We start from the raw sequence: 65,045 nt of genomic DNA on the forward strand, positions 1-65,045 counted from the left end.
CTTGTCAATCATCTCAGATGTCACACAGGGGAGAAGCCCTTTTCATGTTCAGAATGTGGGAAATGTTTTATCAAAAAATCACGTCTTGTTACACATCAGAGAATCCACACAGGGGAGAAGCCGTTTTCATGTACAGAATGTGGAAAATGTTTTGCCGACCCATCAGGTTTTCTTAAACATCAAAAAGTTCATGCAAGAAAGAGGCCGTTGTCGTGTTAGAGGATTTAACCGAAGATTGTTTCATGTTCAATATCAGAGAATTCACACAGTGGAGAAGCCATTTTCATGTTTGGAATGTAAAAAAATAATTTGCCTAGAAATCGGCTTCTCTTTCTCACCAGAGAGTCCATCAGCAGATGAAGGTTGTTCCCGATGTCTCACCTATTCGGAGTCGTCTCTCCAGATCTTAAATCCTTTGGGTTTTGTGCACTTAACCTTGATCTTCCGCCCCCTACACTACGAAGAAGGGTAAAGCATGGTGGAGAAACGACTGAAGTCATTTATAGATGTGGTGCTTATGATTGGTCCCTTAAATAATAACATTTATATATATTATAAAATATTTAATAAAGTTATTATATTTAAATTAGCACCGTCAGTATATACAGTCTATGGTGGAGGACCAAAAGTTGTGCGTATTTCTCTTATGCTTTCTTAACCCCTTAAGGACTGGGACCATTTTTTCTTTTTGTATGGGGAAAAAATTGTATATAAGGATATCTTCACCCCCAGATATGGTCACCCTCCAGTGTCGGATAAACACGCATAATGAGTGGTAATGGCGCCATTAGTGACCAATGACCTAAGGTCAACAACAATTATAAAAATGATAAAAATCACGACCTGGTGAATTGCCTAAAAATATAAACAATGCAATTCACATCTGAGCCGACTATTCCTAAGATACTAAAGGGGTACTCCGCCCCTAGACATCTTACACCGGGTTCCTGCAGCAGTGATAGTGATGTCACGGCCACACACAATCGCAACGTCATGTCACGCCCCCCCTCCATTCACGTCTATGGGAGGGGGCGTGTCTGTCGACACGCCCCCTCCCATAGACGTGAATGGAGGGGGTTTGGTCGTGACATCACAATCACTGTATCCAGGTCTGAGTGTTCTACACAAAATGTTCAAAACGACGGTGCACCGGGGTAACCCTTTAAGTTCTTTTGATGTCTATTACACTAGGAAGGTATTTTTGCAATATAAAATAATACACAGGTATTATAAAACATGCTGATTTATTGGATATAAGTAATAAACATTAATGAGTAATAAACACAATGATATATAAGTGGAAATATCAATTAGATATATAAAGATAAATAATAACGCATTATTGTTGACTACACACCAGTAGAACTACAAATCAGTAGTTATTAATTATAATCATAGAACGAAAGGAAATGTCTGCTCGCCCCCCCCCCCACACACACACCGTGACGCCAGTATCAGATGGACCAGGTGCACAGGGCGTAGCTGCCTTAACACGAAGAGATAGAGAAAGATCCTTCTCTCAAAGGGAAAACCGGCCCTCCGATCCAGTTCTGTAGAATATAAAACTGTAATGCTTTATTAATCCATATAAAAACATCTACAAAAGATTGGGGAGGAATTAAAATAGTGCAACAACCGACGCGTTTCGGGAAAGAAACCCCTTTGTCAAGGCATAGTGTGAAGAATATTAAACCCGATTTTATACTAAATCTCAGTGGGATCCACCCCCAATCACATTACCCGGAAACTCACACCGGTAATAGTTAAAGGGGTACTCTCGTGAAAAACAAATATTTTTTTAATCAACTGGTGCCAGAAAGTTAAACAGATTTGTAAATTACTTCTATTAAAAAATCTTAAACCTTCCAGTACTTTTTAGGGGCTGTATACTACATAGGAAATGCTTTTCTTTTTGGATTTCTCTTCTGCCATGACCACAGTGCTCTCTGCTGACATCTCTGTCCATTTTAGGAACTGTCCAGAGCAGCATATGTTTTCTATGGGGATTTTCTCCTGCTCGGGACAGTTCCTAAAATGGATAGCAGAGGTCAGCAGAGAGTACTGTGCTCGTGACAGAAGAGAAATCCAAAAAGAAAAGCATTTCCTTTGTGGTATACAGCCCCTAAAAAGTACTGGAAGGATTAAGATTTTTTAATAGAAGTAGTTTACAAATCTAACCACACCTCAAGAATATCACCCTACTGGGTACACAATGAATATGAGATGAGACAGATGGTTTTTGAGAAAATGCAACATTTTTTAATAAAAGACAGAAATAACATTAAAACATAGTTAAAACGATCAGAGCATTAATAGTTTCAGACTCTCATTGGGCCCTAATGACAGATTATATAATAAAGCAACTACCTAATAAATTCTAAGATGGTCCATAAATGTTGGTCCGGAATGGACCGTTAGTCCGGCAAAAGATAGCTGTCACGATGCCGGCTGGCAGGAGGTGGATCCTCTGTGCCAGAGAGGGATGGCGAGGACCGTGCTAGTGGACCGGTTCTAAGACACTACTGGTTTTCACCAGAGCCCGCCGCAAAGCGGGATGGTCTTGCTGCGGCGGTAGTGACCAGGTCGTATCCACTAGCAACGGCTCAACCTCTCTGACTGCTGAAGATAGGCGCTGTACAAGGGAGTAGACAGAAGCAAGGTCGGACGTAGCAGAAGGTCGGGGGCAGGCGGCAAGGTTCGTAGTCAGGGGAGATAGCAATAGTTCTGGTACACAGGGTATAAACACACAAAGAACGCTTTCACTGGCACTAAGGCAACAAGATCCGGCAAGGGAGTGCAAGGGAGGAGACTAGATATAAGCAGGGAACAGGTGGGAACCAATTAAGCTAATTGGGCCAGGCACCAATCATTGGTGCACTGGCCCTTTAAGTCTCAGGGAGCTGGCGCGCGCGCGCCCTAGAGAGCGGAGCCGCGCGCGCCAGCACATGACCGCAGGAGACGGGAACGGGTAAGTGACCTGGGATGCGACTCGCAAGCGGGCGCGTCCCGCTGTGCGAATCGCATCCCCAACGGCCATGGCAGAGCAGCGCTCCCGGTCAGCGCTGACCGGGGAGCTGCAGGGAGAAGGACGCCGTGAGCGCTCCGGGGAGGAGCGGGGACCCGGAGCGCTAGGCGTAACAGTACCCCCCCCCCTTAGGTCTCCCCTTCTCTTTATCGGGTAACTGCCTCCCCTGGGATGAGGACACCGGGAAAGGATGGAGGGATTCCTCAACGGCAGGCAGAACCGCAGGAGTAGGAATGGGGAGAGAGGGCAGAGGGCGGGACCTGGCACGGGGCAGTGTGACACCAGGACGAGGGCCATGAGGGGACACAGAAGCTTGCCTGATGGAACTGGGAGGGGGGGAGGGGCATTTCCTGTGGCAGGCAGAGTCCTTAATGACCTTAGGGGGACCAGATACAGGAGGAACCACAGAGTTACGGCAAGGGTTACTGGGAACCGGTTTTAGACAGTTCTTGGAACAAGAGGACCCCCAACTCTTGATCTCCCCAGTGGACCAATCCAGGGTTGGGGAATGAAGTTGAAGCCAGGGAAGTCCAAGGAGAATTTCCGAGGTGCAATTGGGGAGGACCAAAAGTTCAATCCTCTCGTGGTGAGATCCGATGCTCATAAGAAGGGGCTCCGTGCGGAAACGTATGGTACAGTCCACCCTGGCTCCGTTGACCGCGGAAATGTGGAGTGGCTTGACAAGACGGGTCACCGGAATCCGGAATTTATTCACAAAGGAGTCCCGAATAAAATTCCCAGAAGCTCCAGAGTCCAGGCAGGCCACGGCTGAGAGGGGAGAGCTGGCTGAAGTGGAAATCCGAACAGGTACCGTGAGACGTGGAGAAGCCGACTTGGCATCAAGAGACGCCACACCCACGAGAGCTGAGTGCGAGCGTGCGTTTCCCAGACGTGGAGGACGGATTGGGCAATCCACCAGAAAATGTTCAGTACTGGCACAGTACAAACAAAGATTCTCTTCCTTACGGCGATTCCTCTCTTCCAGGGTCAGGCGAGACCGATCCACTTGCATGGCCTCCTCGGCGGGAGGCCTAGGCGCAGATTGCAGTGGAGACTGTGGGAGAGGTGTCCAGAGATCTAAGTCCTTTTCCTGGCGGAGCTCTTGATGCCTCTCAGAAAAACGCATGTCAATGCGAGTGGCTAGATGAATGAGTTCATGCAGGTTAGCAGGAGTCTCTCGTGCGGCCAGAACATCTTTAATGTTGCTGGATAGGCCTTTTTTAAAGGTCGCGCAGAGAGCCTCATTATTCCAGGATAGTTCAGAAGCAAGAGTACGGAATTGTATGGCGTACTCGCCAACGGAGGAATTACCCTGGACCAGGTTCAGCAGGGCAGTCTCAGCAGAAGAGGCTCGGGCAGGTTCCTCAAAGACACTTCGAATTTCCGAGAAGAAGGAGTGTACAGAGGCAGTGACAGGGTCATCGCGGTCCCAGAGCGGTGTGGCCCATGACAGGGCTTTTCCAGACAGAAGGCTGACTACGAAAGCCACCTTAGACCTTTCAGTAGGAAACTGATCCGACATCATCTCCAGATGCAGGGAACATTGGGAAAGGAAGCCACGGCAAAACTTAGAGTCCCCATTAAATTTGTCCGGCAAAGACAGGCGGAGGCTAGGAGTGGCCACTCGCTGCGGAAGAGGTGCAGGAGCTGGCGGAGGAGATGGTTGCTGCTGCTGTAGCTGAGACTGAATCTGCTGTAGCTGCGACTGGAGTTGCTGAGTCATGGTGGTCAAGTACGACAGCTGGTGATCTTGTTGGGCAATCTGTCGGGCTTGCTGGGCGACCAGTGTGGGGAGGTCGGCGACAACAGGCAGAGGAACTTCAGCGGGATCCATGGCCGGATCTACTGTCACGATGCCGGCTGGCAGGAGGTGGATCCTCTGTGCCAGAGAGGGATGGCGAGGACCGTGCTAGTGGACCGGTTCTAAGACACTACTGGTTTTCACCAGAGCCCGCCGCAAAGCGGGATGGTCTTGCTGCGGCGGTAGTGACCAGGTCGTATCCACTAGCAACGGCACCTCTCTGGCTGCTGAAGATAGGCGAGGTACAAGGGAGTAGGCAGAAGCAAAGTCGGACGTAGCAGAAGGTCGGGGGCAGGCGGCAAGGTTCGTAGTCAGGGGAGATAGCAATAGTTCTGGTACACAGGGTATAAACACACAAAGAACGCTTTCACTGGCACTAAGGCAACAAGATCCGGCAAGGGAGTGCAAGGGAGGAGACTAGATATAAGCAGGGAACAGGTGGGAACCAATTAAGCTAATTGGGCCAGGCACCAATCATTGGTGCACTGGCCCTTTAAGTCTCAGGGAGCTGGCGCGCGCGCGCCCTAGAGAGCGGAGCCGCGCGCGCCAGCACATGACCGCAGGAGACGGGAACGGGTAAGTGACCTGGGATGCGACTCGCAAGCGGGCGCGTCCCGCTGTGCGAATCGCATCCCCAACGGCCATGGCAGAGCAGCGCTCCCGGTCAGCGCTGACCGGGGAGCTGCAGGGAGAAGGACGCCGTGAGCGCTCCGGGGAGGAGCGGGGACCCGGAGCGCTAGGCGTAACAATAGCACAGTAGATGTTTCAATGGTAATAGTAGAGGACACCATTTTTTAGAGGTGGCATTGAATGGGTTTGCTCACAATTTGTATGAAATAGATGGAACAGTCTCACCCCAGCTGCTGGTTCCGCACTGCGGCGGGCCGATAAAGACAAGTGCTGTAATCTCTACGGTGATCTCGGCGTAAATGCCTTGGCAGGTGGAGGGTTCCAGCAAGGAGCTCCCTCGTAAGCGCTCCGTGAGTAGCGGACTCACACTGGAAGCAGCAGACTTGTAGTAAGCTCGGTGTACAGGATCAGTTGTTAGTGCAGCAGGGGGTTTGGGTTGCGGACTTCCGTGCCGGCTGGGATTCAGGTGATGTTGGTAATTAAGGTAATGCTTGTATAGCGCTCTGTTCAGATGAAACAGCCTAGACGCGTTTCAGGGTGCTAAAATTGACCCCTTCTTCAGTAGGCAAGTATAAGGAATGGTGACTGTGCATCCTTTATATGCTAGATACACATATGTCCATTAGTGAGGCAGAGAAAATCTACAGTATATCACTCTGCGAGAGGGAACCTCATGATATCAACTTGGGTAATATCTAATTCAGTGTTTTCCAACTGGGGAGCCTCTAGCTGTTGCAAAACTACACAAAGGCTGTCCGAGCATGCTGGGAGTTGTTGTTTTGCAACAGCTGGAGGCACCCTGGTTGGCAACCACTGATCTGATTTCTAGATATATGAAGAGGATAAATAACACTCCGCCCACTTCTAACTAACCATCACATGATCCTGGTAATGAACAAGCTCCATCTAAGGATGATATTGCTGAGCGTTGCTAACGACAATGTACTAATTCAGTAGATGACTCTAGAATCCATTACAGTCATGGCCGTAAATGTTGGCGCCCCTGAAATGTTTCTATAAAATGAAGTATTCCTCACAGGAAAGGATTGCAGTAACACAGGTTTTGCTATACACATGTTTATTCCCTTTGTGTGTATTGGAACTAAACCAAAAAAGGAGGAAAAAAAGCAAATTGGACATAATGTCACCAAACTCCAAAAATGGTCCGGACACAATTATTGGCCCCTTTCATAATTGTGGATAAATAAGATTGTTTCCAGCATGTGATGTTCCTTTATACTCACCTGGGGCAAGTAACAGGTGTGGGTAATATAAAAATCACACCTGACAGCAGATAAAAAGGAGAGAAGTTCACTTAGTCTTTGCATTGTGTGTCTGTGTGTGTCACACTAAGCATGGACAACAGAAAGAAGAGAAGAGAGAACAGAAAGAGGAGAAGAGAACAGAAAGAGGGGAAGAGAACAGAAAGAGGAGAAGAGAACAGAAAGAGGAGGAGAAGAGAGAACAGAAAGAGGAGAAGAGAACTGTCTGAGGACTTGGGAACCAAAATTGTGGAAAAATATCAACAATCTCAAGGTTACAAGTCCATCTCCAGAGATCGAGATTTGTCTTTGTCCACAGTGCGCAACATTATCAAGAAGTTTACACCCCATGGCCCTGTAGATAATCTCCCTGGACGTGGACGGAAGAGAAAAACTATGAAAGGTGTCAATGCAGGATAGTCCGGATGGTGGATAAGCAGCCCCAAACAAGTTCCAAAGATATTCAAGCTGTCCTGCAGGCTCAGGGAGCATCAGTGTAAGAGTGAACTATCCGTCGACATTTAAATGAAATTAAACGCTATGGAGGAGACCCAGGAGGACCCCACTATGGAGGAGACCCAGGAGGACCCCCACTATGGAGGTGACCCAGGAGGACCCCACTGTGGAGGAGACCCAGGAGGACCCCACTATGGAGGAGACCCAGGAGGACCCCACTGTGGAGGAGACCCAGGAGGACCCTTCTATGGAGGAGACCCAGGAGGACCCCACTGTGGAGGAGACCCAGGAGGACCCCCTATGGAGGAGACCCAGGAGGACCCCACTATGGAGGAGACCCAGGAGGACCCCACTATGGAGGAGACCCAGGAGGACCCCACTGCTGACACAGAGACATAAAAAAGCAAGACTACATTTTACCAAAATGAACTTGAGTAACCAAAATCCTTCTGGGGAAACGTCTTGTGGACAGATGAGACAAGATAGAGATTTTTGGTAAAGTGCATCATTCTACTGTTTACCGAAAACGGAATGAGGCCTACAAAGAAAAGAGCACAGTACCTACAGTGACATATGGGGGAGGTCAGTGATGTTTTGGGTTGTTTTGCTGCCTCTGGCACTGGGGGCCTTGAATGTGTACAAGACATCATGAAATCTGAGGATTACCAATGGATTTTGGGTCGCACTGTACAGCCCAGTGTCAGAAAGCTGGGTTTGTGTCCGAGATCTTGGGTCTTCCAGCAGGACAATGACCCCAAACATACGTCAAAAAGCACCAGAAATGGATGACAACAAAGCGCTGGAGAGTTCTGAAGTGGCAGCAATGAGTCCAGATCTAAATCCCATTGATCACCTGTGGAGAGATCTTATAATTACTGTTGGGAAAAGGCGCCTTCCAATAAGAGACCGGGAGGAGTTTGTAAAGGAAGAGTGGTCCAACATTCCGGCTGAGAGGTGTAAGAAGCTTATTGATTCTTATAGGAAGAGTGGTCCAACATTCCGGCTGAGAGATGTAAGGAGCTTATTGATGGTTATAGGAAGAGTGGTCCAACATTCCGGCTGAGAGGTGTAAGAAGCTTATTGATGGTTATAGGAAGAGTGGTCCGACATTCCGGCTGAGAGGTGTAAGAAGCTTATTGATGGTTATAGGAAGAGTGCTCCAACATTCCGGCTGAGAGGTGTAAGAAGCTTATTGATGCTTATAGGAAGAGCGGTCCAACATTCCGGCTGAGAGGTGTGAGAAGCTTATTGATGCTTATAGGAAGAGTGGTCCAACATTCCGGCTGAGAGGTGGAAGAAGCTTATTGATGGTTATAGGAAGAGTGGTCCAACATTCCCGCTGAGAGGTGTAAGAAGCTTATTGATGGTTATAGGAAGACACTGATTTCACTTATTTTTTCCAAAGCGTGTGCAACCAAATATTAAGTTAAGGGTGCCAATAATTTTGTCCAGCCCATTTTGGCAGTTTGGTGACATTATGTCCAATTTAGATTTTTTCCCCTCCTTTTTTTTTATTATCACCATCATACTGTTACTGACCAAATCCTGTATACTGAGACCAATATTATAAATGATACCAGTATACAAGGAGAAATATTATCCCCATACATATTACCATCACACTGTTACTGACCAAATCCTGTATACTGACCAATATTACCAATAATACCAGTACACAAGAAGGAATATTATCATCACCATACATATTACCATCATACTCTTACTGACTAGTGTTGCTCACGAATATTCGCAATTCGAATATTATTCGCGAATATCGCATATTCGCGAATTTCGCGAATATAGCGCTATATATTCGTAATTACGAATATTCGTTTTTTGTTTTTTTTCACAGTGCACATCACAGTGATCACACCTCTCTGCTTCCAGCTTGTGTGGTGTAAAGAAGGCTGTAATACTACTGTGTGAGACTGGCGTGCGAAAATTCGCATATGCGAAAATTAGCTTATGCTAATTTCTGCATATGCGAATTTCCGCGTATGCTAATTTTGTATATGCTAATATTCACATATGTTAATTTTCGCATACGCAAAGTTTCGCATATGCGAAAATAAAACGAGAATATAACGAATATGCGAATATTCGTGAATATATGACGAATATTCGTCCATATATTCGCGAATATTCGCGAATTCGAATATGGCCTATGCCGCTCAACACTATTACTGACCAAATCCTGTATACTGACCAATATTACCAATATACAAGGAGGAATATTATCACCATACATATTACCATCATACTGTTACTGACCAAATCCTGTATACTGAGACCAATATTACCAATAATACCAGTATACAAGGAGGAATATTATCACCATACATATTACCATCATACTGTTACTGACCAAATCCTTTATACTGAGACCAATATTACCAATAATACCAGTATACAAGGAGGAATATTATCACCATACATATTACCATCATACTGTTACTGACCAAATCCTTTATACTGAGACCAATATTACCAATAATACCAGTATACAAGGAGGAATATTATCACCATACATATTACCATCATACTGTTACTGACCAAATCCTGTATACTGACCAATATTACCAATAATACCAGTATACAAGGAGGAATATTATCACCATACATATTACCATCATACTGTTACTGACCAAATCCTGTATACTGACCAATATTACCAATAATACCAGTATACAAGGAGGAATATTATCACCATACATATTACCATCATACTGTTACTGACCAAATCCTGTATACTGACCAATATTACCAATAATACCAGTATACAAGGAGGAATATTATCACCATACATATTACCATCATACTGTTACTGACCAAATCCTGTATACTGAGACCAATATTACCAATAATACCAGTATACAAGGAGGAATATTATCACCATACATATTACCATCACACTGTTACTGACCAAATCCTGTATACTGAGACCAATAATACCAGTATACAAGGAGGAATATTATCACCATACATATTACCATTATACTGTTACTGACCAAATCCTGTATACTGACCAATAATACCAGTATACAGGGAGGAATATTATCACCACACATATTACCATCGTACTGTTACTGACCAAATCCTGTATACTGACCAATATTACCAATAATACCAGTATACAAGAAGGAATATATCACCATACATATTACCATCATACTGTTACTGATCAAATCCTGTATACTGAGACAAATATTACCAATAATACCAGTAAACAAGGAGGAATATTATCATCATACATATTACCATCATACTGTTACCTACTACATCCTGTATACTGAGACAAATATTACCAATAATACCAGTATACAAGGGGGAATATTATCAAATATTACCGCCATACCATGACCACCACCATAATTACCACTGATTATTAACACTATACCTGGAAAGCCTGTAGTTTTGCAACATCTGGAGGTGCATTGGTTGTGGAACACCGCCTTGGAAGCTACAGACGGAGAAAAGATGGCAGTAAGGAGGTACAGGTAAGTTCTGGTGCATTAGGTTCCAAATGGCTTTACTATAATGGGGGAGCAGCTCCCTGTCTAAGGCAGTGTACCCCAACCAATGTACTTCAAGCTGTTGCAGAACCACAACTCTCAGCATGCCCGGATAGCCTTTGGTTGTCTGGGCATGCTGGGAGGTGTACTTTAAATTTTAGATTAAATAGCATGTCAGCTATCAGCGGCACCGCCCAGCTACTGAAATCAGTTGGGGGGCGCTGGGTATGGTGCCCACGCTCCGTACACCCTTTGCAAAACCCTGACAGACCAGGTCCGTCATGTGTCGCCAAGGGGTTAATTAATAAAAAATAAAAAAGACTGCCAGCGAACCCTGGCAGGGGCGAACTGACACTCAGGGCCACCGGACCAAAAAAAAGGCAAGGGCCCCCTGCGAGGCTCCGCCACTATTCCACCAAAATTCCACACACAAAATAAACTTAAATTTAAATATATAAGAAACACTTTAACGTGGGTAAAATATTTAAAATAATTTCCATGACCAATAATACTGGTATACAAGGAGGAAATATATATCACCACACAATGAGTGGATAATACCGCCATACGGTACTGAATAAAACCACTATACACAGACCCGTATACTATAGAGGGTCTGTATACAATATAAGTGATTATATAGAGGACCATATGGTGGTAGATATCAGCTGTACACAGGATCTGTATACCATATAAGTGATTATATACAGTGCCTCTATAGAGGTAGATATCAGCTGTACACAGGATGTGTATACAATATAAGTGATTATATACAGTGCCCATATGGAGATGAATATCAGCTCTACACAGGATCTGTATACAATATAAGTGATTATATACAGTGCCCCTATAGAGATAGATATCAGCTGTACACAGGATCTGTATACCATATAAGTGATTATATACAGTGCCTCTATAGAGGTAGATATTAGCTGTACACAGGATCTGTATACAATATAAGTGATTATATACAGTGCCCCTATAGAGGTAGATATCAGCTGTATACAGGATCTGTATACAATATAAGTGATTATATACAGTGCCCCTATAGAGGTAGATATCAGTTGTATACAGGATCTGTATACAATATAAGTGATTATATACAGTGCCTCTATAGAGGTAGATATCAGCTGTATACAGGATCTGTAAACAATATAAGAGATTATATACAGTGCCCCTATAGAGGTAGATATCAGCTGTACACAGGATCTGTATACCATATAAGTGATTATATACAGTGCCTCTATAGAGGTAGATATTAGCTGTACACAGGATCTGTATACAATATAAGTGATTATATACAGTGCCCCTATAGAGGTAGATATCAGCTGTATACAGGATCTGTATACAATATAAGTGATTATATACAGTGCCCCTATAGAGGTAGATATCAGCTGTATACAGGATCTGTATACAATATAAGTGATTATATACAGTGCCTCTATAGAGGTAGATATCAGCTGTATACAGGATCTGTAAACAATATAAGAGATTATATACAGTGCCCCTATAGAGGTAGATATCAGCTGTACACAGGATCTGTATACAATACAAGTGATTATATACAGTGCCCCTATAGAGGTAAATATCAGCTGTACACAGGATCTGTATACAATATAAGTGATTATATACAGTGCCCATATAGAGTTAGATTTCAGCTGTACACAGGATCTGTATAAAATCTAAGTGATTATATACAGTGCCCCTATAGAGGTAGATATCAGCTGTACACAGGATCTGTATACAATATAAGTGATTATATACAGTGCCCCTATAGAGGTAGATATCAGCTGTACACAGGATCTGTATACAATATAAGTGATTATATACAGTGCCCATATAGAGTTAGATTTCAGCTGTACACAGGATCTGTATAAAATATAAGTGATTATATACAGTGCCCCTATAGAGGTAGATATCAGCTGTACACAGGATCTGTATACAATATAAGTGATTATATACAGTGCCCATATAGAGTTAGATTTCAGCTGTACACAGGATCTGTATACAATATAAGTGATTATATACAGTGCCCATATAGAATTAGATTTCAGCTGTACACCGGATCTATATAGCATATAAGTGACTATATACAGGACTATATAGAAATAGATAGCAAATGTACACAGGATCTATATACCATATAAGTGATTACAGTTACATCTAGGGACTCACAATTACGTCTTTTCTGATCAGCGGCGTCCTCTTTCCTTTTCTTCTCCGTCCGGATCAGACCGCCATGTGGATCTCTTAACATCTGCAGGACAAACATGTCAGACTCTGCATTTTTCCAGAGCCCTCCCCTCCTCTACACAATCTTCCCATCTATAGGCCCACAAACTGTAATAATGCTCTCCTTGGTGTCCTGCACAGCAAAAGGGAAGGTAGGTAACTAGGTAGGTAGATCAGGTAGCCAGGTAGGTAGCCAGGCATTTAGGTAGGTGGCTAACTAGGTAGTTATGAAGCCATGTATGAAGGCCAGGTATGTACATAGTTAGGTAGACAGATATGTGGGTAGGCAGCAAGATATTTAGGTTGGTAGTTAGGCAGCCAGGTATATAGGTAAGTAGTTAGGCATTCAAGTATAAAATTAGGTAGCCAGCACCCCCCTCCACCCAGTGGCGGATCCAGAGTCTAGTCTCAGAGAATTTTGTGTTAGTGCACAGAAAATAAGGTGTTGCTTATGGAACAGGATACAGGTAGGTAATGCCCCAGTTAGCTAGTGGCCCCAGGAGATAGTGGCCCCTAGTAGATCATACCCCCATGTCCCCCAGGAAGGTAGTCATGCCCCCTGTAGTTAAATTCCCCAGATAGCTGCCCCCTGTATGAAAACCCCCTATGTATGTAGTAGGTACCCCCCTATTAGTTTGGTAGTTTGCCCCCATATTAGCTAGGCAGGAACATAGTAAATAGTCCCCCACATTTGGTAGGCAGCAGTTCCCCCACAGTAGGTATAAGTGGCAGCAGAGTTCCCCCACAGTAGGTACAGGCTGCAGCAGAGTTCCCCCAGAGTAGGTACAGGCAGCAAAGTCCCCCTACAGTAGGTATAGGCGGCAGCAGCCTGTAGCCCCCTTAGCACCCCCCCCCCCCCCCGGACGACACCCCTGATTATTTATAATATTCTGAAATAAGTCTTATTACTCCAGAATATCAACCTCTTACTATGGCCTCCCTTGTGTCCTCATGTTTCTCGTGTCCCCCTCATGTCCCCCTCATGTCTCCCTCATGTCCCCCTCATGTCTCCCTCATGTCCTCTTCATGTCCCCCTCATGTCTCCCTCATGTCCCCCTCATGTCCCCCTCATGTCTCCCTCATGTCCCCCTCATGTCCCCCTCATGTCCCCCTCATGTATCCTTCATGTCCCCCTCATGTCCCACTCATGTATCCTTCATGTCCCCCTCATGTCCCCCTCATGTCTCCCTCATGTCTCCCTCATGTCCCCCTCATGTCCCCCTCATGTATCCTTCATGTCCCCCTCATGTCCCCCTCATGTCTCCCTCATGTCCCCCTCATGTCCCCCTCATGTATCCTTCATGTCCCCCTCATGTCCCCCTCATGTATCCTTCATGTCCCCCTCATGTCTCCCTCATGTCCTCTTCATGTCCTCTTCATGTCCCCCTCATGTCCCCCTCATGTCTCCCTCATGTCCCCCTCATGTCTCCCTCATGTCCTACTCATGTCCCCCTCATGTCTCCCTCATGTCCTACTCATGTCCCCCTCATGTCTCCCTCATGTCCCCCTCATGTCCTACTCATGTCCCCCTCATGTCCTACTCATGTCCCCCTCATGTCCTCTTCATGTCCCCCTCATGTCATACTCATGTCCTCTTCATGTCCCCCTCATGTCTTACTCATGTCCCCCTCATGTCATACTCATGTCCCCCTCATGTCTCCCTCATGTCATACTCATGTCCCCCTCATGTCTCCCTCATGTCCCCCTCATGTCTTACTCATGTCCCCCTCATGTCCTCTTCATGTCCCCCTCATGTCTTACTCATGTCCCCCTCATGTCTTCCTCATGTCCCCCTCATGTCCCACTCATGTCTTCCTCATTTCTCCCTCATGTCCCCCTAATTTCTCCCTCATGTCTTCCTCATGTCCCCCTGTTATCCTCTTCATGTCTTCGTCTTGTCTCCCTAATTTCTCCCTTATGTCCCCCTCATGTCTCCCTCATGTCCCCCTCATTTCTCAATCATGTCCCCCTCATGTCTCCCTGATGTCCTCCTCATGTCTTCCTCTTGTCCCCCTCATGTCTCCCTCATTTCTCCCTTATGTCCCCCTCATGTCTCCCTCATTTCTCCCTCATGTCCCCCTCATGTCTCCCTGATGTCCTCTTCATGTCCCCCTTATGTCCCCTCAAGTCCCCCTCATGTCCCCCTCATGTCTCCCTCATGTCCCCCTCACGTATCCCTCATGTCCCTCTCATGTTTTCTTTGTGTCCTCTTCATGTCCCCCTCATGTCCCCCTCATGTCCCCCTCATGTATCCCTCATGTCCCTCTCATGTTTTCTTTGTGTCCTCTTCATGTCCCCCTCATGTTCCCTTTGTGTCCTCTTCATGTCCCCCTCATGTTTCCTTTGTGTCCTCTTCATCTCCCTCATGTCCCCCTCATGTATCCCTCATGTCCCTCTCATGTTTTCTTTGTGTCCTCTTCATGTCCCCCTCATTTATCCATCATGTCCCCATCATGTCTCCCTGATGTCCTCTTTATGTCCCCCTTATGTCCCCTCAAGTCCCCCTTATGTCCCCCTCATGTATCCCTCTTGTCCCCCTCATGTTTTCTTTGTGTCCTCTTCATGTCCCCCTTATGTCCCCCTCAAGTCCCCCTGTCTTCCTCATTTCTCCATCATGTCTTCCTCATGTCCCCCTCATGTCTTCCTCGTGTCCCCCTCATGTCTTCCTCATGTCTCCCTGATGTCCTCCTCATGTCTTCCTCTTGTCTCCCTCATTTCTCCCTTATGTCCCCCTCATGTCTCCCTCATTTATCCATCATGTCCCCATCATGTCTCCCTGATGTCCTCTTCATGTCCCCCTTATGTCCCCCTCAAGTCCCCCTCATGTCTTCCTCATTTCTCCATCATGTCTTCCTCATGTCCCCCTCATGTCTTCCTCATGTCCCCTCATGCCTTCCTCATGTCCCCCTCATGTCTTCCTCATGTCTCCCTGATGTCCTCCTCATGTCTTCCTCATGTCTCCCTCATTTCTCCCTTATGTCCCCCTCATGTCTCCCTGATGTCCTCTTCATGTCCCACTTATGTCCCCCCAAGTCCCCCTTATGTCCCCCTCATGTCTCCCTCATGTCCCCCTCATGTCCCCCTCATGTATCCCTCATGTATCCCTCTCATGTTTTCTTTGTGTCCTCTTCATGTCCCCCTCATGTCTCCCTCATGTCCCCCTCATGTCTCCCTCATGTTTCCTTTGTGTCCTCTTCATGTCCCCCTCATGTCTCCCTCATGTCTCCTTTGTGTCCTCATCGTGTCCCCCTCATGTTTCCTTTGTGTCCTCTTCATGTCCCACTCATGTCTCCCTCATGTCCCCCTCATGTTTCCTTTGTGTCCTCTTCATGTCCCCCTCATGTCCTCTTCATGTCCCTTTCATGTCCCCCTCATGTCCCTTTCATGTCTCTCTCATATCTCCCTCATGTCCCCCTCAAATCTCCCTATTTCCTCCCCATGTCTCCCTTATAAGAAGAACATGAGAAGGACATGAAAAAGACAGGGGACACACGGCTCCTAACTGTACACTGTATACACACACGGTTCCGTACCGTACACTGTATACACACACGACTTCTAACTGTACACTGTATACACACACGGCTCCGTACCGTACTCTGTATACACACACGACTCCTAACTGTACACTGTATACACACACGGCTCCGTACCGTACTCTGTATACACACACGACTCCTAACTGTACACTGTATACACACACGGCTCCGCACTGTACACTGTATACACACACGACTCCTAACTGTACACTGTATACACACACGGCTTCGTACCGTACACTGTATACACACACGGCTCCGCACCGTACACTGTATATACACACGACTCCTAACTGTACACTGTATACACACACGGCTCCGCACCGTACACTGTATATACACACGGCTCCGCACCGTACACTGTATATACACACGGCTCCGCACCGTACACTGTATACACACACGACTCCTAACTGTACACTGTATACACACACGGCTTCGTACCGTACACTGTATACACACAGGACTCCTAACTGTACACTGTATACACACACGGCTCCGTACCGTACACTGTATACACACACGACTCCTAACTGTACACTGTATACACACACGACTCCTAACTGTACACTGTATATACACACGGCTCCGCACCGTACACTGTATATACACACGGCTCCGCACCGTACACTGTATATACACACGGCTCCGCACCGTACACTGTATACACACACGGCTCCGCACCGTACACTGTATACACACACGGCTCCGTACCGTACACTGTATACACACACGACTCCGTACCGTACACTGTATACACACACGACTCCTAACTGTACACTGTATATACACACGGCTCCGCACCGTATACTGTATACACACACGGCTCCACACCGTACACTGTATATACACACGGCTCCGCACCGTACACTGTATACACACACGGCTCCGTACCGTACACTGTATACACACATGGCTCCGTACCGTACACTGTATACACACACGACTCCTAACTGTACACTGTATACACACACGGCTCCGCACCGTACACTGGATACACACACGGCTCCGTACCGTACACTGTATACACACGGCTCCGCACCGTACACTGTATACACACACGGCTCCGCACCGTACACCGTATACACACACGGCTCCGCACCGTACACCGTATACACACACGGCTCCGCACCGTACACCGTATACACACACGGCTCCGCACCGTACACCGTATACACACACGGCTCCGCACCGTACACTGTACATACACACGGCTCCGCACCGTACACTGTATATACACACACGGCTCCGCACCGTACACTGTATATACACACACGGCTCCGCACCGTACACTGTATACACACGGCTCCGCACCGTACACTGTATACACACACGGCTCCGCACCGTACACTGTATACACACAGCTCCGCACCGTACACTGTATACACACGGCTCCGCACCGTACACTGTATACACACACGGCTCCGCACCGTACACTGTATACACACACGGCTCCGCACCGTACACTGTATACACACACGGCTTCGCACCGTACACTGTATACACACGGCTCCGCACCGTACACTGTATACACACGGCTCCGCACCGTACACTGTATACACACGGCTCCGCACCGTACACTGTATACACACACGGCTCCGCACCGTACACTGTATACACACACGGCTCCGCAACGTACACTGTATACACACACGGCTCCGCACCGTACACTGTACATACACACGGCTCCGCACCGTACACTGTACATACACACGGCTCCGCACCGTACACTGTACATACACACGGCTCCGCACCGTACACTGTACTCACACACGGCTCCGCACCGTACACTGTATTCACACACGGCTCCGCACCGTACACTGTATACACACACGGCTCCGCACCGTACACTGTATACACACACGGCTCCGCACCGTACACTGTATATACACACTGCTCCGCACCGTACACTGTATACACACGGCTCCGCACCGTACACTGTATACACACACGGCTCCGCACCGTACACTGTATACACACACGGCTCCGCACCGTACACTGTATACACACACGGCTCCGCACCGTACACTGTATACACACACGGCTCCGCACCGTACACTGTATACACACACGGCTCCGCACCGTACACTGTATACACACACTGCTCCGCACCGTACACTGTATACACACACGGCTCCGCACCGTACACTGTATACACACACGGCTCCGCACCGTACACTGTATACACACACGGCTCCGCACCGTACACTGTATATACACACGGCTCCGCACCGTACACTGTATATACACACACGGCTCCGCACCGTACACTGTATACACACACGGCTCCGCACCGTACACTGTATACACACACGGCTCCGCACCGTACACTGTATACACACACGGCACCGTACACTGTATACACACACGGCTCCGCACCGTACACTGTATACACACGGCTCCGCACCGTACACTGTATACACACACGGCTCCGCACCGTACACTGTATACACACACGGCTCCGCACCGTACACTGTATACACACACGGCTCCGCACCGTACACTGTATACACACACGGCTCCGCACCGTACACTGTATACACACACGGCTCCGCACCGTACACTGTATACACACACGGCTCCGCACCGTACACTGTATATACACACGGCACCGCACCGTACACTGTATACACACGGCTCCGCACCGTACACTGTATACACACGGCTCCGCACCGTACACTGTATACACACACGGCTCCGCACCGTACACTGTATACACACACGGCTCCGCACCGTACACTGTATACACACACGGCTCCGCACCGTACACTGTATACACACACGGCTCCGCACCGTACACTGTATACACACACGGCTCCGCACCGTACACTGTATACACACACGGCTCCGCACCGTACACTGTATACACACACGGCTCCGCACCGTACACTGTATACACACACGGCTCCGCACCGTACACTGTATACACACACGGCTCCGCACCGTACACTGTATACACACACGGCTCCGCACCGTACACTGTATACACACGGCTCCGCACCGTACACTGTATACACACGGCTCCGCACCGTACACTGTATATACACACGGCTCCGCACCGTACACTGTACATACACACGGCTCCGCACCGTACACTGTACTCACACACGGCTCCGCACCGTACACTGTATTCACACACGGCTCCGCACCGTACACTGTATATACACACTGCTCCGCACCGTACACTGTATACACACGGCTCCGCACCCTACACTGTATACACACACGGCTCCGCACCGTACACTGTATACACACACGGCTCCGCACCGTACACTGTATATACACACTGCTCCGCACCGTACACTGTATACACACGGCTCCGCACCGTACACTGTATACACACGCGGCTCCGCACCGTACACTGTATACACACGCGGCTCCGCACCGTACACTGTATACACACACGGCTCCGCACCGTACACTGTATACACACACGGCTCCGCACCGTACACTGTATACACACACGGCTCCGCACCGTACACTGTATACACACACGGCTCCGCACCGTACACTGTATACACACACGGCTCCGCACCGTACACTGTATACACACACTGCTCCGCACCGTACACTGTATACACACACGGCTCCGCACCGTACACTGTATACACACACGGCTCCGCACCGTACACTGTATATACACACGGCTCCGCACCGTACACTGTATATACACACGCGACTCCGCACCGTACACTGTATACACACACGGCTCCGCACCGTACACTGTATACACACACGGCTCCGCACCGTACACTGTATACACACACGGCTCCGCACCGTACACTGTATACACACACGGCTCCCGCATCGTACACTGTATACACACGGCTCCGCACCGTACACTGTATACACACACGGCTCCGCACCGTACACTGTATACACACACGGCTCCGCACCGTACACTGTATACACACACACGGCTCCGCACCGTACACTGTATACACACACGGCTCCGCACCGTACACTGTATACACACACGCTCCGCACCGTACACTGTATACACACACGGCTCCGCACCGTACACTGTATACACACGGCTCCGCACCGTACACTGTATACACACGGCTCCGCACCGTACACTGTATACACACACGGCTCCGCACCGTACACTGTAAGTACACACACGGCTCCGCACCGTACACTGTATACACACACGGCTCCGCACCGTACACTGTATACACACACGGCTCCGCACCGTACACTGTATACACACACGGCTCCGCACCGTACACTGTATACACACACGGCTCCGCACCGTACACTGTATACACACACGGCTCCGCACCGTACACTGTATACACACACGGCTCCGCACCGTACACTGTATACACACACGGCTCCGCACCGTACACTGTATACACACACGGCTCCGCACCGTACACTGTATACACACAGCGGCTCCGCACCGTACACTGTATACACACACGTCTCCGCACCGTACACTGTATACACACGGCTCCGCACCGTACACTGTATACACACGGCTCCGCACCGTACACTGTATATACACACGGCTCCGCACCGTACACTGTATATACACACGCGGCTCCGCACCGTACACTGTATACACCACGTCACGCGGCTCCGCACCGTACACTGTATACACACGCGGCTCCGCACCGTACACTGTATACACACGCGGCTCCGCACCGTACACTGTATACACACGCGGCTCCGCACCGTACACTGTATACACACACGGCTCCGCACCGTACACTGATATACACACACGGCTCCGCACCGTACACTGTATACACACACGGCTCCGCACCGTACACTGTATACACACACGGCTCCGCACCGTACACTGTATACACACACGGCTCCGCACCGTACACTGTATACACACACGGCCTCCGCACCGTACACTGTATACACACACGGCTCCGCACCGTACACTGTATACACACACGGCTCCGCACCGTACACTGTATACACACGGCTCCGCACCGTACACTGTATATACACACGGCTCCGCACCGTACACTGTATCACACACACGGCTCCGCACCGTACACTGTATACACACGCGGCTCCGCACCGTACACTGTATACACACGCGGCTCCGCACCCGTACACTGTATATACACAACGGCTCCGCACCGTACACTGTATATACACATGCGGCTCCGCACCGTACACTGTATACACACGCGGCTCCGCACCGTACACTGTATATACACGCGGCTCCGCACCGTACACTGTATACACACACGGCTCCGCACCGTACACTGTATACACACACGGCTCCGCACCGTACACTGTATACACACACGGCTCCGCACCGTACACTGTATACACACACGGCTCCGCACCGTACACTGTATATACACACGGCTCCGCACCGTACACTGTATACACACACGGCTCCGCACCGTACACTGTATACACACACGGCTCCGCACCGTACACTGTATACACACACGGCTCCGCACCGTACACTGTATAATACACACGGCTCCGCACCGTACACTGTATACACACGCGGCTCCGCACCGTACACTGTATACACACGCGGCTCCGCACAGTACACTGTATACACACGCGGCTCCGCACCGTACACTGTATACACACGCGCTCCGCACCGTACACTGTATATACACGCGGCTCCGCACCGTACACTATATACACACGGCTCCGCACCGTACACTGTATACACACGGCTCCGCACCGTACACTGTATACACACGGCTCCGCACCGTACACTGTATATACACACGGCTCCGCACCGTACACTGTATACACACACGGCCTCCGCACCGTACACTGTAATACACACACGGCTCCGCACCGTACACTGTATACACACGGCTCCGCACCGTACACTGTATACACACACGGCTCCGCACCGTACACTGTATACACACACGGCTCCGCACCGTACACTGTATATACACGGCTCCGCACCGTACACTGTATATACACGGCTCCGCACCGTACACTGTATACACACACGGCTCCGCACCGTACACTGTATATACACACGGCTCCGCACCGTACACTGTATATACACACGGCTCCGCACCGTACACTGTATATACACGCGGCTCCGCACCGTACACTGTATATACACGCGGCTCCGCACCGTACACTGTATACACACACGGCTCAGCACCGTACACTGTATACACACACGGCTCCGCACCGTACCCTGTATATACACACGGCTCCGCACCGTACACTGTATATACACACGGTTCCGCACCGTACACTGTATATACACACGGCTCCGCACCGTACACTGTATACACACACGGCTCCGCCCCGTACACTGTATATACACACGGCTGAGCACCGTACACTGTATATACACACGGCTCCGCCCCGGTACACTGTATAAACACACGGCTCCGCACCGTACACTGTATACACACACGGCTCCGCACCGTACACTGTATACACACACGGCTCCGCACCGTACACTGTATATACACACGGCTCCGCACCGTACACTGTATACACACACGGCTCCGCACCGTACACTGTATATACACACTGCTCCGCACCGTACACTGTATATACACACACGGCTCCGCACCGTACACTGTATATACACACGGCTCCGCACCGTACACTGTATACACACACGGCTCCGCACCGTACACTGTATACACACACGGCTCCGCACCCGTACACTGTATACACACACGGCTCCGCACCGTACACTGTATATACACACGGCTCCGCACCGTACACTGTATATACACACGGCTCCGCACCGTACACTGTATACACACACACACGGCTCCGCACCGTACACTGTATACACACGGCTCCGCACCGTACACTGTATACACACACGGCTCCGCACCGTACACTGTATACACACACGGCTCCGCACCGTACACTGTATACACACACGCTCCGCACCGTACACTGTATACACACACGGCTCCGCACCGTACACTGTATACACACACGGCTCCGCACCGTACACTGTATACACACACGGCTCCGCACCGTACACTGTATACACACACGGCTCCGCACCGTACACTGTATACACACACGGCTCCGCACCGTACACTGTATATACACACACGGCTCCGCACCGTACACTGTATATACACACACGGCTCCGCACCATACACTGTATATACACACGGCTCCGCACCGTACACTGTATACACACACGGCTCCGCACCGTACACTGTATACACACACGGCTCCGCACCGTACACTGTATATACACACTGCTCCGCACCGTACACTGTATATACACACGGCTCCGCACCGTACACTGTATACACACACGGCTCCGCACCGTACACTGTATACACACACGGCTCCGCACCGTACACTGTATACACACACGGCTCCGCACCGTACACTGTATACACACACGGCTCCGCACCGTACACTGTATACACACACGGCTCCGCACCGTACACTGTATATACACACTGCTCCGCACCGTACACTGTATATACACACACGGCTCCGCACCGTACACTGTATACACACACGCTCCGCACCGTACACTGTATACACACACGGCTCCGCACCGTACACTGTATACACACACGGCTCCGCACCGTACACTGTATTACACACACGGCTCCGCACCGTACACTGTATACACACACGGCTCCGCACCGTACACTGTATATACACACTGCTCCGCACCGTACACTGTATATACACACATCGGCTCCGCACCGTACACTGTATACACACACGGCTCCGCACCGTACACTGTATATACACACGGCTCCGCACCGTACACTGTATATACACACGGCTCCGCACCGTACACTGTATACACACACGGCTCCGCACCGTACACTGTATACACACACGGCTCCGCACCGTACACTGGTATACACACACGGCTCCGCACCGTACACTGTATACACACACGGCTCCGCACCGTACACTGTATACACACACGGCTCCGCACCGTACACTGTATACACACACGGCTCCGCACCGTACACTGTATACACACACGGCTCCGCACCGTACACTGTATATACACACTGCTCCGCACCGTACACTGTATATACACACGGCTCCGCACCGTACACTGTATACACACACGGCTCCGCACCGTACACTGTATACACAACGGCTCCGCACCGTACACTGTATACACACACGGCTCCGCACCGTACACTGTATACACACACAGCTCCGCACCGTACACTGTATACACACACGGCTCCGCACCGTACACTGTATATACACACGGCTCCGCACCGTACACTGTATATACACACGGCTCCGCACCGTACACTGTATATACACACGGCTCCGCACCGTACACTGTATATACACACGGCTCCGCACCGTACACTGTATACACACACACCCGGCTCCGCACCGTACACTGTATACACACACGGCTCCGCACCGTACACTGTATACACACACGGCTCCGCACCGTACACTGTATACACACACGGCTCCGCACCGTACACTGTATACACACACGGCTCCGCACCGTACACTGTATACACACACGGCTCCGCACCGTACACTGTATACACACACGGCTCCGCACCGTACACTGTATACACACACGGCTCCGCACCGTACACTGTATACACACACGGCTCCGCACCGTACACTGTATACACACACGGCTCCGCACCGTACACTGTATACACACACGGCTCCGCACCGTACACTGTATATACACACACGGCTCCGCACCGTACACTGTATACACACACGGCTCCGCACCGTACACTGTATACACACACGGCTCCGCACCGTACACTGTATACACACACGGCTCCGCACCGTACACTGTATATACACACTGCTCCGCACCGTACACTGTATATACACACACGGCTCCGCACCGTACACTGTATACACACACGGCTCCGCACCGTACACTGTATACACACACGGCTCCGCACCGTACACTGTATACACACACGGCTCCGCACCGTACACTGTATACACACACGGCTCCGCACCGTACACTGTATACACACACGGCTCCGCACCGTACACTGTATATACACACTGCTCCGCACCGTACACTGTATATCACACACGGCTCCGCACCGTACACTGTATACACACACGGCTCCGCACCGTACACTGTATACACACACGGCTCCGCACCGTACACTGTATACACACACGGCTCCGCACCGTACACTGTATACACACACGGCTCCGCACCGTACACTGTATACACACACGGCTCCGCACCGTACACTGTATATACACACGGCTCCGCACCGTACACTGTATATACACACGGCTCCGCACCGTACACTGTATACACACACGGCTCCGCACCGTACACTGTATACACACACGGCTCCGCACCGTACACTGTATATACACACGGCTCCGCACCGTACACTGTATACACACACGGCTCCGCACCGTACACTGTATACACACACGGCTCCGCACCGTACACTGTATACACACACGGCTCCGCACCGTACACTGTATACACACACGGCTCCGCACCGTACACTGTATATACACACGCTCCGCACCGTACACTGTATATACACACGGCTCCGCACCGTACACTGTATACACACACGGCTCCGCACCGTACACTGTATACACACGGCTCCGCACCGTACACTGTATACACACACGGCTCCGCACCGTACACTGTATACACACACGGCTCCGCACCGTACACTGTATACACACACGGCTCCGCACCGTACACTGTATATACACACGGCTCCGCACCGTACACTGTATACACACACGGCTCCGCACCGTACACTGTATACACACACGGCTCCGCACCGTACACTGTATACACACACGGCTCCGCACCGTACACTGTATACACACACGGCTCCGCACCGTACACTGTATATACACACTGCTCCGCACCGTACACTGTATATACACACGGCTCCGCACCGTACACTGTATACACACACGGCTCCGCACCGTACACTGTATACACACGGCTCCGCACCGTACACTGTATACACACACGGCTCCGCACCGTACACTGTATATACACACAGCTCCGCACCGTACACTGTATACACACACGGCTCCGCACCGTACACTGTATATACACACGGCTCCGCACCGTACACTGTATATACACACGGCTCCGCACCGTACACTGTATATACACACGGCTCCGCACCGTACACTGTATATACACACGGCTCCGCACCGTACACTGTATACACACACACACGGCTCCGCACCGTACACTGTATACACACGGCTCCGCACCGTACACTGTATACACACGGCTCCGCACCGTACACTGTATACACACACGGCTCCGCACCGTACACTGTATACACACACGGCTCCGCACCGTACACTGTATACACACACGGCTCCGCACCGTACACTGTATACACACACGGCTCCGCACCGTACACTGTATACACACACGGCTCCGCACCGTACACTGTATACACACACGGCTCCGCACCGTACACTGTATACACACACGGCTCCGCACCGTACACTGTATATACACACACGGCTCCGCACCGTACACTGTATATACACACACGGCTCCGCACCATACACTGTATATACACACGGCTCCGCACCGTACACTGTATACACACACGGCTCCGCACCGTACACTGTATACACACACGGCTCCGCACCGTACACTGTATATACACACTGCTCCGCACCGTACACTGTATACACACACGGCTCCGCACCGTACACTGTATACACACACGGCTCCGCACCGTACACTGTATATACACACGGCTCCGCACCGTACACTGTATACACACACGGCTCCGCACCGTACACTGTATACACACACGGCTCCGCACCGTACACTGTATACACACACGGCTCCGCACCGTACACTGTATATACACACTGCTCCGCACCGTACACTGTATATACACACACGGCTCCGCACCGTACACTGTATATACACACGGCTCCGCACCGTACACTGTATACACACACGGCTCCGCACCGTACACTGTATACACACACGGCTCCGCACCGTACACTGTATACACACACGGCTCCGCACCGTACACTGTATACACACACGGCTCCGCACCGTACACTGTATATACACACTGCTCCGCACCGTACACTGTATATACACACACGGCTCCGCACCGTACACTGTATACACACACGGCTCCGCACCGTACACTGTATATACACACGGCTCCGCACCGTACACTGTATACACACACGGCTCCGCACCGTACACTGTATACACACACGGCTCCGCACCGTACACTGTATACACACACGGCTCCGCACCGTACACTGTATACACACACGGCTCCGCACCGTACACTGTATACACACACGGCTCCGCACCGTACACTGTATATACACACTGCTCCGCACCGTACACTGTATATACACACGGCTCCGCACCGTACACTGTATACACACACGGCTCCGCACCGTACACTGTATACACACGGCTCCGCACCGTACACTGTATACACACACGGCTCTGCACCGTATTGGATTGTCTCCCCTCTTGTTTATGGATTCCTGGAAGGAGCGATCACATGGCCCAGCCTGACTCCTCCCACACACATGAGCGGTCACATGGCCCAGCCTGACTCCTCCCACACACATGAGCGGTCACATGGCCATGACATCATCACAGGTCCTTCAGCCTCCAGGATGTAACATCTTGCTCCTGGTTATTGTGGGACTTGTAGTTCTTTATACACCTGTACACAATGCACACAGGGGCTTTATAGAGGGGACAGGACGCCCCCCGAATATATCCTGAAGAGAAGGAAAACTCCAGCGCCGTATATATAGGATCTATAGAGGAATGTCACCGACCACCGAGAGGATCCTAGAGCTCAGCCTGGAGATCATCTACCTGCTGACCGGAGAGGTGAGGGATTGTGGGAAATGGTCACATGACCTCTTATCTCTAGGGATAATACAGGACATGACCGGAGAGGTGAGGGATTGTGGGAAATGGTCACATGACCTCTTATCTCTAGGGATAATACAGGACATGACCGGAGAGGTGAGGGATTGTGGGAAATGGTCACATGACCTCTTATCTCTAGGGATAATACAGGACATGACTGGAGAGGTGAGGGATTGTGGGAAATGGTCACATGACCTCTTATCTCTAGGGATAATACAGGACATGACCGGAGAGGTGAGGGATTGTGGGAAATGGTCACATGACCTCTTATCTCTAGGGATAATACAGGACATGACCGGAGAGGTGAGGGATTGTGGGAAATGGTCACATGACCTCTTATCTCTAGGGATAATACAGGACATGACCGGAGAGGTGAGGGATTGTGGGAAATGGTCACATGACCGGAGAGGTGAGGGATTGTGGGAAATGGTCACATGACCTCTTATCTCTAGGGATAATACAGGACATGACCGGAGAGGTGAGGAATTGTGGGAAATGGTCACATGACCTCTTATCTCTAGGGATAATACAGGACATGACCGGAGAGGTGAGGGATTGTGGGAAATGGTCACATGACCTCTTATCTCTAGGGATAATACAGGACATGACCGGAGAGGTGAGGGATTGTGGGAAATGGTCACATGACCTCTTATCTCTAGGGATAATACAGGACATGACCGGAGAGGTGAGGGATTGTGGGAAATGGTCACATGACCTCTTATCTCTAGGGATAATACAGGACATGTCCGGAGAGGTGAGGGATTGTGGGAAATGGTCACATGACCTCTTATCTCTAGGGATAATACAGGACATGACCGGAGAGGTGAGGGATTGTGGGAAATGGTCACATGACCACTTATCTCTAGGGATAATACAGGACATGTCCGGAGAGGTGAGGGATTGTGGGAAATGGTCACATGACCTCACTCTTACCTCTAGGAAGATATGATTTGATTGATAATTTGTTTTCCCTTAGTCTCCTCAGCAGCCCAATATGGGGTGTTTTACGCCCCTTTGCACTCACGGGATGTTAGGAATTTATAAATAAAAGCAATTAGGAGTCCCCTCCCCTTTAGCCCATATAACGGACTTACCTTCACAATGATACAGAGTAGTTATAAAATAGGAAAAAAATATATATAAAGAACTAAAAAAAAGTCTTGTGCTGCTGAGGAGACTAAAGGAAAACAGATTATCAATCAAATTATATCTTCCCCAGCGTCCCTCAGCAGCACAATATGGGGATTTAGTAAGAAGAGAGAACCCCATAGGGAGGGTCTCAATGCTTAACAAAACTCGGCTGTTGAGAAAGTCTGGACTGTAATCTATAAAAACGAAAGAAAAGGTGATGGACTAGACCAAGTAGCGGCTAAACATATCTGTTCAATTGGAACAGAGCATCTCTCTGCCCAGGACGGACCTACCGACCGAGTAGAATGAGCTTTACAAAAAGCAGGAGGGTCTAGACCCTCTAAAGTATAGCAAGAATGAATACAGCCGGATACCCACCTGGATATAGTGGGTTTAGAGGCATTTTTGCCTTTACTAAGACCCTGAAAAGAGATAAACAAATTCTCTTCTTTCCTTAAAGGAAGAGTTCGTTCAAGATAGACCTTCAGACAACGGACATCTAAATTCTTCAGAAGTTGGTCCTCACTTTCTGGAAGAGTAGGTAGGGTGATAACCTGATTGGTGTTCTGGAAGGATGCACATTTAGGTAGGAAAGTAGTGAGACATCTCAATAGGACCTTGTCCTCGAGAAATGTTCTGTAAGGCTCCTTAGAAGAAAGAGCCTGTAACTCACCTACTCTTTTAGCGGAAAAAATAGCTAATAAAAAGGCCGTCTTAAAAGAAAGAAGCTTCAGATCAATCTCTTTGATGGGTTCAAAAGGATGAAGAGACAACTTCTTTAAGACTAAAGGTAAATCCCATGGAGCAACCAGTCTAAGGATTCTGGGTCTGAGGCGAGACAAAGCCTTAATAAAAGATTTAAATTTGGGTATTAGAAGAAGTCTTCTGTGAAGAACCACTGAGAGAGCTGAAACGTGAACCTTTAGGGTACTGGGTGATAGACCTTTATCAAATCCATTGTTACGCCGAGCGCTCCGGGTCCCCGCTCCTCCCCGGAGCGCTCGCAACATTCTCGCTACGGCAGCGCCCCGGTCAGATCCACTGACCGGGTGCGCTGCGATACCGCCTCCAGCCGGGATGCGATTCGCGATGCGGGTGGCGCCCGCTCGCGATGCGCACCCCGGCTTCCGTACCTGACTCGCTCTCCGTCGGTCCTGTCCCGGCGCGCGCGGCCCCGCTCCCTAGGGCGCGCGCGCGCCGGGTCTCTGCGATTTAAAGGGCCACTGCGCCACTGATTGGCGCAGTGGTTCCAATTAGTGTGTTCACCTGTGCACTCCCTATGTATACCTCACTTCCCCTGCACTCCCTCGCCGGATCTTGTTGCCCTTGTGCCTAGTGAAAGCGTTCCCTTGTGTGTTCCTAGCCTGTGTTCCAGACCTCCTGCCGTTGCCCCTGACTACGACCCTTGCTGCCTGCCCCGACCTTCTGCTACGTCCGACCTTGCTTTTGTCTACTCCCTTGTACCGCGCCTATCTTCAGCAGTCAGAGAGGTTGAGCCGTTGCTAGTGGATACGACCTGGTCACTACCGCCGCAGCAAGACCATCCCGCTTTGCGGCGGGCTCTGGTGAACACCAGTAGTAACTTAGAACCGGTCCACTAGCACGGTCCACGCCAATCCCTCTCTGGCACAGAGGATCCACCTCCTGCCAGCCGGCATCGTGACATCCATCCTGAAGGAAATCTAAGATCTCAGGATTGGAAGGATTAGAAGGATTAATACCTTTGGATAAGGACTGGGTCTGAAAAATTCTTCTAATTCTGGCATAGGACCTGTTGGTTGCTTCACTCCTTGAGTGTGCTAATGTGTCCAATACTCTTCCAGAATAACCTCTGTCCCTTAGTAGGGAGCAGTCAACCTCCAGCCTCCTATTGTGTGATCTGAGGATGTGACAGAACCGTGTTCCTTGTGTCACCAGATCCCGCCTGAGAGGAAGCATCCAATATATCCCTCTACTCATAGACATGAGTAGGGCAAAACAGGATCTCTTGGGCCAGAACGGCATTATTGCAATTACTGAAACCTGATCCATCTTGATCTTCCTCAGGACCTTGGGAATCATGGGCACAGGGGGAAAGATGTAAGCTAGGTGGAAAGTCCAAGGAATGGTCATGGCTCCACCACCAGCGGATTGTCCGTAGGATACAGGGAGCAAAAATTGTTGAGCTTCCCATTGTTCTTTGTGGCCATTAAATCCACTTCTGGCATCCCTCACATCTCGGTTAGTTGAAGAAAAATTAAAGGGTTCACAGATTATTCCCCTGGTAGCGTCCTGTCCCTGGATAGACAGTCTGCGAGCACATTGTGTGTGTCCTCCTGATGTGAACTGCAGATATCCATGATACCCAGTTCTCTGCCCAAGACATGATCTTGCCTACTTCCCTGAGTAGGATCTTTTATCTGGTGCCCCCCTGCTTGTTGATGTAATATACCGACGCTATGTTGTCGGTTCTGATCTTTACTGGTTTGTCTCTGAGGAAGGGGGCAAAGTGTAGCAGGGTCAAGTAAATGGCTCTCAGTTCTCTGGCATTGGATGACATTATCTTTTCTATCTGCTTCCAAGTTCCTTGAACTGTTTCGTGAAGCATATGGGCTCCCCACCAGGTACCACCCCCAGGATGAAGATTCGCCGAAACGATCGTAGGGGTGGCGTCGCTCCTGCTCTGCTGCTGATATATTTTTTCATCTCGCTCCCCGTGAGGTGTATGCATGTCTGCACTTTCAAGCATATGTACACTTTATAGAGGTCCCTCTTAGACCCGTAGATGTATGCACTTTAATGTATGCACCATGCACTTTTATTGATTTGTATCTTCTATGCACATGAGCAGGTAGTGTCGCCCCTTTTTGTCTAGTCTCCCCCAGTTGGTTTGCCTTTCCCCATCTCCTATGTTTTAATGTAACTAATAAAAGTGATCATGTTTTAACCTTATTTAAATGACTCCGTTCTCTTTGGTTGGTGGCTATTAACTTGTGGAGGTCATATATGAAGCCCCTTTTACCAGGGGGTAAAAATATACTTTTTTAGACATAATTTGTGTCTTATTAATATACTGACACCCCGGTACTATGTTGCTATTCTAGTCTCTTTATAATAGCAGCCAATGGTCAAGATAAGGAATTATTGTTATTCATTTTATACGAAGAACTGCCATCATGTCGGAAACAACCTTCGTAAAAATGAAGGGGGCTGTCGAGATCCCGAAGGGGAGTACTCAAAACTGAAGGTGCAACAGGGTTCTCTGGACCCATACTGCAATCTTCAAGAACTTCCGGAATGACCTGTGAATGGGGATATGGAAGTATGCATCCTTCAGTTCCAGGGAGGCTAGAACATCCCCCTGTGGAAGCATTGTCTTCACTGTGCGGATGGTCTCCATTCTGAATTTCTTCCTGACAATAAACTGGTTTAGATACCTGAGATCTATTATTAACCAAAATTTGCCTGATGGTTTGGGAACTAAAAAGACGGGAGAGTACACTCCTCTTCCTACTTCGGAAGGGGAAACTGGTTCAACTGCCCTTAGGGCAAGAAGCTCCAGAATGGACTCCTCCAGTATCTCTCTCCTTGGAGAACAGAACTGGGGAGAAATTACCATCCTCTCTCCAGGGCACTGATGGAGAAAGGTAAGTACCAGCCTGACACTATTGACAGGACAAACCAGTCCTGTATTAGACATTCCCAGGCAGGAAGAAAAAAATGAAGACGGCCCCACAGGAAGACGCAAAACATCAAATATCTGACTTCTTATTTATATCCTTAGAAGACCCAGCGCCTCTCTTCTGACTTCTGGATCCTCTTCCTCTATAAGACTGTTGCCCACGTCTGGATCTAGGAGGTGAATATCCTCTAGCGGTGACTCTGCGTACAGGTTTAGGAAGGGGCAAGGACTTCCCCTTGCGATCAGGCATACCCTCCATAATGTCGTCTAGCTGAGGCCGAACAATTTTCCAGGGGAAAAATCTAAGCTGCATAACTGAAATTTGGAGGAATTGTGAGCTCCCCAAGGGCATATCCACAGAGCCCTACGAGCGGCTGTAGAGAGGGCCATGGTCTTAGAAGCTAGGATGATCTGTTGTAGGGCAGAGTCTACCAAGAAGGCCATGGCAAAGCTGACATTCTTAAAGCTGTCTAAGATTTAATCTATTTTAACCCCTGAGTCAATGTCATCCTGAGCCTGAAAAAGCCACCTTCTAAGAGCTCTACTTACTTCGTCTGTGGCAGCAGCCACCATATTAGAGCCAGAAGCAGTAGAATAGGCTCTCTTTAATGTGAGCTCAATCCGCCTATCCATAGGATCCTTCAGATTAGACCCGTCCTCAGCAGGCAGTATGGTCCTTTTTGACAGTTTAGAGACAGCGAAGTCTACCTTCGGAGGCTCTACCCAGGAAGAGGTCTCTTCCTCAGCAAAGGGGAACAAGGTACGAAACCTCTTCACCAAGACTGGAGCCTTCTCTGGATTCTTAAACTCCCTCTTCATCAGGGATTTCTAAGTGTCATCAAAAGAAAAGACTCTAGGGCCCTTAGAAGTAGAAGGGGCCTCCTCCCCCTCAGGTAAACCCTCGGACTTACCTAACTAAATAAGCTTCTAGATCCTATCAATGGAGGCTCTGAGCTGAAAATATTTCCTCCTCCGAATCAATGGAAGGGTAGGCAATGTCAACCATATTGAAGTCTTCACCTAGGGATGGAGCTACACCTCTCCTAGACCTTTTAGGCTTGGGTTTGGACTGGGTTAGCTTGTCATCCAATATCTTAAAGGACTCCTGAACCCTGATGACCACATGCCTGATTATGGGTTTGTGTCCATTGGATTTGGTCTAAACAAACTACACTCCGCATACGGATAGTCATCAGGGATTGGGGTGTCACATTTTCTACAAGAGAAATGCTTCCTCTTGGAGGAGGCTTTACCGCCACCAGTATTGCCAGCTGGATCCATAGGCAACTAAAATAAAAGGGAAAGAATTCCATTTAGCAAGCATCAGAAATAAAAACCGTATCTATGCCTCTAAAGATGAAATCACTAAGAGGCCTACATGCTACAAAGCAGCAAGGAAAGTGAATAAGCAATGAAGATCACTTCTCAGAATCCCAATCTCTCCGTTCTGCAGACAAATAATGACCTGACAGCAAGAGGGAGAGAAAAGGAAAAGGCAGGTTTAAATAGGCTTAATTTTCCCACCAGACACAAGCCCCGCCCCCTCCGGATCACCTGATCCCGAGTAGAGAGGAGGGAAAAAAAATAAACATCTTTTTAAAACAAAAAAACATCTAAGCTAAAGATCCTGGCAAAAAATAATACCGGAAGACAAAAATGCGCAAATTTGACGAAAATTACGCTTAAAATAGATTTAAAAAAGTAAACCGGAAGTGACACTCTGTGTACTTCCAGTTTAACCCCACATGAGATGGCGCAGAGCGCCGCACACCCGAGTAACAGCTGTCACACGGGAGCACGCAGGAGCCCCATGAGGCACAGCAGACAGAAAAAAACTGTGTATCATTGTGAAGGTAAATATGGGCTAAAGGGGAGGGGACTATATATGGGCTAAAGGGGAGGGGACTATATATGGGCTAAAGGGGAGGGGACTCCTAATTATTTTCCTTATTAAAATTCCTAAAGTCCCCATATTGTGCTGCTGAGGAACGCTAGGGAATAATACAGGACATGACTGGAGAGGTGAGGGATTGTGGGAAATGGTCACATGACCTCTTATCTCTAGGGATAATACAGGACATGACCGGAGAGGTGAGGGGTCTGTATATAGGGATATTTATCGGGGTCTCTCCATACTCAGGATTACACAGTAGTGAAGAAGACATCTGGAGAGTGTGTGGCCCCCAGCAGGTCAGGAGGATGGAGCAGGGCCCGGGGCCCCATCACGGAGCCTCCACCTCCCTCACTGATACCTGAGAGGAACAATGAGCAGAAGATCCTAGAACTCACCCACAAGATGATGGAGCTGCTGACTGGAGAGGTGAGCGCTGCTGGGAATGCTGGGACATTATACAGGAACACAAGGGATGATGGGTCTGGATGATGACTGGATCATTGTGTGTGTCAGGTTCCTATAAGGTGTCAGGATGTCACTGTCTATTTCTCCATGGAGGAGTGGGAGTATATAGAAGGACACAAGGATCTGTACCAGGACATAGTCATGATGGAGGACCACCGGCCCCGAACATCACCACCGGGTAAGATATATTTATTATAGACCACCGGCCCCGAACATCACCACCGGGTAAGATATATTTATTATAGACCACCGGCCCCCAACATCACCACTGGGTAAGATATATTTATTATAGACCACTGGCCCCGAACATCACCACTGGGTAAGATATATTTATTATAGACCACCGGCCCCCAACATCACCACTGGGTAAGATATATTTATTATAGACCACCGGCCCCGAACATCACCACTGGGTAAGATATATTTATTATAGACCACCGGCCCCGAACATCACCACTTGGTAAGATATATTTATTATAAACCACCGGCCCCGAACATCACCACTGGGTAAGATATATTTATTATAGACCACCGGCCCCCAACATCACCACTGGGTAAGAGGAGACTCTCATTGATGGTAAAGGAGAGAGCAGTATTGGGGCCCCTAGATCCCCCATCATCTGGTCATCTACACAATGTATTCAGTCACTGTGTGTCTCCTACAGATGGATCCAGGAAGAGGAACCCACCAGAGAGATGCCCTGCTCCTCTGGATTCCCAGGACTGTCCGGGGGGAGAGGACAATGTCCTACAGGATGATCAGGTAGAAGGAGAGGACAATGTCCTACAGGATGATCAGGTAAATTGAGAGGACAATGTCCTACAGGATGATCAGGTAGATGGAGAGGACAATGTCCTACAGGATGATCAGGTAGATGGAGAGGACAATGTCCTACAGGATGATCAGTTAGATGGAGAGGACAGTGTCCTACAGGATGATCAGGTAGATGGAGAGGACAATGTCCTACAGGATGATCAGGTAGATGGAGAGGACAATGTCCTACAGGATGATCAGGTAGATGGAGAGGACAATGTCCTACAGGATGATCAGGTAGAGAGGACAATGTCCTACAGGATGATCAGGTAGATGGAGAGGACAATGTCCTACAGGATGATCAGGTAGAGAGGACAATGTCCTACAGGTTGATCAGGTAGATGGAGAGGACAGTGTCCTACAGGATGATCAGGTAGATGGAGAGGACAATGTCCTACAGAATGATCAGGTAGATGGAGAGGACAATGTCCTACAGGATGATAGAATGGATGGAGAGGACAATGTCCTACAGGATGATCGGGTAGATGGAGAGGACAATGTTCTACAGGATGATCGGGTAGATGGAGAGGACAATGTCCTACAGGATGATCAGGTAGATGGAGAGGGCAATGTCCTACAGGATGATCAGGTAGAGAGGACAATGTCCTACAGGATGATCAGGTAGATGGAGAGGACAATGTCCTAAAGGGTGATCAGGTAGATGGAGAGGACAATGACCTACAGGATGATCAAGTAGAGAGGACAATGTCCTACAGGATGATCAGGTAGAGATGACAATGTCCTACAGGATGATCAGGTAGAGATGACAATGTCCTACAGGATGATCAGGTAGAGAGGACAATGTCCTACAGGATGATCAGGTAGAGAGGACAATGTCCTACAGGATGATCAGGTAGATGGAGAGGACAATGTCCTACAGGATGATCGGGTAGATGGAGAGGACAATGTCCTACAGGATGATCAGGTAGATGGAGAGGACAATGTCCTACAGGATGATCAGGTAGATGGAGATGACAATGTCCTACAGGATGATCAGGTAGATGGAGAGGACAATGTCCTACAGGATGATCAGGTAGGTGGAGAGGACAATGTCCTACAGGATGATCAGGTAGACGGAGAGGACAATGTCCTACAGGATGATCAGGTAGATGGAGAGGACAATGTCCTACAGGATGATCAGGTAGAGAGGACAATGTCCTACAGGATGATCAGGTAGAGAGGACAATGTCCTACAGGATGATCAGGTAGATGGAGATGACAATGTCCTACAGGATGATCAGGTAGATGGAGAGGACAATGTCCTACAGGATGATCAGGTAGATGGAGAGGACATTGTCCTACAGAATGATCAGGTAGATGGAGAGGACAATGTCCTACAGGATGATCAGGTAGATGGAGAGGACAATGTCCTACAGGATGATCAGGTAGATGGAGATGACAATGTCCTACAGGATGATCAGGTAGATGGAGAGGACAATGTCCTACAGGATGATCAGGTAGATGGAGATGACAATGTCCTACAGGATGATCGGGTAGATGGAGAGGACAATGTCCTACAGGATGATCAGGTAGATGGAGAGGACAATGTCCTACAGGATGATCGGGTAGATGGAGAGGACAATGTCCTACAGGATGATCAGGTAGATGGAGAGGACAATGTCCTACAGGATGATCAGGTAGAGATGACAATGTCCTACAGGATGATCAGGTAGATGGAGAGAATGATGTCCTACAGGATGATCGGGTAGATGGATCTGTTAATCTGAATTATTATAGTTCATTGTTTGGGTCTCATGTTGTATCAGGATGAAAATCTTCTAGAGGCAAAGACTGAAGATGCTGAGAAAGAAGAAGAAATGGATGTGAGGAGGGATCAGGAATGTAAGGGAGAGGACAATCCTACTGAGAGTAGCCCAGGTGAGTAATAGAAAGGAAGTACCCAGAGGAATGTGATTTCACTACAGCAGTCTCTATCTATAGCTTATAAGATATCTGCTGGAGTTGTTCGACAACTGTGGATATTATAGGAGTTGTGCAAGTAATATATGGCGCTATCTTTCCAAATTATGGTGCTGGAATAGGGTCCCAATCCTTGATTCAAATGTTGAAATAAATTCAGCACAGAATTTGTAGTTTAATTCCGCAATTTTAGCAATTTAACAGATTTTATAATTGATGTTTCGATCGAAAATGGATCTTCATCAGATATCTGTAATTAATCAATATACAGAGTCATGAGAACAAGACCAACTTAAAAAATGAAAATAATAAAACAAAAACATACACGCCAGGGTAAGAGCAGGATCAAGGAAGCAATGTAAGCAAGGCATCATTAGATATAATGGTCAGTATGTATTATGGTCAATATGAACGGAACGGTAAGATCCTGTCTAGAGTATATTCCAAATGGCGGCATCATAGCGCATAAATATGTGTCGTATCGTAGCATTTGTACAATATGTACATATATAGGTGTATTGAGTAACAGTGTATAGTAATATAGTCTATGCATTTGTAAGCACAAGTGACCACTATGAGGTCATATGTGAGCAGTAAAATCATTGTATGGGACCACAGTATCAAAATGGATCAAAATCATCAATGGGACAAATTGAATAGAAATTGGCAAAAAATGGTAATACACATATTAATACAGACTGCCAGTGGTCCTGTGTATTGAGAGACATAATAATGAGGAAACAAGAGAAAACTATAGAGTCAATGCAGGGCACATGACTTCTCAGGGAGAACCAGTCACGCTAAAGCAGGACATGTCAGATCACCATAGAAAAACCTGTAACAATGTGTGAGTATACGGGAGATACGAGGAATACGAGATCATGACAAGAATAAACAACAGTACTCACCCATAGATTGCTGCGAAGGCTGGTGCAATAGTCAGGAAGAATGGAGATGTGGTGATGCCATCAAAAGATCGCGTGGAGCAATAGACAGGAAAAATGGAGATGTGGTGATGCCATCAAAAGATCGCGTGGAGCAATAGTCAGGAAGAATGGAGATGTGGTGATGCCATCAAAAGATCGCGCGGAGCAATAGTCAGGAAGAATGGAGATGTGGTGATGCCATCAAAAGATCGCGTGGAGCAATAGTCAGGAAGAATGGAGATGTGGTGATGCCATCAAAAGATCGCGTGGAGCAATAGTCAGGAAGAATGGAGATGTGGTGATGCCATCAAAAGATCGCGTGGAGCAATAGTCAGGAAGAATGGAGATGTGGTGATGCCATCAAAAGATCGCGCGGAGCATAGCAGGAGATACAGAGGTCCGTCTTTTAAGAGCGTCCCGGACGGATGTGACGGGGACCCATAATGCACATGTGTGTTCGCAAATGTCTCGTGGAACGCAAATCTGAGCTCGACGGGACATCACGTGGGTAGAAGGAGGTACAAAGCATGGCAGAGGGGAGTATGATAGTAAATCAAAGTGTTGTGGATGAAATGAGAGAATATACAGAAAATGAGAGAAAGAAGAAAGGGGGGAAATGTAAAAAGGGATTATGTAAGAGGTGATAGCAATGAAATCAGAAGACAAATAGGATGTAGAAATAAATCAGATAGAAAGGCAAATAGAGGGAGTGAATATGCACAAAACAAAATGAGATAAGTCAGAGATACTGGCACAAGTATGAAGTATAGAAATAACTCAGGTATACGGGCAATGAAGGGAAAGCAAGTATGCACAAGATATGTGAAAGAGAGAAAAGCCAGGGATACTGGCAAATAGAGGGAAGAATAATAGAAAAAAGCACAGCGGGAATAGTCATGAGGATGGAACTAAAAATAATGTAGGAAATATCAAATTAAAATAGAAATAAAAGTGTATAGAAAAAAAGGAGAACAAGGCGACATGACACAATGGAAGGGGGGCATGTATGGAGATAAAGAGAGAGCAGACAATAAGCGAATAAAGTACACAGTCAATGGCAGAAAGATGATGTCGATGAAGATGGAAGAAAAAAGAAGGAATAGAAAAAAGATAATAGTTACTCAGTGAAATAAAAAGGATATGGTGTTCAAAAGGAGCGGTGATGGCCTCCACAGCAACTCCCGTGGCCTAGGAAAGATAACCACAATGTTAGATAAGACGTACATGATAGAAGACTATGTCCCGTGTGATCTCGTGTTCTCCATTGAGGCCCCGAGGTTCCAGCGTTTGTAGGGTGTGTATCCAGTAGGCCTCTCTTTTCTTGAGGGTACTCACTCTGTCCCCACCCCTTCGTGGTTTCCGAATTTGTTCAAGAACCTGAAACCGTAATTGTGCAATAGTGTGTCCTGTCTAATGAAATGGTGAGGAACTGGCAAAAGTGTATTTTTCCTCCTGAGTAGATTTGTGCTGGGAGATTCGGTCTCGGATGTGTAGTTTCCGAGACCACAGGGACACTTGATAATGTAAACCACAAAGGATGACTCCCACGTGAAGAAACCTGTAAGTGGGTGGTTAGGATATATTATTAATAATTCCTTCTATAGTGCCAACATATTCAACAGCACTGTACAGAGCTTGCCATATAAATCTGTCCCTGTCCCCATTGGGGGCTCCTAATATTAAAATCCTTGTAGATATTGTCCTTTGTGGGATTTGAACCCAGGACCCCATCACTTCAAGGCAGCAATGTTGACCATTGAGTCACAGTGCTGCCCCCTACATTCTCACTACAGTCGCCAGATTTGCCTCCATATTTGAACATTTATGCCCAGACAATATGTCTTACATTTCAATGGGCAACTTAGTCGTATTCGGCCATTATTTGTTGTGTTCTTCTGAGATACACCTGTATGGTTACCCCCTCCCTCTGCCTGTGTAATTACCCCCCCCCCCCCCCCCCCAACTGTCCTCCTTCTCTCGACCTCACAGGATGCCAGAGGTTTATCCTGACCGGAGGAGCTGAATGATATTAGACCAGAGCAGAAGGCCTCCTTCTTTGTCTCGCTTTCTGGCCATCCTCACCAAGGCCTCAGACTCTACCTAATCTTGCTGTCATGAAGTTTCTCTCTTTACAAGTCTGAACATTCTTCCAAGTTTTTTATACTCATGAAATCTCCTACAAAGTCTTCCCAGATGAATGCTCAATATAGGGATATGTCGGCAACAGTGGCGTTGCTAGGGTTGGTGTCACCCGGTGTGGTAGAAAATGGTGTCACCCCTCCCCCCAGTAAGTTTTTAGCCTGTTGTGACAGACACCACTGTTGTAGCGCATTGTGAGAAATTCCAGTATAATAATCAGATATACCAGTTGCCACAGAATAGGAAAGTGTTAAAGAAGTTTTCACCATTTAAATATACAGCTCCCAGAATTACTTAAAGGGGTACTCCACTGGAAAACATTTACTTTTATATCAACTGGTGCCAGAAAGTTAAAAAGATTTCTAAATTACAACTATTTAAAATCTTAATAATTACAGTACTTGTAAGCTGTTGTATTCTCCACAGGAAGTTGTGTAGTTCTTTCCAGTCTGTCCACAGTGCTATTTGCTGACACCTCTGTCCATGTCAGGAACTGTCCAGAGCAGGATAGGTTTGCAATGGGGATTTGCTCCTACTATGGACAGTTCTTGACATGGACAAAGGTGTCAGCACAGAGCACTGTGGTCAGACAGAAAATAAATTAAAAAAGAAAAGAACTTCCTGTGAATCACTTCTACAGCAGCTAATAAGTACTGGAAGGATTAAGATTTTTAAGTAGAAGTAATTTATACATCTGTTTAACTTTGTAGCACCAGTTGATTAATTTTTTTTTTCCAGTAGAGTACCCCTTTATGCAGTGGTAAGGTTATGCTGGGAGTTGTAGTTTCACTCACCATTACTGTAGAACTGACAAGTGACTCCAGCTCTGATAGGACATAGTGAGGAGAATACACAATGATATCAGTGACTACAGGTGACGTCTTCTCTATAGTGAGGAGAATACACAATGATATCAGTGACTACAGGTGACGTCTTCTCTATAGTGAGGAGAATACACAATGATATCAGTGACTACAGGTGACGTCTTCTCTATAGTGAAGAGAATACACAATGATATCAGTGACTACAGGTGACGTCTTCTCTATAGTGAAGAGAATACACAATGATATCAGTGACTACAGGTGACGTCTTCTCTATATTGAGGAGAATACACAATGATATCAGTGACTACAGGTGATGTCTTCTCTATAGTGAGGAGAATACACAATGATATCAGTGACTACAGGTGACGTCTTCTCTATAGTGAGGAGAATACACAATGATATCAGTGATTACAGGTGACGTCTTCTCTATAGTGAGGAGAATACACAATGATATCAGTGATTACAGGTGACGTCCTCTCTATAGTGAGGAGAATACACAATGATATCAGTGACTACAGGTGACGTCTTCTCTATAGTGAGGAGAATACACAATGATATCAGTGACTACAGGTGACGTCTTCTCTATAGTGAGGAGAATACACAATGATATCAGTGACTACAAGTGACGTCTTCTCTATAGTGAGGAGAATACACAATGATATCAGTGATTACAGGTGACGTCTTCTCTATAGTGAGGAGAATACACAATGATATCAGTGACTACAGGTGACGTCTTCTCTATACTGAGGAGAATACACAATGATATCAGTGACTACAGGTGACATTCTCTATAGTGAGGAGAATACACAATGATATCAGTGACTACAGGTGACGTCTTCACTATAGTGAGGAGAATACACAATGATATCAGTGACTACAGGTGAAGTCTTCTCTATAGTGAGGAGAATACACAATGATATCAGTGACTACAGGTGATGTCTTCTCTATAGTGAGGAGAATACACAATGATATCAGTGACTACAGGTGACATCTTCTCTATAGTGAGGAGAATACACAATGATATCAGTGATTACAGGTGACGTCTTCTCTATAGTGAGGAGAATACACAATGATATCAGTGATTACAGGTGACGTCTTGTCACGATTCGGCTTCCAGGTAGTGGATCCTCTGTGTCAGCGAGGGATTGGCGTGGACCGTGCTAGTGGACCGGTTCTAAGAGGCTACTGGTTTTCACCAGAGCCCGCCGCAAAGCGGGATGGTCTTGCTGCGGCAGTAGCAACCAGGTCGTATCCACTAGCAACGGCTCTACCTCGCTGACTGCTGAGAAGGCGTGGGACAGAAGGACTAGGCAGAGGCAAGGTCAGACGTAGCAGAAGGTCGGGGGCAGGCGGCAAGGTTCGTAGTCAGGATGGGTAGCAGAAGTTCAGGTACACAGGCTTTGGACACACTAAACGCTTTCACTGGCACAAGGCAACAAGATCCGGCAAAGGAGTGCAAGGGAGGAGATCAGATATAGGCAGGGAGCAGGTGGGAGCCAATTAAGCTAATTGGGCCAGGCACCAATCATTGGTGCACTGGCCCTTTAAGTCTCAGAGAGCTGGCGCGCGCGCGCCCTAGAGAGCGGAGCCGCGCGCGCCAGCACATGACAGCAGGGGACCGGGACGGGTAAGTGACCTGGGATGCGATTCGCGAGCGGGCGCGTCCCGCCGTGCGAATCGCATCCCCAACGGCCAAAACAGTGCAGCGCTCCCGGTCAGCGGGACTGACCGGGGCGCTGCAGGGAGAAAGACGCCGTGAGCGCTCCGGGGAGGAGCGGGGACCCGGAGCGCTAGGCGTAACAGTACCCCCCCCCTTAGGTCTCCCCTTCTCTTTGTCCGGTAACTGCCTCCCCTGGGATGAGGACACCGGGAAAGAATGGAGGGTTTCCTCAACGGCAGGCAGTACAGCAGGAGTGGGAATGGGGAGGGAGGGCAGAGGGCGAGGCCTGGCACGGGGCAGTGTGACACCAGGACGGGGGCCATGGGGAGGCACAGAGGCTTGCCTGATGGGACTGGGAGGGGGGGAGAGGCACTTCCTGTGGCAGGCAGAGTCCCAGTTCCTGATCTCCCCGGTGGTCCAATCAATGGTGGGGGAGTGAAGCCGGAGCCAAGGCAGACCGAGGAGGACCTCAGAGGTACAGTTGGGGAGAATGAAGAACTCAATCCTTTCGTGGTGGGGTCCGATAGACATCAGGAGGGGTTTTGTGCGGTAACGCACGGTGCAGTCCAATCTGGCTCCGTTGACCGTGGAAATGTAGAGCGGTTTGACGAGACGGGTCACCGGGATGCTGAATTTATTAACAAAGGACTCCAACATAAAATTCCCGGAGGCACCAGAGTCCAAGCAGGCCACGGCTGAGAGGGAGGAGTTGGCTGTAGGAGAAATCCGCACGGGCACCGTGAGACGTGGAGAAGAAGACTTAGAACCAAAAGATGCAACACCCACGTGAGCTGGGTGCGTGCGTGCGTTTCCCAGGCGTGGAGGACGAATAGGGCAATCCACCAAGAAATGTTCAGTACTGGCACAGTACAGACAGAGATTTTCTTCTCTACGGCGATTCCTCTCTTCCTGGGTCAGGCGAGACCGATCCACTTGCATGGCCTCCTCGGCGGGAGGCCCAGGCGAAGACTGCAAAGGATGCTGTGGGAGAGGTGCCCAGAGATCTAAGTCTTTTTCCTGGCGGAGCTCTTGGTGTCGTTCAGAAAAACGCATGTCAATGCGGGTAGCCAAATGGATGAGTTCTTGGAGGTTGGCAGGAATCTCTCGTGCGGCCAGCACATCCTTGATGCGACTGGATAGGCCTTTTTTAAAGGTCGCGCAGAGAGCCTCATTATTCCAGGATAGTTCAGAAGCAAAAGTACGGAATTGTATGGCGTACTCGCCAACGGAAGAATTACCCTGGACCAGGTTCAACAGGGCAGTCTCGGCAGAAGAAGCTCGGGCTGGCTCCTCGAAGACACTCCGGAGTTCAGCGAAGAAGGCCTGGACTGTGGCTGTGGCAGGATCATTGCGGTCCCAGAGCGGTGTGGCCCAAGACAAGGCCTTTCCTGAAAGAAGGCTTACTACGAACGCCACCTTAGACCGTTCTGAAGGAAACAAGTCCGACAACATCTCCATATGCAGGGAACACTGAGACAAAAATCCACGGCAGAGTTTAGAGTCCCCATCAAATTTGTCCGGCAGGGACAAGCGGAGGTTAGGAGCGGCCACTCGCTGCGGAGGAGGTGCAGGAGCTGGCGGAGGAGATGGTTGCTGCTGTAGCAGAGGCAGAAGTTGCTGTAACATGGCGGTCAACTGCGACAGCTGCTGTCCTTGTTGGGCAATCTGCTGCGATTGCTGAGCGACCACCGTGGGAAGATCAGCGAGACTTGGCAGCGGCACCTCAGCGGGATCCATGGCCGGATCTACTGTCACGATTCGGCTTCCAGGTAGTGGATCCTCTGTGTCAGCGAGGGATTGGCGTGGACCGTGCTAGTGGACCGGTTCTAAGAGGCTACTGGTTTTCACCAGAGCCCGCCGCAAAGCGGGATGGTCTTGCTGCGGCAGTAGCAACCAGGTCGTATCCACTAGCAACGGCTCTACCTCGCTGACTGCTGAGAAGGCGTGGGACAGAAGGACTAGGCAGAGGCAAGGTCAGACGTAGCAGAAGGTCGGGGGCAGGCGGCAAGGTTCGTAGTCAGGATGGGTAGCAGAAGTTCAGGTACACAGGCTTTGGACACACTAAACGCTTTCACTGGCACAAGGCAACAAGATCCGGCAAAGGAGTGCAAGGGAGGAGATCAGATATAGGCAGGGAGCAGGTGGGAGCCAATTAAGCTAATTGGGCCAGGCACCAATCATTGGTGCACTGGCCCTTTAAGTCTCAGAGAGCTGGCGCGCGCGCGCCCTAGAGAGCGGAGCCGCGCGCGCCAGCACATGACAGCAGGGGACCGGGACGGGTAAGTGACCTGGGATGCGATTCGCGAGCGGGCGCGTCCCGCCGTGCGAATCGCATCCCCAACGGCCAAAACAGTGCAGCGCTCCCGGTCAGCGGGACTGACCGGGGCGCTGCAGGGAGAAAGACGCCGTGAGCGCTCCGGGGAGGAGCGGGGACCCGGAGCGCTAGGCGTAACACGTCTTCTCTATAGTGAGGAGAATACACAATGATATCATTGACTACAGGTGACGTCTTCTCTATAGTGAGGAGAATACACAATGATATCAGTGACTACAGGTGACGTCTTCTCTATAGTGAGGAGAATACACAATGATATCAGTGATTACAGGTGACGTCTTCTCTATAGTGAAGAGAATACACAATGATATCAGTGACTACAGGTGACGTCTTCTCTATAGTGAGGAGAATACACAATGATATCAGTGACTACAGGTGACGTCTTCTCTATAGTGAGGAGAATACACAATGATATCAGTGATTACAGGTGACGTCTTCTATATAGTGAGGAGAATACACAATGATATCAGTGACTACAGGTGACGTCTTCTCTATAGTGAGGAGAATACACAATGATATCAGTGACTACAGGTGACGTCTTCTCTATAGTGAGGAGAATACGCAATGATATCAGTGACTACAGGTGACGTCTTCTCTATTGTGAGGAGAATACGCAATGATATCAGTGACTACAGGTGACGTCTTCTCTATAGTGAGGAGAATACGCAATGATATCAGTGACTACAGGTGACGTCTTCTCTATAGTGAGGAGAATACGCAATGATATCAGTGACTACAGGTGACGTCTTCTCTATAGTGAGGAGAATACGCAATGATATCAGTGACTACAGGTGACGTCTTCTCTATAGTGAGGAGAATACGCAATGATATCAGTGACTACAGGTGACGTCTTCTCTATAGTGAGGAGAATACGCAATGATATCAGTGATTACAGGTGACGTCTTCTCTATAGTGAGGAGAATACGCAATGATATCAGTGACTACAGGTGACGTCTTCTCTATAGTGAGGAGAATACGCAATGATATCAGTGACTACAGGTGACGTCTTCTCTATAGTGAGGAGAATACGCAATGATATCAGTGACTACAGGTGACGTCTTCTCTATAGTGAGGAGAATACGCAATGATATCAGTGACTACAGGTGACGTCTTCTCTATAGTGAGGAGAATACGCAATGATATCAGTGATTACAGGTGACGTCTTCTCTATAGTGAGGAGAATACGCAATGACATCAGTGACTACAGGTGACGTCTTCTCTATAGTGAGGAGAATACACAATGATATCAGTGACTACAGGTGACGTCTTCTCTATAGTGAGGAGAATACACAATGATATCAGTGACTACAGGTGACGTCTTCTCTATAGTGAGGAGAATACACAATGATATCAGTGACTACAGGTGACGTCTTCTCTATAGTGAAGAGAATACACAATGATATCAGTGACTACAGGTGACGTCTTCTCTATAGTGAGGAGAATACACAATGATATCAGTGACTACAGGTGACATCTTCTCTATAGTCTTCCCTTATCTAATTCAGATGGTACATACCGCCTGGTCCAGCTAAACCTTCTGTCTGTAGAATGTGACGCCCAAACGTCTCCTCACTATGTCAGCGCATTCTCATCCTCTATATGAAAACAAGTATTATTATAAACCTGCCAGACACTGTATCCTCTAAATATAATACTACTATACACTACACTCTTTGATTATAAACCTTCCATACACCGTACCCACTGAATATAATACTACCACACACTGTACATTCTGAATATAATACCAACACATACTGTACCCTCTGAATATAATACTACCACACACTGTACATTCTGAATATAATACCAACACATACTGTACCCTCTGAATGAATATAAATGTTCCACATACTGTACCCTCTGAATATAAATGTGCCACATACTGTACCCTCTGAATATAAAGCTGCCACATACTGTACCCTCTGAATATAAATCTGGTGGTGTTGCTAGTGGATGATGGGGTGCTAGTACTGGGGGGGGGGTGTTGCTGGAGGATGATGAGGGTGCTACTGGCCATCCCCCCTGGCAGTATCACCCCCATCATCCACCATCAGAATCTGCTGATGGATGTGCTGCTGCTGGGGGGGTTTGCTGGTGGATGATGAGGGTGCTACTGCCAGGGGGGGAGCATTAGGTAGGCAGCAGTTCCACCACTTAAGGTAGGCAGCAGTTCCCCCACATTATGTAGCAGCTTTCGCACATTAGGTAGCAGTTTTCCAACATTAGGTAGCAGTTTTCCAACATTAGGTAGCAGTTTCCCCACATTAGGTAGCATAGATTCCCCCCATTAGGCCGCAGGTTCCCTTGCATGTTCCCCACAATAGGTCAAAGTCTCCCCACATTAGATCGCTGGTTCAAACAAACCCCCCTCCCCCCACACAAAAAAAAAACCACACACAACACAGATAGATAGATAGATAGATAGATAGACAGAGAGAGACACATACACAGTCAGAGAGACACACACTCACAGACAGAGAGACTCACAGACAGAGACACACACACACACACAGACAGTCATACACAGTCACACACACACACACACAGTCACACAAAGACAAAGAGTCACACACAGACAGAGAGCCACACTCAGACAGAGATAGCGACAGACAGACACACACACAGACACACACTCACAGGCAGAGACGCACACACAGACAGAGAGTCACACACAGTCACACACACAGACAGTCACACACACACAGACAGAGAGTCACACACACAGTCACACACACAGACAGAGAGTCACACACACACACAGAGCCACACACACACAGAGTCACAGTCACACACACAGACAGAGAGTCACACACACACACACAGAGTCACACACAGACACACACACATACAGAGACACACAAACAAAGATAGAGTGAGACAGACACACATTCACTCACCCATCCAGCGCAGCGCTCCTTCTCTCCAGGCACTCTGCGAGTGACGTCACGTCCTCTTGTGCGGCCCTGCGGAGTGACGTCGGGCCGGCGCAACAGAAGACGTGGGGGCGCAGGCCGGTTCACTGTGCAGGTGACGGGAGGGGTGGGGGGTGCTACTAGTACGGAGACAGCGCAAGTGAGGACGGAGGACGGGGGGGGGTGCTATTACAGAGACAGCGCAAGTGATGACGGGGGGGGGGGGTACAGAGACAGCGCAAGTGAGGACCGGGGGCATCAGGATGGTGTCACCTGGTGCAGGCCGCAACCCCCGCACCCCGGTCGCAACGCCACTGGTCGGCACTACCGTGGAATATTCGGTGGAGCAGGAGGTAGGGTAAAGCCTTACACAGACGGCTGAGGAAGGCTCCCATGCCGAAACACGTCCTTGTACTACACTATGGCATAATAAATCCTCACTGTACATCACTGGTGAGTGCTGGGTATCATCTTTCTTCTCCCTATGGTTCTGTATATACTCACTTACATGGTATACAGATCCTGTGCACAGCTGGTATCTACCTCTATCTGATCCTGTATATAATCACTTATATGGTATACATATCCTGTGTACAGCTGGTATCTACCTCTATATGATCCTGTATATAATCACTTATATGTATACTATAGAAGTGATTATATACAGGACCATATAGAGGTAGATACCAGCTGTACACAGGATCTGTATACCATATAAGTGATTATATACAGTATCATATAGAAATAGATACCAGCTGTGCACAGGATCTGTATACCATCTTAATGATTATTTACACAACCATAGGTAGAAGAAAGATGATACCCAGCACTCACCAGTGATGCACAGTGAAGATTTTTTATGCCATAGTGTAGTACAAGGGCGCGTTTCGGCGTACTACACTATGGCATAATAAATCTTCACTGTGCATTACTGGTGAGTGCTGGGTATCATCTTTCTTCCCAGAGAAATGGACGCACCCAGGTGTTATTTCTTAATTCAACCTTCTGCATCTAATGTGCCATGTCCTGAAGACCTCTGACCCCAGTGGTGACCTTCTGCATCTAATGTACCATGTCCTGAAGACCTCTGACCCCAGTGGTGACCTTCTGCATCTAATGTACCATGTCCTGAAGACCTCTGACCCCAGTGGTGACCTTCTGCATCTAATGTGCCATGCCCTGAAGACCTCTGACCCCAGTGGTCGCCTTCTGAAGTAGAGTCTGGTGCTGCATTTGGTCTTTGCTGTCACATGGCGCAGGCTTTTTATAGCCAGATCCCCATTCAATCGCTTCATGAAAGTCTTTGCCCGGTCATCCTGTGAGGATTGTTATATATGGCTTATAAATTGAGGTTTGTATCTTTACAAAGACTTTTACGACCAAACACGTCCGTACGATCCACAACACTTGTGAGTGACGATGTGTGTCTCCTTCACAGCTGCTGTAACCTTTTCCATGCCAGACCTCCTCTTTCCTAAAAAAAAAAAAAATGAGGCTCTTGGTTTCACATCTTCCACCAGAATTTAGAGTAATTTTAGATGATGGTTTAGCCGTCTGGCACTGAGCGCTCGTCTCAAAAGCAAGAAGACATAAGAATCAGGAGAATGGGAGCAGTGGGGGAGCAGGGTAGGTAAGTATGGCTTTATTTCCTTTTATGGCTTTATTTCCTATTTTTTATGTGCCCCAGCAACATATACAATTTTATGCAAGTGCCAGAACACCCATTCAAATTATCTAACCTTGGTTAGTGCCGGGAAGATCTACCTGGCTCACATACTGTCCAGTCCTTGGTTTATTATAGTCATCACAAGGGATTAGTGGCATCCAAGGCTATAACCACTTGTTGGCATATGATATTAAAGGGGTACTCCGCCCCTAGACATCTAATACCCTATCCAAAGGATAGGGGGTAAGATGTCTGATCGCAGGGGTCCTGCCGCTGGGGACCCCTGCGATCTCGGCTGCAGCACCTCAGACATCCGGTGCACGGAGAAAACTTCATGCCGGATGACTGGCGATCCGGGGCGGAGGCTCGTGAAGTCACGGTCACGCCCCCTCAATGCAACCCAATAGGAGGGGGCGTGACTGCTGTCACGCCCCTTCCATATACTTGCATTTAGGGGGCGCCGCCGTGATGTCACAAGCCTCCGGCACTGCACCAAACGCTCTAAACGAACACCGGGTGCAGCAGGGAGATCACAGGGGTCCCCAGCAGCAAGACCCCCGCAATCAGACATCTTATCCCTTGGATAGGAGATAAGATGTCTAGGGGCGGAGTACTCTTTTAAAGGCAGCGCTCCTCCATTCATGTTCCACTCATAGCACAAAAGATATTGAGCCGATCATGTGGAGGTGTCTTGGGCCTACCGGGTCTCTCCACATTTTTACCAAGTTCTATGGGGCAGACATTTTGGCTCTTTAGATGCTTTGCTCACTTCGAGGCCCTTTGAGCAGCAGATGACCGGCCGTCTTATCTTTTTTTCTCCCCTTTTTCTTCTTTTTAATCTCCAGGGTATTCTTTGTCCTCAATGACAGACGTATGAATCCTGGATTTGTCTGATTCCTGTTCATCGCTTCTTTTTCTCAGTATTTCAGCCTTTCTGAATGGGCTCCTCTTCTTCTTGGTTCTGACCCACGAAGAGTATTGTTCTAGGTTTTATTGTTCTAGGTACATTTAGTGATGGCCCAGTGACAGGATATCTTGTTAAAAATTCCTAAAGAACTTCTGAGATCAAGACTATCGCGAGACTGTCTAGGTCCCATAGACTTGCATGGGCTTTCTGGCAAATATGTATCCAGATCACAATAGTCTTGGGGTAATTGTTGGGCTCAGAAGTTCTCCGGGAATATTAGAAAAATATCCTGCTACCGGACCATTGATTGATGTAAGCTTTGATTTACATTTTTGTTGGCTTCTCCTTCTTGATGTGCTCCGTATCTGCAGGTGGAGATAACACTTTTTGTTTAGTCTCCCCCTCCTTATAGCAGCAGCTTATACTCATTGCCTACTGTGTCCCCCATTGATCACCTGTAGATAATGTCTTGAACTCTCGGACGCCCTTTACACCCCTTTATACTTTTTATTTCAAAACACCCCTTTATACTTCTTATTTCATTAAGAGAATCCTGATATCAGTTTCAAATTCATCCACAGAGTCTGAAGGAGACGAGAATAATATCCCACATGATCCAGGAGAAAATCTATTTCTATGTTTGGGATGTGGAAAAATAGATCAGAAAACTCATACAGAAGAGATCCAACTTCAATGTTCAGAATGTAGTAAAGGTTCTAACCAGAAGTCATGGCCTACTGAATATCAAAAAATTTACTCAGAGGCAAAATCATTTTCCTGTAAGGAATGTGGTAAATATTTCACCAGGAAATCAACTCTAGTAGAACATGAGAGAATCCACACAGGGGAGAAGTTGGTTTCATGTTTAGAATGTGGGAAATGTTTCGCCAATAATTCAAGTCTAATTGTGCATGAGAAAATTCACACAGGGGAAAAACCATTTTCTTGTTCAGAATGTGGGAAATCTTTTATCCATAAATCAAAGCTGCTACTGCATCAGAGAACCCACACAGGAGATAAGCCATTTGTATGTTCTCAATGTGGAAAATGTTTCCTCAACAAAAGCAGTCTAGTTGAACATCTTAAGATTCACTCAGGAGCAAAATCTGTATCCTGTCCGGAATGCGGAAAATGTTTCACCAAGAAATCAACTCTAGTACAACATCAGAGAATTCACGCAGGAGAGAAGCCATATTCATGTAAAGAATGTGGGAAATGTTTTACCAAGAGTTCAAATCTACTTCAACATGAGAAAATTCACACAGGTGAAAAGCCATTTTCATGTTCTGAATGTGGAAAATGTTTTAACCAGCAATCAATTCTAGCACAACATCAGAAAATTCATACAGGGGAGAAGCCATTTTTATGTTCTGAATGTGGGAAATGTTTTAACAAGAAATCAAAGCTAGTAGAGCATCAGAAAGTTCATACAGGAGAGAAACCATTTTCATGTTCTGAATGTGGAAAATGTTTTGTCAAGAAAAATAGTCTAGTTGAGCATCATAAGATTCACACAGGGGAGAAGCCATTTTTATGTCTTGAATGTGGAAAATATTTTACCCAAAAACGATATCTTGTCAATCATCAAAGAAGTCACACGGGGGCAAAGCCATTTTCATGTTTGGAATGTGGGAAATGTTTCACTCTGAAAGCAGATCTTAGTGTTCATCACAGAAGCCACACAGGGGAGAGACCATTTTCATGTTTGGAATGTGGAAAACGCTTTTCTCATAAATCAGATCTTACTCTTCACCAGAGAATCCACACAGGGGAGAACTTATTTTCATGCTCTGAATGTGGGAAATGTTTCACCCTAAAATCACGTCTTCTTACACATCAGAGAACCCACACAGGAGAGAAGCCGTTTTTATGTACAGAATGTGGGAAATGTTTTACGCACCAGTCAGGTCTTATTAGACATCAAAAGCTTCACTGAAGAAGCCAGAAAGGAAAAAAGAAACGCTGTCGTTCCAGTTCTTATTAGGCTAGGTTCACACCACAATTTGTGCCTTTAATGTCAAACTTACATATGACGTGTCTGTGCTCGGACGGCAGGGACCCCAATTATTTCAATGGCCGGAGTGTAATCAGTTAGTGACTACGTTTGAGTCATTTTCCAATGTATCTAAGTTTTGTCTCCAACTAAAAAGTTCTGCAGGCCGCGTTATTCGGTCTGAGACATAACTAGTACACGCTACGGTAATGACCTGAATGTAGTCACCAGCTGATTACACTCTGGCCATGTGTCTGAGCACCTACATGTCTTCATGTCATTTTCACCTTTCCCCGATGTATCCGTGCCTCAGGGGGCACAAGTCGTGGTGTGAACGAGCCCTTACTCACCAGGGAAGCCATCCGCAGGGGGCACAAGTCGTGTGAACGAGCCCTTACTCACCAGGGAAGCCATCCGCAGGGGGCACAAGTCGTGTGAACGAGCCCTTACTCACCAGGGAAGCCATCCGCAGGGGGCACAAGTCGTGTGAACGAGCCCTTACTCACCAGGGAAGCCATCCGCAGGTTTAGGTCGCTCCCTGATTTCTTACATTAGAGTCTTCTCTCTGGGGCCTGAATCCTTCAATATGGGGGAATTAAAGGGGTACTCTGGTGTACTTTCTGGCTCCAGAAAGTTAAACAGATTTGTAAATTACTTCTATATAAAAATCTTAATCCTTCCAGTACTTATCAGCTGCTGTATGCTTCACAGGAATTTGTGTAGATCTTTCCAGTCTGACCACAGTGCTCTCTGCTGCCACCTCTGTCCATGTCAGGAACTGTCCAGGGCAGGAGAGTTTTGCTATGGGGATTTGCTCCTACTCTGGACAGTTCCTGACATGGACAGAGGTGTCAGCAGAGAGCACTGTGGTCAGACTGGAAAGAACTACACAACTTCCTGGAGCATATAGCAGCTGATAATTACTGGAAGGATTAAGATTATTAAATAGAAGTAATTTACAAATCTGTATAAATTTCTGGCACCAGTTGATTTGAAAAAAAAAAAATGTTTTCCACCGGAGTACCCCTTTAATCTTTCTCTCCCATACAATGAATAGGAGTGATACAGATTTGTGATGTTTTTGGAACCAAGGGGAAAAAAATGAGAAATCGTAACGGAGCCTTAAACCATTTAAACTTTTAGGGTGGGGTCGCATGTAGCACATCCGTGTGTATTTGATGCTACTGACCGTCCCTAGTGTCCCTGCTAAGAGCAGACACACAGGGATGTGCGAATCACACACGCATGCGCAGTTTATTCACAAGCAGCGCTGTCACTTTTGGTGAACTAGGCCGAGAGCGGCCCCGATGTATGTGAGTAAACTGCGCATGCGCGTGCAACTTGCAGATCCTTTTGTGTCTGCTCGTAATGGCGGACGGCTGCAGGACACAGGGACACAGCAGGAGGAGGATGCTAAGGACGGTGAGTAGCGCATCTGCTGCATCAAATGTACTGCGAATCCACTACGTGGGACCCTACCCTAAGAGTAATTTATAACAGTATTGCCTATGACTAAAGGGGTACTCCGCCCCTAGACATCTTATACAGAGGATAGGGGATAAGATGTCCGTTCATGGGGGTCATCTCCGTGTGGGAACCCCGACATTTTAAACATTGTGTCATGCGATCGTGAAGTCACGCCTCCTCCATTCATGTCTAGAGGAGGGGGTGTGACTGTCGCACCCCCTCCCCTAGACATGAATGGAGGGGGCGAGACTGCAGTACCCCCTCCCCTAGACATGAATGGAGGGGGTGAGACTGTCGCACCCCCTCCCCTAGACATGAATGGTGGGGGCGAGACTGCAGTACCCCCTCCCCTAGACATGAATAGAGGGGGCGTGACTGCAGTACCCCCTCCCCTAGACATGAATGGAGGGGGCGAGACTGTCGCACCCCCTCCCCTAGACATGAATGGAGGGGGCGAGACTGTCGCACCCCCTCCCCTAGACATGAATGGTGGGGGCGAGACTGCAGTACCCCCTCCCCTAGACATGAATGGAAGGGGCGAGACTGCAGTACCCCCTCCCCTAGACATGAATAGAGGGAGCGTGACTGCTGTACCCCCTCCCCTAGACATGAATGGAGGGGGCGAGACTGCAGTACCCCCTCCCCTAGACATGAATGGAGGGGGCGAGACTGTCGCACCCCCTCCCCTAGACATGAATGGTGGGGGCGAGACTGTCGCACCCCCTCCCCTAGACATGAATGGTGGGGGCGAGACTGTCGCACCCCCTCCCCTAGACATGAATGGTGGGGGCGAGACTGTCGCACCCCCTCCCCTAGACATGAATGGTGGGGGCGAGACTGTCGCACCCCCTCCCCTAGACATGAATGGTGGGGGCGAGACTGTCGCACCTCCTCCCCTAGACATGAATGGAGGGGGCGAGACTGCAGTACCCCCTCCCCTAGACATGAATGGAGGGGGCGAGACTGCAGTACCCCCTCCCCTAGACATGAATGGAGGGGGCGAGACTGTCGCACCCCCTCCCCTAGACATGAATGGTGGGGGCGAGACTGCAGTACCCCCTCCCCTAGACATGAATAGAGGGGACGTGACTGGCAGTACCCCGTCCCCTAGACATGAATGGAGGGGGCGAGACTGTCGCACCCCCTCCCCTAGACATGAATGGAGGGGGCGAGACTGTCGCACCCCCTCCCCTAGACATGAATGGTGGGGGCGAGACTGAAGTACCCCCTCCCCTAGACATGAATGGAGGGGGCGAGACTGCAGTACCCCCTCCCCTAGACATGAATAGAGGGGGCGTGACTGCCGTACCCCCTCCTCTAGACATGAATGGAGGGGGCGTGGCATGACGCCATGACCGCCCGAACCCAACGTTCTGAAGTTAATTTTCAGAATGCCGGGGTGCCCACACGGAGATTCCTGGGGTCCCCGCGCAGACGGTACCCCCGCGATCAGATATCTTATCCCCTATCCAAACAATAAGGAATAAGATGTCTAGGGGGCGGAGTACCCGTTTAACTACTTGAGGATCAGAACAAACATGTTAAACCATTTTTCCTCCTTTCTTATCAGATGTCACATACATTTATTATACAGATTGTTACCATGACAACAATGCCAAATGAGAGAATATGACTTTACACTTTGTTAATTAATATTTATTAAAGTTTTATTTATGATAAAAAAAAAAATAAAAAGACAGAAAAATCATGTTTGTGATGAATGGTTAAAATTGTATTATTTATTTTGTTTTAATTCATTATTCTTTATCATAAATCCAAAAGAAAGATATTTTATTTTTATCTATAATGCACTGAAATAAACTCTGCAGTATATATTATATCTATAGTCTAATATATGATTAGTGCTGTATTATATGTTATATCTATAGTCTAATATATGATTAGTGCTGTATTATATGTTATATCTATAGTCTAATATATGATTAGTGCTGTATTATATATAATATCTATAGTCTAATATATGATTAGTGCTGTATTATATATTATATCTATAGTCTAATATATGATTAGTGCTGTATTATATATTATATCTATAGTCTAATATATGATTAGTGCTGTATTATATATAATATCTATAGTCTAATATATGATTAGTGCTGTATAATATATTATATCTATAGTCTAATATATGATTAGTGCTGTATAATATATTATATCTATAGTCTAATATATGATTAGTGCTGTATTATATGTTATATCTATAGTCTAATATATGATTAGTGCTGTATTATATATAATATCTATAGTCTAATATATGATTAGTGCTGTATTATATATTATATCTATAGTCTAATATATGATTAGTGCTGTATTATATATTATATCTATAGTCTAATATATGATTAGTGCTGTATTATATATAATATCTATAGTCTAATATATGATTAGTGCTGTATTATATATCTATAGTCTGATATATGATTAGTGCTGTATTATATATTATATCTATAGTCTAATATATGATTAGTGCTGTATTATATATTATATCTATAGTCTAATATATGATTAGTGCTGTATTATATGTTATATCTATAGTCTAATATATGATTAGTGCTGTATTATATATAATATCTATAGTCTAATATATGATTAGTGCTGTATTATATATTATATCTATAGTCTAATATATGATTAGTGCTGTATTATATATTATATCTATAGTCTAATATATGATTAGTGCTGTATTATATATTATATCTATAGTCTAATATATGATTAGTGCTGTATTATATATTATATCTATAGTCTAATATATGATTAGTGCTGTATTATATATTATATTTATAGTCTAATATATGATTAGTGCTGTATTATATATTATATCTATAGTCTAATATATGATTAGTGCTGTATTATATATTATATCTATAGTCTAATATATGATTAGTGCTGCAGTATATATTATATCTATAGTCTAATATATGATTAGTGCTGTATTATATATTATATCTATAGTCTAATATATGATTAGTGCTGCATTATATATTATATCTATAGTCTAATATATGATTAGTGCTGTATTATATATTATATCTATAGTCTAATATATGATTAGTGCTGTATTATATATTATATCTATATTCTAATATATGATTAGTGCTGTATTATATATTATATCTATAGTCTAATATATGATTAGTGCTGTATTATATATTATATCTATAGTCTAATATATGATTAGTGCTGTATTATATATTATATCTATAGTCTAATATATGATTAGTGCTGTATTATATATTATATCTATAGTCTAATATATGATTAGTGCTGTATTATATATTATATCTATAGTCTAATATATGATTAGTGCTGCAGTATATATTATATCTATAGTCTAATATATGATTAGTGCTGTATTATATATTATATCTATAGTCTAATATATGATTAGTGCTGTATTATATGTTATATCTATAGTCTAATATATGATTAGTGCTGTATTATATATTATATCTATAGTCTAATATATGATTAGTGCTGCATTATATATTATATCTATAGTCTAATATATGATTAGTGCTGTATTATATATTATATCTATAGTCTAATATATGATTAGTGCTGTATTATATATTATATCTATAGTCTAATATATGATTAGTGCTGTATTATATATTATATCTATAGTCTAATATATGATTAGTGCTGCATTATATATTATATCTATAGTCTAATATATGATTAGTGCTGTATTATATATTATATCTATAGTCTAATATATGATTAGTGCTGTATTATATATTATATCTATAGTCTAATATATGATTAGTGCTGTATTATATATTATATCTATAGTCTAATATATGATTAGTGCTGCATTATATATTATATCTATAGTCTAATATATGATTAGTGCTGTATTATATATTATATCTATAGTCTAATATATGATTAGTGCTGTATTATATATTATACCTATAGTCTAATATATGATTAGTGCTGTATTATATATTATATCTATAGTCTAATGTATGATTAGTGCTGTATTATATATTATATCTAAAGTCTAATATATGATTAGTGCTGTATTATATGTTATATCTATAGTCTAATATATGATTAGTGCTGTATTATATATAATATCTATAGTCTAATATATGATTAGTGCTGTATTATATATTATATCTATAGTCTAATATATGATTAGTGCTGTATTATATATTATATCTATAGTCTAATATATGATTAGTGCTGTATTATATATTATATCTATAGTCTAATATATGATTAGTGCTGTATTATATATTATATCTATAGTCTAATATATGATTAGTGCTGTATTATATATCTATAGTCTAATATATGATTAGTGCTGTATTATATATATCTATAGTCTAATATATGATTAGTGCTGTATTATATATTATATCTATAGTCTAATGTATGATTAGTGCTGTATTATATATTAAATCTATAGTCTAATATATGATTAGTGCTGCAGTATATATTATATTTATAGTCTAATATATGATTAGTGCTGTATTATATATTATATCAATAGTCTAATATATGATTAGTGCTGTAATATATATTATATCTATAGTCTAATATATGATTAGTGCTGTATTATATATTATATCTATAGTCTAATATATGATTAGTGCTGCAGTATATATTATATCTATAGTCTAATATATGATTAGTGCTGTATTATATATTATATCTATAGTCTAATATATGATTAGTGCTGCATTATATATTATATCTATAGTCTAATATATGATTAGTGCTGTATTATATATTATATCTATAGTCTAATATATGATTAGTGCTGTATTATATATTATATCTATATTCTAATATATGATTAGTGCTGTATTATATATTATATCTATAGTCTAATATATGATTAGTGCTGTATTATATATTATATCTATAGTCTAATATATGATTAGTGCTATATTATATCTATAGTCTAATATATGATTAGTGCTGTATTATATATTATATCTATAGTCTAATATATGATTAGTGCTGTATTATATATTATATCTATAGTCTAATATATGATTAGTGCTGTATTATATATTATATCTATAGTCTAATATATGATTAGTGCTGTATTATATATTATATCTATAGTCTAATATATGATTAGTGCTGTATTATATATTATACCTATAGTCTAATATATGATTAGTGCTGTATTATATATTATATCTATAGTCTAATATATGATTAGTGCTGTATTATATATTATATCTATAGTCTAATATATGATTAGTGCTGTATTATATATTATATCTATAGTCTAATATATGATTAGTGCTGCAGTATATATTATATCTATAGTCTAATATATGATTAGTGCTGTATTATATATTATATCTATAGTCTAATATATGATCAGTGCTGTATTATATGTTATATCTATAGTCTAATATATGATTAGTGCTGTATAATATATTATATATATAGTCTAATATATGATTAGTGCTGTATTATATATTATATCTATAGTCTAATATATGATTAGTGCTGTATTATATATTATATCTATAGTCTAATATATGATTAGTGCTGTATTATATATTATATCTATAGTCTAATATATGATTAGTGCTGTATTATATATTATATCTATAGTCTAATATATGATTAGTGCTGTATTATATATTATATCTATAGTCTAATATATGATTAGTGCTGTATTATATATTATATCTATAGTCTAATATATGATTAGTGCTGCATTATATATTATATCTATAGTCTAATATATGATTAGTGCTGTATTATATATAATATCTATAGTCTAATATATGATTAGTGCTGTATTATATATTATATCTATAGTCTAATATATGATTAGTGCTGCATTATATATTATATCTATAGTCTAATATATGATTAGTGCTGTATTATATATTATATCTATAGTCTAATATATGATTAGTGCTGCATTATATATTATATCTATAGTCTAATATATGATTAGTGCTGTATTATATATTATATCTATAGTCTAATATATGATTAGTGCTGTATTATATATTATATCTATAGTCTAATATATGATTAGTGCTGTATTATATATTATATCTATAGTCTAATATATGATTAGTGCTGTATTATATATTATATCTATAGTCTAATATATGATTAGTGCTGTATTATATATTATATCTATAGTCTAATATATGATTAGTGCTGTATTATATATTATATCTATAGTCTAATATATGATTAGTGCTGTATTATATATATCTATAGTCTAATATATGCTATAATATATGATTAGTGCTGTATTATATATTATATCTATAGTCTAATATATGATTAGTGCTGCATTATATATTATATCTATAGTCTAATATATGATTAGTGCTGTATTATATATTATATCTATAGTCTAATATATGATTAGTGCTGTATTATATATTATATCTATAGTCTAATATATGATTAGTGCTGCATTATATATTATATCTATAGTCTAATATATGATTAGTGCTGTATTATATATATCTATAGTCTAATATATGCTATAATATATGATTAGTGCTGTATTATATATTATATCTATAGTCTAATATATGATTAGTGCTGTATTATATATTATATCTATAGTCTAATATATGATTAGTGCTGTATTATATATTATATCTATAGTCTAATATATGATTAGTGCTGTATTATATATTATATCTATAGTCTAATATATGATTAGTGCTGTATTATATATTATATCTATAGTCTAATATATGATTAGTGCTGTATTATATATTATATCTATAGTCTAATATATGATTAGTGCTGCATTATATATTATATCTATAGTCTAATATATGATTAGTGCTGTATTATATATTATATCTATAGTCTAATATATGATTAGTGCTGTATTATATATTATACCTATAGTCTAATATATGATTAGTGCTGTATTATATATTATATCTATAGTCTAATATATGATTAGTGCTGTATTATATATTATATCTATAGTCTAATATATGATTAGTGCTGTATTATATATTATATCTATAGTCTAATATATGATTAGTGCTGCAGTATATATTATATCTATAGTCTAATATATGATTAGTGCTGTATTATATATTATATCTATAGTCTAATACATGATTAGTGCTGCATTATATATTATATCTATAGTCTAATATATGATTTGTGCTGTATTATATATTATATCTATAGTCTAATATATGATTAGTGCTGCATTATATATTATATCTATAGTCTAATATATGATTAGTGCTGTATTATATATTATATCTATAGTCTAATATATGATTAGTGCTGTATTATATATTATATCTATAGTCTAATATATGATTAGTGCTGTATTATATATTATATCTATAGTCTAATATATGATTAGTGCTGTATTATATGTTATATCTATAGTCTAATATATGATTAGTGCTGTATTATATATTATATCTATAGTCTAATATATGATTAGTGCTGTATTATATATTATATCTATAGTCTAATATATGATTAGTGCTGTATTATATATAATATCTATAGTCTAATATATGATTAGTGCTGCATTATATATTATATCTATAGTCTAATATATGATTAGTGCTGTATTATATATTATATCTATAGTCTAATATATGATTAGTGCTGTATTATATATTATATCTATAGTCTAATATATGATTAGTGCTGTATTATATATATCTATAGTCTAATATATGCTATAATATATGATTAGTGCTGTATTATATATTATATCTATAGTCTAATATATGATTAGTGCTGTATTATATATTATATCTATAGTCTAATATATGATTAGTGCTGTATTATATATTATATCTATAGTCTAATATATGATTAGTGCTGTATTATATGTTATATCTATAGTCTAATATATGATTAGTGCTGCAGTATATATAATATCTATAGTCTAATGTATGATTAGTGCTGTATTATATATTATATCTATAGTCTAATATATGATTAGTGCTGTATTATATATTATATCTATAGTCTAATATATGATTAGTGCTGTATTATATATTATATCTATAGTCTAATATATGATTAGTGCTGCATTATATATTATATCTATAGTCTAATATATGATTAGTGCTGCATTATATATTATATCTATAGTCTAATATATGATTAGTGCTGCATTATATATTATATCTATAGTCTAATATATGATTAGTGCTGCATTATATATTATATCTATAGTCTAATATATGATTAGTGCTGTATTATATATTATATCTATAGTCTAATATATGATTAGTGCTGTATTATATATTATATCTATAGTCTAATATATGATTAGTGCTGTATTATATATTATATCTATAGTCTAATATATGATTAGTGCTGTATTATATATTATATCTATAGTCTAATATATGATTAGTGCTGCAGTATATATTATATTTATAGTCTAATATATGATTAGTGCTGTATTATATATTATATCTATAGTCTAATATATGATTAGTGCTGTATTATATATTATATCTATAGTCTAATATATGATTAGTGCTGTATTATATATTATATCTATAGTCTAATATATGATTAGTGCTGCATTATATATTATATCTATAGTCTAATATATGATTAGTGCTGCATTATATATTATATCTATAGTCTAATATATGATTAGTGCTGCATTATATATTATATCTATAGTCTAATATATGATTAGTGCTGTATTATATATTATATCTATAGTCTAATATATGATTAGTGCTGTATTATATATTATACCTATAGTCTAATATATGATTAGTGCTGTATTATATTATATCTATAGTCTAATATATGATTAGTGCTGTATTATATATTATATCTATAGTCTAATATATGATTAGTGCTGTATTATATATTATATCTATAGTCTAATATATGATTAGTGCTGTATTATATATTATATCTATAGTCTAATATATGATTAGTGCTGTATTATATATTATATCTATAGTCTAATATATGATTAGTGCTGTATTATATATTATATCTATAGTCTAATATATGATTAGTGCTGTATTATATATTATATCTATAGTCTAATATATGATTAGTGCTGTATTATATATTATATCTATAGTCTAATATATGATTAGTGCTGTATTATATTATATCTATAGTCTAATATATGATTAGTGCTGTATTATATATTATATCTATAGTCTAATATATGATTAGTGCTGTATTATATATTATATCTATAGTCTAATATATGATTAGTGCTGTATTATATTATATCTATAGTCTAATATATGATTAGTGCTGTATTATATATTATATCTATAGTCTAATATATGATTAGTGCTGTATTATATATCTATAGTCTAATATATGATTAGTGCTGTATTATATATTATATCTATAGTCTAATATATGATTAGTGCTGTATTATATATTATATCTATAGTCTAATATATGATTAGTGCTGTATTATATATTATATCTATAGTCTAATATATGATTAGTGCTGTATTATATATTATAACTATAGTCTAATATATGATTAGTGCTGTATTATATATCTATAGTCTAATATATGATTAGTGCTGCAGTATATATAATATCTATAGTCTAATATATGATTAGTGCTGTCATATATATTATATCTATAGTCTAATATATGATTAGTGCTGTATTATATATTATATCTATAGTCTAATATATGATTAGTGCTGCATTATATATTATATCTATAGTCTAATATATGATTAGGGCTGTATTATATATATCTATAGTCTAATATATGCTATAATATATGATTAGTGCTGTATTATATATTATATCTATAGTCTAATATATGATTAGTGCTGTATTATATATTATATCTATAGTCTAATATATGATTAGTGCTGCATTATATATTATATCTATAGTCTAATATATGATTAGTGCTGTATTATATATTATATCTATAGTCTAATATATGATTAGTGCTGTATTATATATTATATCTATAGTCTAATATATGATTAGTGCTGTATTATATATTATATCTATAGTCTAATATATGATTAGTGCTGT

General features: G+C 44.7%; 2 protein-coding genes across 3 annotated transcripts in view; both read left to right on the forward strand.

Moving 5' to 3' along the window:
• Positions 1-589, forward strand: part of LOC130317328 (zinc finger protein OZF-like) — a 30,009-nt gene extending 29,420 nt beyond the window's left edge. Inside the window, exon 6 of the mRNA XM_056552837.1 lies at positions 1-589. This exon is cut by the window's left edge and continues 887 nt beyond it. Coding sequence (XP_056408812.1) covers positions 1-219 — 219 coding nt within the window. The 3' untranslated portion in view covers positions 220-589.
• Positions 590-35,125: 34,536 nt separating this feature from the next.
• On the forward strand, positions 35,126-54,214 carry LOC130317326 (gastrula zinc finger protein XlCGF26.1-like). Of its 2 annotated transcripts, none has more exons than XM_056552835.1 (5): positions 35,126-35,423; positions 35,511-35,640; positions 36,128-36,261; positions 38,043-38,154; positions 52,150-54,214. In XM_056552835.1, the coding sequence occupies exons 1-5, from the start codon at positions 35,400-35,402 to the stop codon at positions 53,502-53,504; spliced, it is 1,755 nt and encodes a 584-aa protein (XP_056408810.1). In that variant the 5' UTR covers positions 35,126-35,399; the 3' UTR covers positions 53,505-54,214. The 2 variants fall into 2 exon arrangements, with proteins under 2 accessions (XP_056408810.1, XP_056408811.1); XM_056552836.1 differs by having other exon boundaries at positions 36,128-36,225.
• The last annotated feature ends 10,831 nt before the right edge of the window (positions 54,215-65,045 follow it).

This window comes from Hyla sarda, unplaced genomic scaffold, assembly GCF_029499605.1.
Source record: "Hyla sarda isolate aHylSar1 unplaced genomic scaffold, aHylSar1.hap1 scaffold_199, whole genome shotgun sequence".
NCBI lineage: Eukaryota > Metazoa > Chordata > Amphibia > Anura > Hylidae > Hyla > Hyla sarda.

Excerpts from the sequence above, each read along its gene's own strand:
- LOC130317326 (XM_056552835.1), top strand. The coding sequence starts at position 35,400 with ATGATGGAGCTGCTGACTGGAGAG. Across the intron at positions 35,641-36,127 it reads GCCCCGAACATCACCACCGG|ATGGATCCAGGAAGAGGAAC; the intron begins GTAAGATATATT and ends TGTCTCCTACAG. Across the intron at positions 38,155-52,149 it reads TCCTACTGAGAGTAGCCCAG|AGTCTGAAGGAGACGAGAAT; the intron begins GTGAGTAATAGA and ends ATTCATCCACAG.